The sequence below is a fragment of the Salvia miltiorrhiza genome, chromosome 6 (genome assembly GCF_028751815.1).
Source record: "Salvia miltiorrhiza cultivar Shanhuang (shh) chromosome 6, IMPLAD_Smil_shh, whole genome shotgun sequence".
NCBI classification, from domain to species: domain Eukaryota; kingdom Viridiplantae; phylum Streptophyta; class Magnoliopsida; order Lamiales; family Lamiaceae; genus Salvia; species Salvia miltiorrhiza.
Genome location: NC_080392.1, coordinates 25,345,625 through 25,417,713, shown reverse-complemented (window position 1 = coordinate 25,417,713; position 72,089 = coordinate 25,345,625). Strand labels below are relative to the sequence as shown.

At 36.2% G+C, this 72,089-nt stretch overlaps 2 protein-coding genes and 2 long non-coding RNA genes across 4 annotated transcripts; 1 reads left to right on the top strand and 3 right to left on the bottom strand.

Annotated features, from left to right (window-relative positions):
• Positions 1 to 24,840: 24,840 nt before the first annotated feature.
• On the top strand, positions 24,841 to 26,248 carry LOC130990946 (transcription factor MYB73-like). The gene has a single exon (XM_057915166.1). It carries the CDS (start codon positions 25,045 to 25,047, stop codon positions 25,963 to 25,965), a length of 921 nt encoding a protein of 306 aa, XP_057771149.1. The 5' UTR covers positions 24,841 to 25,044; the 3' UTR covers positions 25,966 to 26,248.
• Positions 26,249 to 37,450: 11,202 nt separating this feature from the next.
• LOC130990945 (probable cadmium/zinc-transporting ATPase HMA1, chloroplastic) lies at positions 37,451 to 51,702 on the bottom strand. The gene is made up of 12 exons (XM_057915164.1): positions 51,096 to 51,702; positions 50,679 to 51,014; positions 45,793 to 45,939; positions 44,949 to 45,144; positions 42,725 to 42,837; positions 41,370 to 41,608; positions 40,886 to 40,991; positions 39,844 to 40,008; positions 39,211 to 39,427; positions 38,792 to 38,979; positions 38,586 to 38,672; positions 37,451 to 37,816 (listed from the first exon to the last, which is right to left on the bottom strand). The coding sequence occupies exons 1-12, from the start codon at positions 51,576 to 51,578 to the stop codon at positions 37,646 to 37,648; spliced, it is 2,448 nt and encodes an 815-aa protein (XP_057771147.1). The 5' UTR covers positions 51,579 to 51,702; the 3' UTR covers positions 37,451 to 37,645.
• A 9,221-nt stretch (positions 51,703 to 60,923) lies between these two features.
• On the bottom strand, positions 60,924 to 62,049 carry LOC130990944 (uncharacterized). Its single transcript, XR_009090989.1, has 2 exons — positions 61,808 to 62,049; positions 60,924 to 61,211 (listed from the first exon to the last, which is right to left on the bottom strand). It is a non-coding gene; the product is annotated as an uncharacterized LOC130990944 (long non-coding RNA).
• A 3,008-nt stretch (positions 62,050 to 65,057) lies between these two features.
• Positions 65,058 to 66,183, bottom strand: LOC130990943 (uncharacterized). The gene is made up of 2 exons (XR_009090988.1): positions 65,942 to 66,183; positions 65,058 to 65,345 (listed from the first exon to the last, which is right to left on the bottom strand). It is a non-coding gene; the product is annotated as an uncharacterized LOC130990943 (long non-coding RNA).
• Between the last annotated feature and the right edge of the window lie 5,906 nt (positions 66,184 to 72,089).

Sequence of the window (72,089 nt, the reverse complement as noted above, 5' to 3'; positions counted from 1 at the left end):
TTACAATAGATCTTGTCCTATTGCGAGTCAATCTAGCGTAGTGTTTAGGTTGAGTCAGTTGCCTCCCCCAGAATTCATTAATGTATACTGGTTGTCTCTGGCACCGCATTGGATGAAGGTGAACATAAACGGGTCTGCTTTAGGCACTCCGGGTAACATCACGGCCAACGGCATTTTTCGAGATAAATGGTGTTGGATTCTATATGCTTTCACATTAAAAGAGGCATTGGTTTCTCTTTTGAACCGGAGCTTTTAGCAGTGATTGCGGTTATCCAAATTGTGCATTAACGAGGCTGGTTCTACCTCTGGATTGGGGCTGATACTATTTATATAGTTCGTCTTCTGGAATCCCGCCCGCACTCTATGGTCCTTTGGCGATTCATTGCAACGTGGTTCAAGACGCTGAAACTTCTCAAAGACTTTCAGCTTTGTATTTTTCAGATCTTTAGGGAAGGAAATAAAGTGACAGATATTATGGCTAATCAAGTTTTACATGAGGGATGGTGGTTGTTCGCTATTAATGAGATAAAGGATGCAGTTAGAACGGATATGTCACTCATAGCTATGTGCAGAAAATTAGTTAGTTTCTTTGCTTTCACTGGACAGCTGTGTTTATGTCATTAGAGACTTTCTCCAACACGTGGTGGTAGATCTACTCAAGTATGGGTTCGAGTTTCTTTCACTGATCTTACGGCTACTTGTTCTAGAAAGACTTCTGATTGGGTTTGTGGTGGTTCTTCGGATAAGGTTCTTATTTGGTAGTGACTTCATGTCTTTTGGAATAGATCTTTGGTACCTTTTATAGCTTTTCGGTGTGCTGGAAGCTGGGTGCCGGAAGGTCGAGCTCTGTTGGGATGGCTTTTTCTCTGAAGTTTGTGCTTTCAGGGTTGGTTTCTTCTCGATCGTCATTTTTCTCTTCGGACTTGCGTCGAACACCTGATGGTGGTTGTTGATGTTAAGACCGAGTATTTCTTGGGCTGGGTTTGGTTCTTTGGCTCACGTTGGTTGTGTTACGTCTTCGGATAGATGGCGTTGACTTCGTGTTCCTCGGGTGGGGTTGTCGTCACGATCTTTTTTACAATTTTCTGTTGCGCTGGGGGTTGGGGTCGTGTGTGTCAGACTCTGCTTGCTTCTTTGATATCAGAACTTTCTTTTGAGGTTTTTTTTCGTGCTTCCCATGCTTGGTTTGATGTTTAGAGTGAAGTTTTGTGCATGTTTGCTGATGGCCGAATCTGGGTGATGATTAGCCCGAAGCTCAGTTTTCGTTATCGCATGCACTCTATTGGGAACTTAATAGAATATCCTAATCCTTATTTTGATGATACCAAAATCCATAGGCCTTGATTGTAATAGACTAGAACTGTTCGAACTCAAGTGTTAGAGTTCTTTTCTAGTTTAGTTGTTGTTCTGAAGACTGAAGACTGAAGGACGAAGGACTGAAGACTGAAGTTGCCAACTGAAGCATCAGTTGAAGAATCAGTCTGAAACTGATTACTTAATGTGTGCCATGTGGATACAGCGGACTGATACTAAAGTCAAGTATCAGTTAAACATTCTTCCTCGGATTGAACCTCCAACGTTCAAAGGAAGCCACGTACTCCAAAGGTACAGCCGCATTAAATGCAGAGATCTCAGGATCATCCTTCTCTGCAGAGGTCATTCCTATTTGGTGGCTACTTTATCAGAGACGTCGCATCTGCTGCTCCTCAACATAGTCGTTCCCACCAAACAAGGAACCTCGAAGATTGAAGCCTCAGCCCAAATTCGAAAAGCTCTCCAACGGAAGAAATCTTGAAGACGTTCTCCGCCAACGGATCTATTCAAGACTTCTCCTATAAATAGCGCTCGAGGATCACTTCAATCTTCACTGATTCAACGACATAAGCTGAAACTCTGCCAAAATTATTTCTCAGCCAAAGCTTAACCTCTTTAAAGCTTGAATCGAAGAAGAGAATACCCAAGCCAAAAATCAGTCACTGCTGATTACATACATTCTCTTAGACCTTAGGCAAACCCCTGTTTATCTAGAGCCTAGGTCAAAACTAACTCCAAAGAACTTGTTCTTTGAAGTTTAGTTGGCAAGATTTCAAACCTCCATTCGACCGATAGAATCGAGTGTTGGAGTTGAAAAGGAGTTCAGGAAGGTACTCTGACTCCGTGAGATCCTAGTGCCAGTTCGTGCTAGGAGTGAGAAATCCAACGCGAGTGAAGTGTTGGTACTGAAGATTGGATCTTCAGTTGATTCGATTGTGTGCACCCGGCTAAGCACACGGATAGGTTTGCAGTGCACCCGTAAGCACTTGCGGAGTAAAGTTGTTGGTCTGATCAACCGACCGTGGATGTAGGAAGTATTTTCCGAACCACGTAAAAATCTATGTGTTATTTACAGCCTTCAGTTTTACTTTCCTACTTGTGTTCTTACAATTGATAAACTGAATACTGATTAAATACAAAGAGAAACTTAAGACTAACAACGTGCTCAACAAAGGCTATTACGAAACAAAAGTATTTTCCGTTGCGCATGTTATCAGTCTGATTGATCTATCATCTGATAGTCAGGAAGATTTATAACATCTCTGTTTTAACAAACTCGACTGAAGCCTTAACGTGCATCAGTTAAGTTCCAGTTACTTAACTGATAACTCATTACTGAAGAGTATTTCAGTATCAGTCGTCAACCCTATTTGGTCAAAACTCTTTTCAGTAAACAGGCGCCTCAATTTGTGTGTAAAGTTTCGTTTTGATCTCTATCTTGAGATCCCTCTGATTTGAGAGAAAAATAGCCTATAGGTGTATTCCCCCCCCCCTCCTCCCATACACCTATTCGAGACCCTCCGGACCTAACACACTCTGTTGAGGATGAACTTTGGGTGATAGTTAATCTGAAGCTCAAAGTTCTTTCCTCGCCTCTACTCCATGCATTTTATTGGATTAGCTTTTTCTTTCGTTCTTGTTTGGTTAGATAGACACTCTTTTTGCTCCTTAAAAGTCGCGCTATGAATTTTATTTAAGAAGGTTTTAATGAGATTCGATTCTTAGTCCGCTTCTTATGCTCACAAGGATTTATGTTTGTTTCATCTTTTTCTTATATATATCAATAACAATTTTTAATAAATTTTATTATTTTTATCAATCAAAACTAATACTTGAAAGTGAACACCTCCGTAGAGGTCCAACTCTTTCACCTCCGTAAAGGTTCAACATAGCTGCACTTTAAATTAAATATTTTAGAGGTCCAACTTAGCTGCAGTTTAAATTAAATATTTGGTACTTGTTTTTAAGGGAGCAGCTAAGCAAATGCTAGTGCAACTGCGTGAAGTGGAGAGGTGTGACCACTAAACTAATTTTGGATAAAAATCTTGATGCCTTAATGCCCCCAATATTCATTAATTTCCACAATTTAGTTACGACCGACACAATAGTGTTAATAGTCAAATATTGCAAAGTATGCCAAAAATAGGTATGTTTTGAAATATTTTATATATAAAAAAAAAATAATAATAATAAGAGAGGAGGGTGTCCATGATGATGAATGGTAAAACCCCATCACCCATACCTAAACAACAAAGCATTAGGTATTAGGTACAGGCAGGCCCGTACCTGAGGGCATGCTCAACATGCTGCCGCATAGGGCCCCAAATTTTTGGGGGCCCATTTTTTTTTTATATAATATATATAAAAATTATTTTTGTCAAATAGTATTCCAAAAATAAATGCAGTAACTGAAAAGACATTCTAAAAAAAAGTGAATCAAAAAATTTATCTACGATCAACTATGTCGCAAGACATGTTGAATGGGTTGGCTACTTTATCAATTGAAAGAAAATTGGTTGATCAGTTAGATTACACAAACTTGATAAATACATCTGTCTCTAAAAATGCAAGACGTGTTATATTTAGATAAAGTAAGAAACTTATCCCTATTTTGAACTAATTTTTGTTGTATGTTCTATCAATATTTCATATTATTTATTTTTTCTCAAATCCTAATATTTTTGTCCTTTTTATCCTTGCTAGATATACAAGAAATTAAATTGTGTTTTGGTTAGATATTGTGGGGACAGATTGCATTCAATATTGCTGCTATGGTGAACCATATTATAAGGTATTTATTTACATAGCTTCGTCTTATGAAAGTTTTTTTCTTCATTTAGATCATATTGTTAATGTTGAATTCTTTAGTAACTTATATTTTCTTCTCTTTTGATTGAAAACTCTTTTGAATGATTGGTTGAAAAAGTTTACGTTAATATATTATTGTTGTTTCGTCAATATAATTTTTTTTATAAGGGCCTATTTTTTAATTTTTGCTTAGGGCCCTGTGAGATACAGGACCGGCCCTGGGTACAGGTACGACGTACGAGTTGCAGATGATGCACACACATACAGATAGCCTTATCCTTAAATGTTCCCCACACCCTACACAAATTTTACTATGTTTCCCTATTTTGGTAAAGTCCATGCTAGACTACACCTAGTGAGGATCACCCTTAAGATTTGAACATGTGTCCCTAGCCAATTTTGTTACATAAACCCGGTTCTGTTTCCAAATTTATATATATTCGTGTATCAACTATTAATAAACACTATAAATGCCAAATTTATATACAATATAAATTATTAATTATTAAATATAAAATAAAGTAGAACTAGAATTTACAGTTTCCAATATACACTATATACTATAAAGTTTTAAATATAGAAGATAAATTATATATTTGTACTGTACACACTATAAATTTTATAAAATAAATATAATATATGAAATATATAAAAATTCTGACAATAAAGTATATAAAAAAATTATACTGTAAAGTATATACTACAAAATATATATATAAAATAAAGTATATACTTTAAATTATTTAATTTCAGTTTAAAGTATATATAAAATAAACTTGATAGTATATTAAGTAAAGTATATATTCTACTATTTAGTGTATTTTTTATAGAGAAATATTCTAAAATAATGTTTCAAATAAACATTCGTTTGTATGATATATTTGCAACCAAAGTCCTTTTACAACTTTTATTTATTATTATTGTTGTAAATATTTATCTAAATGAATACTTTTTTCTTTATTTTACTTTATATCTATTTTATTTTATATTTTAAATATATAAATATATTTATCAAATATTTTCGAATACCCAATCGAGTATCATAATTCTCGAATCACAGTTGATAACTAATCGAATGAAAAAAAAAGTATTTGTAATCGTATTCGAATCATAAAATTTCGTATTCGAATATCAAAAATTCAAATCGATCTATATTATATATAATCAATCTAGTATACTAAATAGTAAATTATATCAATATTTTGGGTTGTATAGTTTATATATTATCTACTATGTATTACAGGAAATCTAAAGTATAATATATAGTTCGAGCCTATTTAGTATACTATATAGTGCGCGCCCATTTAGTATATATACTATATAGTTTACTATAAACTATATACAACGAATTTACTCTATAGTTTAATCTATTAGGTTTAATACACTTTTTTTTAATATATTTTGTTTAGTAATTATTTAGTTTAATCTAAATAGTTTATTATGTACACTAAATAATTTATAATTTAGTATAATCTTAATAGTTGATTATAAAGTATATTATTTACTATGTCATTCTGAAGTATTTTGTTCTATATTAAACTAAATTACTAAATACATTAGATTGTACTATAGTATTTAATCTACAATCTAAAAATATTTATTTCCAAAAAATCTTTTTCTAATATAGTGTAATATAACCTTTTTACAGGAATTTAATTTGTTTATACTTTAATAAATAATGTAATAGAAACGATTTATTATAGTTTATTTTGTGTATAAAAAATTAAAATTACATCTAAAAAAGTGCATTTAATTATCTCAACAACTACTAAACATCTTAATGGCCCACCAACCCGAGGCTTTGAGAGGAAGTTTCTAATTTAGAAATAAAAAATCGGTAACAAAAAAAATGGGGTTTGCATTCTGGTTTATTTGAAATTGAACCGGGTTGAAGGAGTGCTTCATTGGGTTTTTTTTCAATTTAAGCACAACACACGTGTTCAAATCTCAAGGGATGATCCTCATTAGGGGTGACCTAGCATAGACTTTACCCCCTATTTTTCATACGCATTTGGCTCAGGGTACACTTCCATTTTTAATACTCCATCTAACTCTACTTCTTGTAGTATTTTATTTTTCCTGTTGAATCATATTGAAGATGAGAAGCGGCTTCGAATTACCTTGTCTTAGTTATTTTTTTAAATAAATGAGGAGCTCATATTTTTTTTTAACTTTTTTTCTTAAGAAGTGAGATATAGAATCGGAAAATTAAGTTTTAATTTATCTGAATTTAATTGTGATGTTAATTTTCTTGAAATTTATAAGGACGTTTTAATTCCTCCTTTGACCCTTTGTTTATCCATATTATTGGGTGAGAAAATGTATATTAGAAGATAAATTTAGCTTAAGGATGTGTTCACTTTAGTTGTAAAATTTTCTTGAAAAGATGAGAAATTATTATTTTTTCTCATTTTTTATTATATGTTTACTAGAGATGAAAAAATGAGAAATGGTGCAAAATTAATATTTTCACATCACTATCCAAAAATAATATTATTCAACATTGAAGAGAAAATGAGCTACCCAAAAAAATATTATATCATATCCAAAAAAAATAATCTATCATAATCAAAATGTGAAATATTGAAAAAATGATGAAAGTATACGTTTTCTCTCCTTTTTAATCAAAATAAACTCACTTTAAGAATTAAACATTTTTTCCAAAATCTCGAGACACAAAACATTAAAATCAATTCTAACTAATCGGGTCAATCATGTTTCAAAATCAATCTTATCGAATTGTCGGACAATTCAATTATTGATCATTAGCTCTAAAATTTATCTAAACTAAAAATTCTCGACCCTAACTCTTAATTTTTCTCATCTGTCGGTCTAATCGTGGTTGAAAATTCACAAAAGAAATGACCTATAAATGATCCGACAAAATCATACTCCATTTGTTCCTTAAAAATTCATTACTTTTAGTGGCGTTAGTTTTAAGAAATATTAGATGAATGTGTTATGAGTGGAGAAAATAGGGTGAAAAGGGGTTAATTGCAGTTTATGATTCGAACTATGGAGCTATTTGTAAAAAATTGACTTTTAACTTTAAAATATACCAAAAAATAGCTTGAACTTTGAAATCATTCATAAAAATAGTCTGAACTTCGAAAAATACAAGAAAAAACAAAAAAGTCTGAACTTTAAACATACAAAAAAAAAATAATCGAAACTTTGAAGTCATTTATAAACATGACTGAAATTTGAAAATTACCAAAAAAACAAATACCTAAACTTTAAAATTATTCGTAAAAATAGCTAGAACGGTAAACATACAAAAGATATTAGTTTGAATTTTCATAAAAGTTATAAAATGACATGAGTTTATACTTTCGAACTCGAACTATAACGACGTGGAAGGACCGAAGTTGACATAGAAATTGCTGAGGAAATTCTAAATTCACTTGGAGCAATTACAATAAAATATGATCATTCTCTTTTCTTATAAACTCTCTACCACGAATTAATTTTTGTATTGTTTTGAAATTTACGTCATTTCTACAAATGATTGCAAATTTCAGGATATTATTATATTTTTAAAGTTTCGGCTGTTTTTATAAAATAACTTCGAAGTTGACCTTTTTTATTTTAAATTTTCATTTCATTTTTATAAATAGCTTCAAAATTTAAGCCATAAATTACAATAAATTCATAAAAAAAAAGAATAAAATTTTTATATTGGAGCATGGTTCAAAAGTAAAAAAAATGAAGTATATTTTTAAATAGGTAGACTTGGGTACAACCGGGTGTACCGTACAATCGCATCATGATCTGAACTCGTATCATGACTCAAATAGTGTAAATGACACTATTCGGTTATACAAATGACATTGTTTGTAATGACACTATTTTGTTATACAAATGACATTCCGTATAAATGACATTATATCATTGTAAATAATACTGTGTATAATTGATACTATTTAGAAATATAAATGACATTTCATGTCATTGACACAATAAGATTGTAAATGTCACTATAAGATTGTAAATGTTAGAGTGTCATTTATATAATCGAATAGTGTCAATTATAGACAGTGTCATTTGTATAATCGAATAATGTCATTTATACGATTTGAATTAGAATACAGTTCAAAATTTGAGTATGGGTCAATTCGATTGTACGGTACTTCTAATTGTATTCAAGTTTTTGTGATTTTTAAATGAGAAATCAAAACCGCAAAAAAAAAAAAAAAAAAAAAAAAAAGAGCAGCATCTTTTTAAGGGTGGGATGGAGCTTTAGCTACAATTGCAAACAAGTTGTTGTCAATGTTTCGATAGTTTGAATTGGAGATGGTATGGAGTCATGAAAAATACGTGAAGCTTAGCTCGGGGACCACAAAACCAACAACAACATTTAATCCCTTGACTTTAAAATGTAAATCCAAAGCGTTTAAAGAAAGGAAGAATCCCAATATCCCATAGTAGATGTTGTTTTTAAATGATTAATAAAAATTTAAAATTATGGTTACCAAGGAAGGTAGCACGAAACGCTCCTCGACTGCGTCCGTACACCTAACCTTTTTATTAAGAAAGCAACGGTTACGCTCTCATCCCATCACACTCAAAATTAAACTATTCTTTCCTTTTTAAATTACAGGCTGTACTGACAGGATTGCAGTAATGATTCGCCCTCCGAATCGGCGACCATTCTTGTCGTTTTCTGCCACCTCATCAATTCCGTGCGGCCGTTTTCTTTCGCATATTACATGTTTTAATTTATTATTATAAATATTTAATTAATTAATTTTTAAAAAGAAAAGAAACGGTAAAATTTCTCTCACACGAAAAGGAAATGCCCTCCAGCCTGTCTTTCCCACTCAGTCAAACCTCTTTCTCTAATTAGATAGACACACATATCATATAAAATTAGCCCAAATAATGTGGGTTGTCAGGCGCGATCTTTAAATTTTTTTTTATTTAATATTGTTAATTTATCAAAAAAAAAATTAGCCCAAATAATTACACTGCTCCAACTATCAACAAAAAAAAATTGCTTGAAATAGGATACGAATTTTAATAAAATTATTATAAATAGAATAAAATTAAACTCATTCTTATTGATAATAGCTCATTACTTTTGGGGACGATTATTAAGAAAAAAAGTGATTTATGGGGTAAAAATGATTTAAAAAAATGATGGAGTCCATGACTTTTTGTGAGAGAATGTAGTTTCCTTTTACGTAACAGATCACTATCAATAGAATAGACTAAAAAGGAAAGTGGGTCATTATCAATGGAACGGAGGGAGTACTTTTTACTTCCATGATATTATTTTCATTTTTACTATTTTGATTCGTTCATAATACTCCATTTGTCCCCTAATAACTTCTTAAAAGTGGACGGCACGAATTTTAAAAAAAAATATTAATCATAGTGATTTTTTTTTGATCAGTGAAAGAGAAATTTTATTGGCAAAGAAAAGAGAGAACCCAAGGTACCAGAGGTACCAAGAGTATTACAGAAAAGCGAGTTTATGTTCACAAGAACACCAAGAGGAGAAGGGAACATTGACATCCACCAATTGGTTTATTTTGTTCCAACTCCATAATCTACCCTTCAAATCCAAAACGAGCTTCTTAGCATCCCAGACCCTACCCTCAAACCTGCTCTCGTTTCTATATTTCCAAATCAGCCACACAATCCCAACCCAAAGAGCAAGAAGTAGTTTTCTCCCTTTCTTCCTTCTAGCGCCAAAGACAAAGGATTTAAAGTGTTGAGTAATACCTTTAGGCTTTGCTGTTTTAATGTCCAGCCATTGAAAAATTCCATCCCAGACCATCTCAACTTTGGGGCAATTCAAAAAGATATGTTCCGCCGTTTCTTCTTGCATCACACATGAGTTACACCATCTCTCTTCGGGACCAATTGCAACATTTCTCCTAAGCAAATTATCACATGTAGGCAATCTGTTAAGCAAGACTCTCCATGCTGTCACAGCTGCCTTATGGGGAGTCTTAGCCTTCCAAACTTGAGCTGCGTCGCTACCCGTTTCCGTCAGCTGCCCGTTTTTAGAAGCCGCAATGGTATCATAACCCGTCTTTGTTGAAAAAGCTGCGTCTTTGCCGGGTTTCCACTGCCAGTCGTCTTCCTTCCCTGCACAAGGAGTAATATGAGAGAAAAAAGTCCTCAGCTCCTCCCACATCCCTCTTTCCCTATCTCTCAGCTCCCTTCTCCATCCGATCTCCCAAATCCAGTTCCCGTTCTCCCAAAATCCCATCTCTCCCACACATCCTCTTTTGTTACCACATAGATTGAATAATCTAGGGAAGACGAATTTCAGAGGTTTACACCCAACCCACACCTCGTCCCAGAAGCTAATCCTCATCCCATCACCCACCCGCCGAGAAATGTTACTAGAGAACCATTTCTCGTCCTTCTCCCCACTCTTCGCAATTAATCTCGCCCACCATCCCTTTCCCCCACCCCTATTCTCCAACCTGCATTCTCCCTCAATCCCCCAGCTCACCTCACCATAAATGGATTTAACCACCCTAGCCCAAAGAGCTTCACCCCCCGTCATATATCTCCAAAGCCATTTAAAAACCATTACCTGATTAAACCATTCCAGATTTCGAAACCCCAACCCCCCCTCTCTCTTTTTGTAGCAGAGGGCACTCCATTTGACCCAAGCAATGCCACTCGACTCTCCATTTCCCCCCCAAAGGAACTTACAGAACAGAGAATTAATCCTACTAATCACAGTTTTTGGGATAAAGGAGAAAGAAAGTTGAAATACCGGGATGGCTTGCAACACCGATTTGATCAGAGTAATTCGCCCAGCAAGCGACAAGGTTTTTCTCTTCCATCCTCCAATTTTCTTTGCGACTTTGTCAACCAGGAAATTCCAGTCCCCAATGCAGTTCCCTCGGCCACCCACCTTAATACCGAGGTACTTACAAGGGAAGGCGTCCGCCTTGCATCTAAGGATTGTTGCCCATCTGACAATTTTTTCTGCGGTCACCGACACTCCCATGATGCAACTCTTCTTAAAATTAACCGCCAACCCCGACAAGAACTGGAAGAGCAGTAACAGGTTCTTGATGGCCAACACATTCCTCTCATCTTCATCAAGAAAAAAGATAGTGTCATCTGCGTATTGCAGATGAGAGATCGGAATCTTGTCTCTCCCCATCAACACTGGAACCACGATCAGTTTTTCTGTTGCCTTTTCAATGAGTGAGTTAAGACCTTCGGCGACTATTAAAAACAGAAACGGTGACATTGGGTCGCCTTGTCGAAGACCTCTCTCCATTTTAAAATCACCCGAAGACGACCCATTTACCAGTATACTTGCGGACGCTGAAGATAAGCATCCCCTGATCCAACTCCTCCACTTACCATCGAAATTCAGGAGCAACAACAGTCTATCCAAGAAGTCCCATTGAACGGAATCGTAAGCTTTGGCGAAGTCGATTTTGAAGAAAATTCGACCCTTTTTCCTTTTCTTGGCCTCTGTCACTGCTTCGTTCAAGATGACAACTCCATCAAGAATAGATCGACCTTTCACAAACGCACTCTGCTTTTCTGAAATAATCGACCCAACAACCTCCTTCAATCTCCCGGCGAGGACTTTTGCAATGATTTTATATAAACTACTAATGAGAGAAATAGGTCTGAATTCCTCCAAAGACTCGGCGCCTTCTTTTTTCGGGATGAGAACGACAAATGTTGAATTACACCCTCTAGGGATAGCCCCGTTCTGATGGAATTCCTTCATCACTTGCAATAAATCCTCTTTGACGGTATGCCATGCTGCTCGCCAAAATACAAAATTAAAACCATCTGGACCCGGACTCTTATCCCCGCTGCAACTCCAAACCGCCGTCTTAATCTCGTCCAGATCAAAATCCCGAATCAACCATACTCTTTCCTCGTTCGAAAGCCTCATTTTCATAAGATCAAGAGGAAGGTTTGGTAAATGGCGCTGTCGTCGTTTGAAGAAAGATCCGAAATGATCTCTGATTCTGGCTTTGATTTCAACCGGGTTTGAAATCCACTGATTCTCAAAAACAAGACCAGAAATTTCATTTCTTTTACGTCTCCCAATTATGGCCCGATGAAAGAAGCTAGTGTTGAGATCTCCATCCTGCAACCATTTGATTTTAGCTTTCTGCTTCATCAGACTCTGTTTGTCTTTTAATTGAAGGAACAACTTCGCTTGAGCTTCCTTTCTCCTAATAATTTCTAATTCCTGCAGCCCACTGTCCTCGTCTTTTTTATCCATTTCTTGAATCTCAATCTTCAAACTCTGAATCCTGTGATCAATACTTCCAAAGGTCAATTTGTTCCATTCCTTTAACTTCACCTTAAGCATTTTGAGTTTCTCTTTGACAACGAAACTTTTCCAGCCCACAACATCTGCCTTTGACCACACATCATCAACAACATCATGGAAGTCCGGGTGTGACACCCAAACGTTAAGAAACCGGAACGGTGTAGGGCCCCAATCTTCGCATTTGGTCCTGAGTTGGATAGGCAGGTGATCTGAAAGGGTTCTTTGAAGACCACATGCAACTGATCCTTCCCACACTCGCAACCATTCCTCATTAACCAGGAATCGGTCCAACTTGCTCTTACATCTACCATTCGGCTTAAACCAGGCGTATTTCCGACCTTGAATTCTGATTTCCTCTAACTCATTACTACAAATGAAATCATCAAACCCTCTTGCCTCTGCCTCATTAAAAGTCTCCCCATTGCCTGCTCTTTCCTCCCTTCTTCTCACCACATTGAAGTCTCCCATAACGCAAACACACATATCTGCATTTTGAACAACAATAGTTCCGATAGCATCCCACAATCTATGTTTCTCCCCTGCTCGAGCCGGTGCATAGACGTTAATGATACAACACCCAATATTCCCTTGTTTAACAATACCATTAACAACCACTGCCCCAGGAAGATCCCATTTACTGGAAGCCTCAAAAACATCTCTATTCCACACACAAGCAATCCCTCCGGCCCTCCCTTCAGAGTTCCTCACCGCCACTTCGAAGTTATTTACCCCCCACCAAGATTGACAAAAGAAATCAAGAAAATTCTCCATCTTTGTTTCCTGGAGGCAACAAAAATCCACTTTCTGATTTCTAACCAAAACACTCACATCCCTTTGTTTCGCAATACTCCCCAAGCCCCTCACATTGTAAGACAAAAAATTCATGGGAAACTAACTGGTAAACTCCTAGCTTTCTCTGTGTCTTGGTACTTACCTTGATGCGCAATCTGGCGTTCAACTTCACTATCTTCAAGATGACTTGTAAGCCCCAGCTCTTTTCCCAGCGACCAAATTTCTTGACTCGCTGATTTTTCTTTATCCATGACTTCGGGCACTTCATTGTTCCTCTGTACTGTCTTCAAGCTTTCCTCTTGTCTGTCCGAGTTTCCTTCATTTTCCAGATTTGAGATGAAAATCCCCCATTTATTTTTCGCCTCTTCTCTACTTTGCTTTCTGTTTTTCTTTCTATTACCTTTTGGTTTTGGAGAAATTTGAATTTTGCTTTGGACGTCTGATCTTCTCGACTCCTTCTTTTCCTTTCCTTTCCTCCTACCCCCGGTTTGAATCACGGGAAACTCACTTCCAGGAGAATCAATTGCCTCCAGATCTGTTTGAACCTCCTTCGATGTACTCTTCTGAAATTCTTCCCCTTTACTACTCGGGGCGCTCTCACCAAACTGTGTCTCATGGTCTGGTGTTACAGTTCGATCAGGCAAAGAGCTTTGTGTTGAATGAGAGGATTCGGCTTCTCTATTCCTTTCTGAATCCAGGTGAGTTCCGTCATTTAAATCGGGGGCGTGCGCACTTCGAGGGAGATCAGATTGAGTTGCAATTGGAGAAGGACCCTGATTAAAACCAAGATCGTTTAGGCTTAAAACACCTGTATCCACATAAACTTCGCTGGTTGGGCCTTTGTTTTCGGCCCACTCCAGTGTCTCAGCATTTGTTGGGCTTATCGCAAGAAGATCCTCCCGCAAACTCCCCCCTTCAGCTATCTCAACAGGCCCAGTCCTTTGACCCTCGCTTTGGCACTTTTTCGGTACACTCAGCGCCGTCTCCCCATCATGAATTATATCGAGAGGCGTGTCATTAACGGTTGTATTATCCCAAGTCTCTTCATCTTCCGTCGTCTCACCTTTGATCGTGGCTTCCGCCGGCGCCAACGAATCCTCATCCCACGTCCAACCAGATTCCGATTCCGTTTCACTTTGGACCGTCAGTCCTTCCGAAATGAAGGAAGAGAGATGCTGGATTTCCTCGATGCGAATGTTGAAGCATGCTCCCTCAATGCAGCACTCCAAGGTCCGGTCCACTGACTTGAGTCCCGTTGAGATTTGAACGAAAGCTTCGTCCAACTTTTCTCTCGACTTTGTATTTTCGTGAAGTTTCAGAACCAATCCAAAACTGGCGCTCGCCATTTCGAAGAACCTCTGATTCCATGCATGGAGCGGCACCCCTTTCCACCTTGTCCAAAAAACCCTCTGTTGGTACACATCCACCTTCTGCCATTTTCTCTTCCATTGAAGCCAAAAAGAACACCATTCATCCATCTCCTCTAGGGTCTTCTCCGTTGTATCTTCAGTAAGACTTCTGATAAGCACCAGATTTCCTCCAAGCGAAGAGATTTTGAGCTTTCCTACACTCTCACAACTAATCTCATCCTTAATATCTTCCCACAAAAATTCCCCTTTGATGTAGCCTGTGAAGGCTCCTTCAATCCACTCCATCTCATTCTCAGTCGGTTGAAATTGAAACACCTCGTCAGCACATGCACTCCCATCTTTAGTCCCAGTCAGAATTTCTTTGAAAGAAATCCCGTTCTTTCTCTTGGCGAAAAGTGCCTCCCTCTCATTTGCGTTCTTCTCAACTCCATTGCTATGTGCCAGCTGATTTTCAGAGTAAGCATGCTTCTTCTCACCCTCGGTAGAATTTCTGCCCTGTCTCACCCTCTCAAATCTGGGAAGGAAGACCCTAATTTTATAACTACCAATCCACAAACTATTCAGATCTTCCAGCAAGCTCTCTTTGTTTTCAACTCTTCCAAAACGAACAAAGCCAAAAGGCTTTCCTTTGATATCTCTCTTTTTTGGACAAAAGATATCATCCGGTTCCAAAATGGATCCAAACTTTCTTCTCAGAAAATCGATACTACAGTCTTCAGGAATATTATTGAAGAAGAAAGTGACTTTTGCCTTTCCATAGGATTCTCGTTCCACCTTCTGGGATTTGATCCAACTTCTTGCATTGCCTTTCCAGTAAAAACTATTCCTTCTCCAAGGTTGAGGGTGTCTAAGGTTAGGATTAGATTTGTGCCTCATCGGTTTGCTCTCGACAAAAGGACGGGCTCCCCCTCTCCTCCTCACCTCTCTCCACTCTCCCTCTCCAGCCATTCTGGCCTGCTCTGCTCTTTATCTTCAACAAAACCCAAACCAGACTCTCACTCCAAAACCCAAACCTACCTCCAACTACAAACTCTCATAACAACTCCCCAATCTTGTATGCTTCAAGATTTATGTCACAGCCACCCAATAACTTTCCATGAATACTAATCTAAAATAAATCCATTCTTAAGAAAATGCCGAGTCACCAAAACCAAGCTAAATCAAATCAAAGCACACACCATCGGAATTGGACGTGAAATAAAATCTAAGCACACCAAAACTCAGTTAAGTCAAATCTAAGCACCCAGAAACTTCAAACTCAAAGCATACAAAGTAGCCATCGGGATTGGACACCTGCTGGAATCTGGATGGCTGGCGTCATCATCGGCGCTGCAATGGCAAAGATGGGCTCGATCGTGGAAAATCAAGCATATGGCGCTACGATGACAGAGATCGGTTAGATGGTCAGCGCTGCGATGGCAGAGATCTGCTCGATCAGGGAAAATCGAGCAAAGATCGGCAGAGATCGGCGCTGCGATGGCTGGATCGGCGTTTAAGAGGTGTTTTCTTAGCTACCACGACCGAGTATCCGGGCGGCGGACGAACGGCGAAGTGGCGCGGCGTCGTGGCGGAGCTGCGTCGCGGAACGGCGTGGAGTACTTGTATCAAATTTGTTTATTAATCATAGTGATAATAGAGAAAAAGTGTTATAATTAGCATTCAAAGTGGTGAAAATGTGTTATAATTAGTAAGAAAATATAGGAAGTTATTTGAGGTACAGATTGAGTATTATTTTTACTTCAATTTATAACAATAACATCCACAAACTATACTCACAATAATAGTGAGATTCAAACGTTACTCACAATAATACTCACTACTACTCCATTATTTTCTTAAAACTCGTGTCGTTCACAAAGTGAAAACGATATCGTGGACGGAAGGAGTAATTTATAAGAATAGTGTGTGTACAAAAAACAAAATTAAGGTATATTATTAGTTAAAAAAAAATAAAACAAAAATATAATTTATAATTAAATATAAGAAAAAAGATATAATATGATCGTTCAAAAATTGTGGACAAAAAGAATGAAAAGAACCTGAGAGTATAAAAGATAAAATATTTTAAACCACTTGATTATTAATATTTATTATAGATTAATAATTTTATTAAATAAATTTATAATCTAAAGTTCGCATTTAAAAGTGGTGAAATTTTAATTTTTTCAATTATTTTTTTAAAAAATGTTATGCTCCCTCCATCCCAATTCAATATGTCATATTTTCTTATTGAGGCGTCTTATTTCAATAGGTCACTTCTTAAAATGAAAAGTTAATATATGATAAATATCCTCATATATCTCATTATTTACATCAAATACCATGTGTCTCACACATAATTATCTCTTCATTATTTCTCTCTCTTAATTTTTGGAATAAATATATTCTCAAAAAAAGGTACTTTCTCTCTCCTATTTTATTATAAACTATTTATTTCTTAACATTAGTATCCAAGCCTTGTGGCCTAGAAGAGAGTAATATTTATCATAAATTCATAATAGAGTCCTTTTATACAAAAATTATAATTTTTATAATATATATATATATATATATATATATATATATATATATATATATATAAAAGAAAGAGATCATGTAGTAGACAAGTCTTTGGTAACTATGTAGTATCAATTTTGGACCACACATTTTGTCCATGCGGCACACCAAAATTGTAAAATGTGGCAGAGGGCTTTCAAGGCAAAATTCGATAATGGATAAAATCGAAACAAAATTTTCGAATGTTAAAAAAAAAAAAAAAATCTCTTCGTCCCCCATATTTATGCATATCTTTTTTTTGTACACTCCAAATTTATGTACACTCTATTTTTGGACACTATCCCACACATAATTTTCACAGTTTTACCCTTATAACTTACACTATTTACCCACAATCTACTTAACAATTCACATGTGGGACCCTTTCTCCACTATTAATACTTCAAATAACTTTTTGTTAAAACTTGTGTTGTGGTCAACTATACATATTTATGAGGGTCGGAGGGATTATATTTTTTGTTGATTTTTTTTTTAATTTTCCAAACCTGACATGTTTTTTATATAAATTTTCAAACAAAAATGTATAACATTGAATATAAAAAGGCATAACATTGTACACAAAAATGGATTGTATTTTCGACCGATATGGTATTTCTCGCCACCCCTTCCCCTTTGTTATTATTTTTTATTTTTTAAATATTTTTTATTTATTTTGCATAAGTTTGCACAAAAAAATGTAAATATATAAATGCATAACATTGCACATACATATTTCGACCGAATGGGTGGGGGTTGGGGTGGGGCGGGTGGTAAAAAATACTTGATCGATTGCAAAATGCAATGCATTTTTGTGTATAATGCAATGCACTTTTGTATATAATATTATGTATTTTTGTATTTATACATATGTATTTTTGTATACAAAATTATGTAAAAAAAATTAAAAAAATTAACGAAGGGTGGGGTGGGGGGTGGGTAGGTCAGTGGTGAAAAAATCTGATCGATCAAAAAATGGAATGCATTTTTTGTAAAATTTAATGTATTTTTATGTGTAATATTATGCATTTTTTGTGTAAAAAATTATGAATAAAAAATATGCCAACTTTGTCAAATTTTAAAAAAATTAAGAAAAAAAAGAACAACTAAAATCTTGTATATACTCCCTCTATCTCATTAGTCTTGTCTCATTTTTTTTGGACATGATTATTAAGGAAAGTTAAATTAATATAGTAAAAATGTGTAAAGACGTGAGATCATATTATTTGTAATATAAAATTATCATCAAAAATAAAAACAGGACAAAATTAAAATTAATAAGACAATCCAAAAAAAAAGTTCGAACAAAATCAATGGAACGAGGGGTATGTTTTATCTACGTGTTACTAAAATCTTTCTTTAGTAAGAGCGTTACTAAAATCTTATCTTGTGTTTGTTTTGGGTGTTCTATTTATAAAATCTTATATACATGTTTGTTTTAGTGGCATTATCTAAACCGTAAGAGACAAAACTCTTGGTTTTACTTTTTTATGGTTAGAGTTTATATTCAACTACATATATAGTTTTCTAACAATAGCCTTCCTTGATGCGGTTGAGGTTTTAAGCTAATCCACGGTCACGCATTACAAGGTTTTGGCTTGTTTGTTTGCTATGCTAGAGTATTTGACTACGTTTCTTCTATTAATTAAATATCCTGCACCATTGTTTAATTAATATTTCATGTATAGATGAATGTTCCGATCGTTTCTGTAGATATTTTTTATATTCCAACTGATCTTATTTTTTAGATAGCGAGAGAACTCTGCAGTAGCTATTGGAGGGTGGATGAATTTTGTTTTGTTTCATTTTCTTTATGTAATTTGGCAACTATATATATATATATATATATATATATATATATATATATATATATATATATATATATATATATATATATATATATATATATATATACAATAAATTCAACTTATAAAACGTTGTGAAAGTTTCACAAAAATAAAATAAAAATTGATAAAATTGGAACTTAAGAGATGTACGTGACTATAAACTATCTATCCAACTAAAAAATTAAATTAATATAATTTCAATAAAAATTCATTCTAAGGGAACATTTACTTTGAATGATAAGTCTTGATAAATAAAAATAGTATGACTAATCCTTTATTAACTTATAAATGTATTGGAATTTTAAAATATCTCAAGGTCTTCGATAAGCTAGTTTTTGTTTGATTCTTATTCTATTGAGAAAATGAAATTAAAGAAATTTTATTCTTAAAAATAAAAGTACCTAATTAACACATATATATTCATAACTTGAATGTCCTGAAAAATGGCTACGGCCTTACTACTAAAACGAGATAATGTGTGTGTGTTGGCTTAGTAGTAGTGTGATTAATGCCCAAGGTCAGTGGTTTGGGGTTCGAGTCAGACATGATGTGATCTTTAAATTTCTTTATTTATTTGTTAAAAAAGTACACTTTAAAAAAAGATAATGTATGACTTTGAAACGAATCTATAATATATTAAAAAAATTTAATTTTAAATTAAATTTAAATTTAAATGAATTTGAATGGTAATTTTATAAATTAAAGAAAAATCAAAGTCGTAATTTATATCAAACTCAAATTAATACATAATCACTATTTTCTTAGCGACAAAAACTGCAACTAACACAGTGTAATTGTAGCAAATAAACAGCAACCAAGTATCGTATATATCCACAGAGACTGATAATCGAAATCACCCTACATAATCCTAATGAGAACAATATTCAGGCAACCAAAAATATGATGGATAAACGAAAACTAAACTCAAGACAAAACAAATAAAAATAAAAAAGAAATTCAAATAATAAAACGACTGATCCTAGGAATATAAATTCGTTAATCAAATTCACACTATTAACCTATTAATCCTAATCAGTGGTTTAACCCAATCCTTATCAGAGATTACAAATATAAGCAAATACTCTCGCTAGATAGCATATGACAATAGATTAGTAAATTCTCTATCTCCGCTAGGTCTCAAGAAAATCTACTAACTCCCAAGAGCTCACTAGAATAGCTCCCTACGATCCACTTATCTCCGCTAGGTCTCAAGGTAAAAATCATACTCCCTCTGTCCTATAAAAACATGCATGGCATGAGACGGCACGAGTTTTAAAAAATCCTGTAAAATGTAGTGTGATTAGAGAAATAGTCCCACATTGATTGTAATGTTTAGTGGAAGAATTATTATTATAAATGGACTACGCATGTTTTTATGGGACGGACGAAAAATGAAAACTATGCATGTTTTTATGGGACAGAGGGAGTAGCATACATTTCTGAATCTGCTAAACAGTTATGTCCGCTAGGTCTCAAACCAAATAGCTACACATGCAAATTATTGGCCAGATAATCCACAAAAAATCAAACACCAAGAATTACGAATCATAAACTGAAAGGCAAAAAAAACATCAATAAAATCAATCACATAAATCTAATCAACTATTTACAATCCCTAGAATCAGAAAAGAAAACTAGCTAGACATCAAGAAATAAATCAAAGACATAATAAACATGAAAAAAATAAAAATAATTAAAATTAATAAAACCCGGAATGATGTATGAAGTAACAGCTTGAATGTTGAAATCTTGAATCTTGCAGGAAAATAAACCTAATCTATAGAATTCTAAATGTAAAACTGAAAAATAAGAAAAGAGGCAGAAAATTAGAGGTGAAGAGATGTGTCTAATAGGTCAGGAAAAATGACTTATATAGGCACAGGAGATAAATACAGTATAGAACTCGAAAATACTTATAAAATCATAAAATCTCGAAAATTCTCATTGGGCACTATTCACTGCTGCGTGCGACTTTTTGTTTCAGTCATATCTTTCTCGTCTGAACTCTGATTTGCAAACCGTTTGCGTCCACGAACTCGTATCAAGATGATCTACAAATTTCATTAAGACCAGTTGTCCAAATTCAGACTTAATATTTTTATAAATTCCGTCAAAGTTCGAGCAAATATCATAATTTCACAATATAAAGTAACATAAGCACAAAACAATCATCCAACACTCAATTTTCTATAAAATTAACATTATATGAACATTAAAAACTATGAAAATATGAGCGTTATCAATACACTACAATTTTTTTTATGCAATACACTAACAAAATTAACCGTTAATATCATGTTATGTCAAAGAAAAAAAAAATTTGGTCATTAGTAACCCAAATAACTTCCACTTTTTTGGGGATACTATTCTATTTACGTACTTTCACGTAAATATACTTAAAAAACTAAAATTATGAAATTTAAAATGAATTAATTTTGGTTAGATTTAACAGGTGATCTAAAATTTTAAAAATTATATACTTAATTTATGATTTTAGATTACTTACACGTGTAGGAATGGAATGGGGGTAGCAAAGGAATGACAAACTTTAGTGATTTCTATGTTTGGTATGCACAAGGAATACTAAAGAAATGAAATTGTGATTATTTGTTTAATTCAATTCCTATAATTGGTAGCTAGAAATAAAGTTTAGGAATGAATTGAAATTATTTCATTTTATTTATATCAATTCATTTATATGATTGTTTAATGTGTTGAATCACTTTCAATCCATATATTAGACTATTGCTTATATAAAGTTGATAATATTTTATTTTTTAAAAAAATATTTTTTAAAAAAATAAAAAATAAATAATAATAATAATAATAATAATAATAATAATAATAATAATAATAATAATAATAATAATAATAATAATCATAATAATAATAAACAAAAATAATGCATGTTTCATGCAAATATACATATCAAAACATAAATTTAGAAAGATTAAAAATGAAATGGAATTGCTAATACCATGGTGAGTGGAAGGAATGATGATTCCCATAGACGTAGGAATAGTGATTCCAAATGGAATGATGATTCCTACCAAAAAATATAACAATCAAAAGAATAGAATGAAGGTAAGAATCAACATTCCATTTAGGGCTGGTAAACCGGTTCGGTTTATCGATTAACCGGAACCGGATAAGGTCCAATAGCCTAACTGTTCAACCTAAAGTGTACCTCTAGATTGCTCGCAAGAGAACGATGTCAACCGTAGAGTAGTAAGTTGCCCAAGTCGTATCCACGAAGAAGACTTAACAGGGCTAGTGATTTATATGTTACACACAGAAAGCAAATAAATCCTAAACATTCTATCCATAAGTTCAAGGTTTGTTTCTAGAGAATCAAAAGTAAATTCAAGCAAAGATAAAAATGATTTTAAAACAATTAGCAAGAGGAAAAACGAGTCAAGGGTCCAGGGATATTCGCCTCGAGAGTTAAACACGTTAGCAAAAGATAAGCACAATCTATCAATTCTAACAATGCATTCACGTAGGAGCTCAAGCAATAACTTTCGTATTCATGCTATGAGACTATGCAAAATAATTAATTAGAATTAACAAACCAATTAGATCACACATTTCCGATCAAATCTAACGTCGATTAAACTATGGTCCAACAATAAATTCATCTCTCGATCTCATTCATTGTTTACAAAGATTAATCAATGGCCAATTGATAATCATAACAAGAACAATTTAATCAACTAGCACAAATCAATCACAAACAATTAAAACTCATCAATTTGAATATTCCAAACCCTAGAAAAGGAAATTAGTTCATATTGCTGTAGAAATCAAAGCAGGAGAAAAAGTAATCCATGGAATTAAAGAAAAGAAGAAAGAGAAAGAAATAATTGCGAAATTGAAAGTGCAAATTCGTTCCAATGCGTAAAGAAAGTGAAATAAAATGATAATATAAAGTTTTCCTATTGTTCTTGCTTCAAAAGAGAGAAAAGATGGAAGTTCTAAGTGAGAAAGATATATTTGAAACTCTAAAAACCGTCTTTCTTATGAGAAATTCCGTCAGAAAACCGTCAGGGTCAGCCCGGTTGACTAGTGCGCCGCGGCTCACTTCATATTCTGCCCATTTTCCTTCAAGCAGTCAACCCGGTTGACTAGTGCACCGCGGCTCACTGTCAATCTTCTTCTAATCACCCCCGATTCATTGTGAGCCATGGTTAGCAAGGCTTAAACACTCTCTTTTGTATCGTTGTGAGCTTACTTCACAATCTTCAAATGTTTTAACATCGACATTCTTTATTTAACACCTAAAGCATCACAATTAATCATTAAGCTCAAATTAACACAAAATCACCACTATACACAACTTTTGCAATCAAATATGACTAAACTAATAATAAACAACGACACAAACATGACTAAACACTAACCGATATCTGAATCGGTTTATCGACCGGTTAACCGAATAACCGATCCGGTTAACCGAATTAACCTAATAATTCGCCCAATTTCACATTTCACCAAGAAAATCGGTTGATTCGGTTAACCGGTTAATTATCAAAAAATTTGAATTTAATAAATTTGTAGGCAGTGGGATTCGAACCTTGCAATTTCATAGAAAGCATGAGGTCCTATCCACTCCACCAACTAATATTTTATGTTTATTTGGAACAAAAAAATATTTTATAAAGACTTGTAATGTTATATTTAAAAAATATAAATTGATAAATTAATTAATTTAATAAAAAAATGGTTAATCGGTTTAACCGGTTAACCGACGGTTAAACCAATTAACCGATTTACTGTTGGAATACTATTCGGTAACCGAATCGGACCGGGAAAATCGGTTATCGGCTAACCGAAAATCGCTTTTTCCGGTTCAGTTACGATTTTAACCGAAAATCCGGCACTGGTTTACCAGCCCTAATTCCATTCCATCGTACCAATCACCTCCTTAGGTTCTTTATATACACACCACATAATTTTATATAAAGCATAAAAGTTTTAAAATTATACTCACCCGTCCCTAAAATAACTTCCTCTTTTTTCATTTTGGGACGTCCCCCAAATAACTTCTTCTTTCTTTTTTTCCCTTTTTGGACACCTACCCCACGACTAATAATACTTTATTTATTCTTACTTTTCACGTTAAGTTTTTTGTAATAGTTAATTATCTATAAATACACAAAATATGACCAAGAATTGATTTTTAACCAACATTACTTTTCCAATCAATTTTTTTAGAGGTATTTTTTAAAATCAGTTAATGCATGAACTTTCACCCTTTTGGATTTTGGCTTTAACTAAATTCTGAAAACAATTAATCCTCTAAATAATACTCCCTCCGTCTTTGTAAAAAGTATTCATTTATGAATGTCACGGATTTTAATAAAGTAGTTGAATGTGTTGTGAGTGGAATAATGTTCTCACTTTATTATGAGTGAAAAACTTGCTAAAAATATACTGAATACATTTTATGAGGACGAACGAAAATGATAAATTAGATTTATTTTATGAGGACGAGGGAATATCTTTTATGAGACATTTCAATCTATAATTAAAATATTGTATTCCATATAATATATAAATAGGATCTTATTGTTGGCGACATAACATGAATCGCAACATAATACGAAAGAGGAAGAAAAAAATGACGTTGATTTCTACGTTACATAAAAAATACAACACTTTAATTATCAACTAAAATATCACGCAATGAAAACTTAACGTTTATATAAAATTAGTTTTTACCAAAATTTTAACAAAATATTAAAAATTAATATTTGCAATTTAATATAGTTTGGCATATTTAGAGACAATTTAGGGGTTGTGATAAAAAAGTAGGGAATGAAAAAGAGGGAAAAAGTGGGGGAGTGTGAAGTATACGGTAGTATGTAAAAGGATGAAAATGCGTATGTGGAAGTGTGGGATGTGACGCGTGTCCGTTGGCCAGCTGTATCCCATCTCCATTACAACCGCTTTCCCCTTTCCCCTTAAGCGGTGCCCCATACACTACAATCCCTCTCTCTCTCATCACAATTCACATATATATACCCTCCCCCCAATCCCACTCCTTGACCCACGATACATCAACTAACCCAACCATAACCCAACTCCAATCTTACATGACAAGATGATGAAAACGGATATCGATCGGATCAAGGGGCCGTGGAGCCCCGAGGAGGATGATCTGCTGCAGCAGCTCGTCCAGAGGCACGGCCCCAGGAACTGGTCCCTCATCAGCAAGTCCATCCCGGGCCGCTCCGGCAAGAGCTGCCGCCTGCGCTGGTGCAACCAGCTCTCCCCGCAGGTGGAGCACCGCGCCTTCACGCCCGAGGAGGACGACACCATCATCCGCGCCCACGCCCGCTTCGGCAACAAGTGGGCCACCATCGCCCGCCTCCTCTCCGGCCGCACCGACAACGCCATCAAGAACCACTGGAACTCCACCCTCAAGCGCAAGTGCTCCTCCCTCACCTCCGACGACGACGCCCCGCCGTTTAAGAGATCCGCCAGCGCCGGTTCGGGCTCGGGCGCGCCCATGTATTTGAGCCCCGCCAGCCCGTCCGGCTCGGACTCCAGCCATACCAGCTTCCCCGTCGCCAGAGCGGGCGCCGACCCGCCCACGAGCCTCAGCCTCTCCCTACCCGGAGTTGACTCGGCCGAGTCGACCGAGTCAGCTCAGCCCCAAATTAACCCCATCCAAATCCAGTTGCTGCCTCCGCCGCCGGTTCAAACACAAGCGCCGCCGCCGATTGACAGTAGGATTGCGCCTTTCGGCGCGGAATTGATGGAGGTGATGCAGGAGATGATAAGGGCGGAGGTGAGGAATTACATGGTAGGAATTGAGCAACAGAAGCAGCAGCAGCAGCAGCAGCAAAATCAGCGAATTCAACAGCAGCAGAAGCAAATTCAGCAGCCACAATTGAATATCAATCATCTTCATCGTCTTCATCAGCAACAGCAGCAGTTTCAGCAGATGAGCATGTGCAATGTGAATGAGGGGTTCAGAAATGCGGCGATGAATCACGTCGGAATCAGCAGGGTTGATTGAATTTGATTGATTGAATTGATTATGTGGTCTGGTTTTTACTGCGGAGAGGAATCGGAGAGGGGAAGAGAGAAGGAAACGATCTCCGTTTCTGGCGTTAGTGTGGGATTTTAGTTTTTCCAAAAAATGGCCAAAAAAGAAAATAATTTTGGTTATTGTACAGTGGGAAATGTCAACTGAGTAGACAGAGTGTGATGACTTCACTTCTCTGAACTTAGAAACGAAGAAAAGAAACAACATAAAATGAGAACTTCGCAAAAATGAAAAAAGAAAATTAAGTAAAGAAGTTTCGATCTTTTTCACTCTTTCTGAGCTCTTTAATCACCTTGGTTCTAATTAATCTGAATAATGATTTGTTTACAATATATGATTATTCATTTATGTTGTGTAAAAATCTGAAAATATAAAGATTAATTGTATCTAATACATAAATTTTTATTTAATTTTAATTAAAATAATACTCCATCTGTCTGTCAAAAGTGGACCACTTTGGCTGGGCACGAGATTTAATAAAATTGGTGATAATTATAATGTAGTGGAGAAAGAGTCACACCGTTTTATGAGATGTGTGGTTGAAATTGAATTTGAGGTGGTTTTTTTGTAAATAAAGAGTGTTTGTAAGGATAAAAGATTAAAGTGGATGGTGGGACCATTTCTATAAAAAGAAAGTGATATACTTTTTACAGACGCCCGATATAGTAAAAATGGTCTACTTTTGGCGGGCGGAGGAAGTATCATCATGATTAATTGAAGTGATATTAATATCGTTTTACTGTTAACCTTAACATTAATTTCGAAATAACTAATAATAATATAAAAGATTATAATACGATTTTGAATTAATATTGAATATTTTGTCGTAAAGAATCTTAAACACGATTTCTGTAATCTCGCCCTCTTAATAGTATATGAATCAATTAAAATTAATTTAAATAATATAATTTTTTTAAAGACATTGAAATATTTTAAAATTTTAATTCGTTTAATTAACAAAAAATTAATTTTATTATTTTTATATATCAATGATAATTCTTCAAATAAATACGTCCTAATAGTTAGAATAGTTAAAACTAACAAAAAATGGAAAGAGTTAATTAAAAATTAGAACATTTAAAATTAAGATCATAAAAGGTTAGAATAGTTAAAATTAACAAAAAATGAAAAGAGTTGATTAAAAATTAGAACATTTAAAATTAAGATCATAAAAGGTTGCTATATTTGTAGATATCTACTCCCTCCGTCCCGTTAAAAGTGGTCATATTCTTTTTGATACGGAGATTTAAAAAAAGATTATTATGTTTTTATTAAGTGTTGTCCACCAAAATTAAAGAGTTAATTAAATCTTCTTCTCACCTATTCCATTTTCTGGCCGGCGCCGGCGACAGCGACTCAGATCGCAAATTGCAAACCAGATCGCAAATCGCAAACCATCTCAAATCTTGCAAAAATCTTCAAAAGTGAAGCAAATTCATGCGCAAATCTTCAAGCAAACAACCATAAATGCTTTTATCCTTGTAAAGTACACAGCAGCAACATGAAGAGCCAAATCAAGAAACCAATCACACACACAAAGATCAGATTTTCACTATGATTGCCACTGTGTTTCCGCTTATACGGAAGCCTCCCAACCTCAAGAAACTTCGCTAGCTCACTCCCAGATTCGGAGGCCCGCTCAAATTGAATTTTAATCTCCTTCAAAACCTCCAAATCCCCTCGCCCCTCGCCGGAAATCGAAGTTGAGGCGATGAGTTTAGATCTAGGGTTTGTGAGAGAAGGACAGCGCCGTGGCTGGGGAAACGAGTGGCGGTGGTCGTCGGTGTTGTTTGTGCTATGAGCGAAGTAGAGGACGAAGAGGGATGAGGCGCGGTGGCGGCCTTGTCGCTGCCATTTGCCGGAAAATTCAGGGGAAAGGGGGCAGCATCGCGTGTCTGTGTTCTGAGGAGGAAGAGGACGAGGGAGAAGGGAATCAGGGGGCGGGGCGGCGGCCGACGGCCGGCGCTGCTGTCGTTCGCCGGAGAAGAAGAGAGAAGGGGGAGAGGTTGTGTTGGGGGAGGGGGCGGTTGAGTGTGTGTGTGTTAACTTAAAGAGGGTTTAAGCTTAATTAATTAAATTAATTAATTGAATTTAATTAAACTAAATATTTCTCTTTTAAGAAAGTGGTCATTTTTAATGAAATAAATTAAAATGAAAATGTGGTCACTTTTATTAGAACGAATGAAGCATACTTTTCTTTCATATACAAGATTAGGATTCAATGAAAGTTTATAATCATAATTTTTCATAGTAATATAAGAGTAGTGAACGTGGGTGGTGCAGACTGATAGTATATACTTTTTGACATTTTTTGAAGTGAGCAGAGCAGAGTGATATTTGGGATTTGTTTGACAGATTGGAAAATGCGTTGGGATTATTCTTCATATTTAGTTAGTGCAGGCAGCTGTGGGGGCACTGTTTTCATTAATTTCAAACACAAAAGAATCAGCAAAAAATGAAAAGTAAAATCACTGTGGACAATAAAGTCGTGTGGACACTAATAAAATGTAGGCCATTTTTGGACCATCAAAATTAATATTGGTGGTTAGATGAATACGCGGGCTTTTCTGTTACTGCTGCAACTGAAGCACAACTGGGAAACATCTCTTTTTATTAGTATTTAAATAAGTGAGGGGCTCTATTCGACTTTTTTAGTTGACAATTCATTGGGAGAATCTCTTGTCCACAGCAATTTATAATGCTCGAGCTATTTTGGGCCTTACGGCATCTCCAATGTAGGCTCTAGCAATTGGATCGAGTTACGGGTGCTAGAGTCTGCTCTGTGTTGGACGACTCGGTGCGAGGTCGAGAAAAAGAGTTGGGTGCGACCGTGCGAGAGGCGAATTGTAAGGCGCATGTAGTACACGAGCCTATTAAAAAAGTTGAATTTTAAATTCCTTCGACAGCCAGTTCTCGAAAAAAAAATTAAAGATGCCATTTAACGGCTTTCTTCCCATTTCTCTTAATTCTTAGAGCATCTGATGTGTGTGTTTTAGTTGTTCATATTCTTGTATTATTTTGTGTTTTAATTGAATTTAATATACACAATTAGGTATTTTGGTGCAGAAATTGAAGAGTTCAATGTCGATGGTGTCGAGAGAAAAGAAGTAGAAAATAAAGAGTTTTTGGTGCAATTTTTGAAGAGCCCGTATGATGCAAGGAGTGAAAGAATTATTTAGAAGTCTTATAATATTTTCTATTTATTTATTATTATGTTTAGGTTATTAAACCAATAAAAACGTGGCCCATTAGCTTTGAACTAGTATTTATTTTAGGGTTAAGTATCAAATAAGCCCCTATCATAGTGGTCCTTTTCACGTTGGGCTCCCTATAGTCGAAGTTGGGCCAACTAAACCCCTATAGTCGAAAAAATTGAATAATTGGGCCCCTAGCCCTAACGGCTGATAAACGCCGTCCGTATTATTTTTTTTCTTTCTTTTTTTAATCGGCGGTGGGCCCCACCTTTAATGCAAGCGCGGGTTCCTTAACAACCATAGCATACGAACGTCTCTCCATTCTCTTCTCCTTCTTGCTTCATCAGCGAACCAGAGCAACAGCAAAGAAGAGTGACGAGGCTAAACAATACAAGTTTGAGTGCATCCAACAATACTCGATCAAGGTAAGTGTGTTTAGTTTGTTCGCGAATTTCACTGTTTTCGTACATGCAATGTGGAATGTGAACATGTTTTTTCTTTTCTTGTTGTTTGTGATGCAGCATGCCTCGTTTAACTTTCGTGTTTAATTACTGGGGTATATGGAAGAGGGAGTCTGAAAATGCACAATTGATTTATGATGGCTTTAATTCTCTTGAAATCGAAGAAAGCTTCGATAAGATGAGTTATGATCGTATTATGGCTGAATTTACTAACTTTTGTGGCGGTAAACCTAATAAGGTGTATGCTTTAGATGAAGAGTATATTATTGAAAAGAGTTTAGTGCTACTTAGGAATGATGAGCATGCTAAGAAGGTGTTTGATTATCTGGAGATCCTTGGGGCAACTGAAATTCTTTTGTTTGCTGACCATGATAGAGATCCCATTCCCCAGATTACACCATTGCCTTTATTTGATGAGGAAAGGGAAGGTAATGACTTAGAGGATATCCATGGACTGGAGATTAAAAATGATGGTGAGGGGATTGATTATGCAGAGATTGGGGAAGGGATAGAGCTAGGAGAAAGTGGATTAGATGGACAGGAGGGGAGGGATGCAAGTGAAGAGGATAATGAAGATGATCCATTAGGTCTCGGTGATGGTTCAGAGACAGACTCTAGTACATATAGTCAGGATCTAACAGAGAGCGATGAGGAATTAGTGAAGGCAGCTGTTGTTGGGGATATAGAACAGGGAGTTCAAGGACATTTTAAACTAGGTATGACCTTTGCAGGGGCAAAGAAGGTTAGAGATGCTCTTAACACTTATTCTGTGAATTTTGGCTATAAGCTTAAGTTCTTAAAGAATGAACCTAAGAGGGTGAGGGTGGTTTGTATTGGTGACAGTACTTGTCCATTTCTATTTCTTGCATCAAAAGATGGGGATACAGAGGGTCTTATTGTTAAGACATTGGTGGCAGAGCACACATGTTGTAGGCAAAGAGAAGTGCCTAGTGCTTCTCAGTCCTATCTTGCAAATTTTTTCAAAGATGCAGTCTATAGAAATCCTAGGTTTACATCTAAGGATATACAGGGGCATGTGAAAGATCACCTAAAACTCCATGTCAGTCTTGGCAAATGCAAAAGAGCAAAGAGGACTATCCTCATTGCACTGCAGGGAAGCTATGTAGAGGAGTTCAAAAGCCTTGTTGGCTATATTGACAAGGTGAAGGAGACAAATCCAGGGAGCAAAGTGGAACTCCAACTATCCAAGGATGAGTTGTCTAATGGCAGGAGGGTTTTCAAGAGGATCATTATCATGCTTGATGCATGTAAGAAAAATTGGCTAGGTGGGTGTAGGCCTTTGATCTCCCTGGATGGATGTCACTTGAAAGGGGTTAGTTTCGGTTGCCTTCTCACAGCAGTTGGCAAAGATGGAAATGAAGGGATTGTTCCTATTGCTTGGGCAGTAGTGAACAAGGAGAATAAGCAAAACTGGAATTGGTTCCTTAATTGGCTCAAGCATGAACTACAGCTTGGTGATGGATCAAGGGTGACTCTAATTTCAGACATGCAAAAGGCTATGCACTGCTCCTATTCTTTTTGCATTCCAGTAGATATATAAATGAGTATTCTTATTGTTTCTATTGTATGTTTAATAGGGATTGATGGAAGCAGTGAAAGAGCAAGTACCAGAGGCCGAGCATAGATGGTGTGCAAGACACATCTATGCTAATTGGAGTAAGAAATGGAGAGGTGCTGAGCTGAAAAAGAGGTTTTGGATTGCTGCTTGGTCTTCATTCGAGGAGGAGTACAAGCTTAGTCTCTCCAAGATCAGCTCCATTAACAAGCAAGCTGCTATGGATTTGCTACAATATCCACCCCAAAACTGGAGCAGAGCATATCAAAGTGACAGGTGTTGTACTAACATGGTTGATAATAACATTTCTGAATCATTTAACTCTAATATTATGGATGCTAGGCACAAGCCTATTATAAGTATGCTAAAGGATATTAGGATATTAGCCATGTCTAGGATTAAGAATAGAAGGGGTAGTGTTAATAGTTGGAAATCTGAATGGGCTCCTAATGCCATGAAGCTTTTGGAGGCTGCAAAAGGTGAGTCTATGACATGTAGTGTCATATGGAATGGTGAATTTGGATATGAAATTGGTGAATTTGATGATAAGCACACTGTTTCCTTAGATAGAAAAAGCTGCACCTGTAGGAGTTGGGAACTCACAGGTGTTCCTTGCTGCCATGCACTAGCTGCATTGTATTCTTCTTCTATGGATCCTCTAAGTGTTATGTCACAGTGGTACCACAAGTCCTGCTACATGAAATGCTACGAGCATTCAATACAACCTGTTCCAGGAAGGAAGTTTTGGAAAGTGGATGAATCTGATGCAGTGGAGCCTCCTCCAGTGGAGAAGAAGATAGGCAGGCCCAAAAAGATGAGAGTTAGAGCACCAAATGAACTGAGTAGAGGCAACAAGTTATCAAGAAAAGGTCAGAAGCAGCATTGCAGCATCTGTAAAAGTGATAGCCACAAAAAACAAGCTTGTCCTAAAAGACCAACTCAGGTATTATTTGATCAAGTTTTGATATTGTTGGTCTGCTAAAATATTAATCTAACTACTTTTGAGCTTTAATAAATGTTAGGTTACACAGGATACTCAAGCTTCAACTTCTTCTCAGCCCACCAACTTGAAGACAACAAAGGGGGCTAAAGGAGTTGGACTTTATATCAACCCCGAGAGTGGGAGAACTGTACTCATTGTAAGATACTAAGCCATGCCTTTATATTCTATTTGTTTTGTAATACATTATTTGCTTGAGTTAGTGGCTAATATATCTTATACCATTTGCAGCCAGAAGGTCACAATCTATTGTGATAAATGAGGGTACACCTAGGGATAGTGATCCAATCACTCGGTTTCCCATTCCAAATTTAATGGAGCTAAGGGCTGAGAAGAGAAAAGAAATGGCAACAAAAGGGCATAAAGAAGCATCAAAGGTTAGGAAGATGGCCTCCAAGCCATTCAAGGCTCCTAGAGGCAAAGAAAAACAGGGTAAAGAACAAGCTATCCTGAGGAGATCCCCTCGTGGCAAGAAAGTCGATTCCCTAGTTGGTTCCACAACAACTTGATAGCAGAACTTGCTCCATTGAAGGAATTTGTATTTAGTTTTTGTTTGATGGCAGAACTTGAGCTTCAACTTGGTTTTTGATTATACTTCTTTTTTATGGTCAGTTTGGTGTTGTTTTTTGATGGCATGAAGCTTTTAACATGTAAACAAACAGATAGTGTTTCCAGTATGCATTCTGCATTTTTTTGAGTGCAAAGATGTATGATATGTACTCCATAAAGATACTCCATTTCATTTCCAAAAAAGGGTGATCATACAAATTACAGATGGGCATTATGCTATTGCTAAATAGGCAAACACCAACCAAGAAGCAAGAAACAGAAATGAAACTAATCTAATTTTCTTCATCATTTTGTTTGAATCTTCCTTCATTTCTTGCATAACATCCCAAAGCATTCCAATTTCACACTCCATATCAATAGTTGCAGTTTTGGAGCTTTCATTCTTGGTCTTCATCAACTTCACATTCTCATTCTTCAAGTCATTGATAACCTCCTTAGCTCTTTCAGTTATCGGTTCGTCAATCCAATCAAAATAGCCACAATTCTTCGACTGGAAAAAAGGAAAATTTCAAGCCAACAAATTCAACTAAAACAAAACAATAGAAAGTTATAAATATACCTTCCAATTCCTACATCCATAAAATCTCCGACCCGGATTCTCCTCCGTCCATGAGGTCATTATCGAAGCCTTCAACCTTTTACCTTCAAATTCGCAAGTACAAAACTTTGGATTGTCTGAACCCTCAAACTGCCGGCGACTACGCCACGAGCTCGACCCAGATGCTAAGCCGGAATTGAAACTCATGTCTCCACTCGAAAGATGAGAACAAACGAAAACCCTACGCTAATTTGCAGAAACAACGAAAGAAGCTCTCAATTTTGTCGCCCCTGTTCGCGGTTTAGGGTTCTTGTGATTTGGAAATTTCCCAATTAAAAGGGTAATTTGAGCTTGCATTAAAGGTGAGGCCCACCGCCGATTAAAAAAAGAAAGAAAAAAAATAATACGGACGGCGTTTATCAGCCGTTAGGGCTAGGGGCCTAATTATTCAATTTTTTGGACTATAGGGGTTTAGTTGGCCCAACTTCGACTATAGGGAGCCCAACGTGAAAAGGGCCACTATGATAGGGGCTTATTTGATACTTAACCCTTTGAACAATGAAATCAATTTATTTATATTTGATGGAATAAATGTTAACAATTGAATTTAATAGATATTATATATATATATATATATGTGTGTGTGTGTGTGTGTGTGTGTGTGTGTTCAAATAAAAACTATTTTATTGTAAGAACTTAGAACTAATTATTGTTCATCTTAACGGCGATATGATTAAATCCTATTTCAAAAGTTGTTTTTTAAGATCAACTTTGTTGTGATTTTTAAGGGATTTATAGTCTTTTTCTATAGCAATTTTTTATTTCTAATATACAGTAGGTATTAGAGGCAAATTAAAATATAATAAATTTTAAATTGTGTCCATTAAATTATTATTGATTAAGGGTATAGATTAGTTCTATATTTTTATCTTAAGGGTGATTTTTATTTTAACCCAATTAAAGTATTATATACGTTGGAACCAGAATTGGTCTGTCATGAGGTCGAAGATAGTTTTTTAGGGAATATAAATAGAATTAATAACATCAAAGTCATATATATTAAATTAAAGTAAATCAAGTATGTTTTTAAATTGGATATCATGAAGTATAATATTACAATAATCACTACAACCTCAAAATTACAAATATATGTATTTTAAATAAAAAATAAAAATGAATGAGAATTGAGGAAAATTAGAATGGACTGATTGTATGACACCGCGTATGATAGAATTTGTTTTGTTGGAATATTTATATAATGATTTTTTAAATATTTAGTTTTTAAATATATCATAATTTTTAGATTTTTAATGATTTTTAGATATAGAAATTGATTAAAATTTAGAAAAAAATAAGAATTGAATGACAATTGAGAAAAATTATAATAGAGTGATTATAGGATGCCACGTAGGGCAGGATTTATTTTGCTTTAATATATATATATATATATATATATATATATATATAGATTGACGAAAATTAGAATGGAGTGATTGTACGACGCCACATAGGATAGAATTTATTTTGTTGGAATATTTATTTAATGAGTTTTTAGATATTTAGTTTAAAAATATATCATGATTTTTAGATTTTTAATGGTTTTTAGATATATAAATAGATTAAAATTTAGAAAAAATAAATAAAAATGAATGAGAATTGAGGAAAATTCGAATGGAGTGATTATAGGATGCCACGTAGGATAGGATATATTTTTACAAATATATGTATTTTAAATAAAAAATAAAAATGAATGAGAATTGACGAAAATTAGAATGGAGTGATTGTATGACACCACGCATGATAGAATTTATTTTGTTGGAATATTTATATAATGATTTTTTAGATATTTAGTTTTTTAATATATCATAATTTTTAGATTTTTAATGATTTTTAGATATAGAAATTGATTAAAATTTAGAAAAAAAAATAAGAATTGAATGACAATTGAGGAAAATTATACTAGAGTGATTATAGGATGCCACGTAGGGTATGATTTATTTTGCTTTAATATATATATATATATATATATATATATATATATATATATATATAGGAAAATTAGAATGGGGTGATTGTACGACGCCACGTAGGATAGAATTTATTTTGTTGGATTATTTATTTAATGATTTTTTAGATATTTAGTTTTTAAAATATATCATGATTTTTAGATTTTTAATGGTTTTTAGATATATAAATAGATTAAAATTTAGAAAAAAAAAATAAAAATAAATGAGAATTGAGGAAAATTTGAAGATTATAGGATGTCACGTAGGATATGATTTATTTTGCTTTAATATATAGAAGATGAGTTTTGAGTTTTGGTTGGTTTGTCAATTTTCTAGAATTCCAAGTTCGATTTTTCCCGATAAGTTTCTTGAAAACAATTTATTTGTTTCAATTGGTTCAGATTACTCGAAATGAAATTATATTTATTTTAATTTTGATAAACACCAAAATAGCAGCTAATTTTCTCATCTCTTCTGGATTTCGGTTTCCAATTTCCAAATTCAATCGATTTTCAACCAAACCCCATGATTGTGCCAAAAAGGTTGGTGTCTGCTACCTTTACCTCTTTTAGGTTCCGTGTCAAAGCAAATTCTAACATCAAACTTTGACCTAAATACAAAAGCTTCAACCAAAAAAATATGCTCTATGTAAGAAAGTATCACATGTGAAGTGCCATGTGTTTTATAAAAAAATTTGATAGATAATGTGTTGGGCGAAAATGAGTGATTGTGGTTGAATTGATTGTAAGACTATATAGAAATGAGTGGTTGTAATTAAAAAGAGAAAGTTGTGTCATGTCCCAAAATGAAAGTGATACTTTCTTATGAGACATACGAAAATGACAAATATAATACTTTCTTATAGAACGGATGGAGTACTAAATTCACATATAAAAAAGAAACAATGTAGTCAAATGACCATAATGAAGATTGAAAATCAATTTTGGCCCCTAATCTTAAAACATCAAAATATGACCATTAATTAGGTGGCATGCCTAATTTTCCCTTTTTACTCGGCCGCTGGGGTGATTGCTCGGCCGCTGGGATGATTGCGCGGCCGCTGAAAGCTTATGGGTGAGTTGCGCGCTCGCGGAGAAAAGCCAGCGCCCGCTGCGCGTATGGTTTAGATTATCCATTTAGATTATTCATTTAGGGTTTAAATATTCAATTTAGGGTTTAGATTATCCATTTAGGGTTTAGATGATCCATTTATCCCGATAAAAAAAAAAGATGATCCATTTATGATTTTTTTATTCTGTTACGGTTGTTTCTGTTGCATGTGTGACACTTATGGCACTATTAGTGCCATAAGTGCCAAAAGGATCATTTTACTTGGTTTTATTTTGGATTTCCGTTTGTACTTTTGGCACCATTAGTGTCATAAGTGCCAACAAAATTCAAAATAAAATCAAAGTAAAATCTTGGCACTAATAGTGTCATAAGTGCCTAACCCGACCCGGCACGCGACCCGCATGCCTGATCCTACCCAGTCCGCCTCATTAAGGGTAAAAACATTAAAATCAATAAAAATGGCCAAATTTTATATTTTTTTTCAATGTGTGACCATAAATTGTGTTTTATACTTCATTTTGGCTACTTCAAAATTTTACTCTATTAAAAATATACAACACTTAACTTTATTCGGCACCCACAGAAAACATGGAGTATTAGTAACTTTTATTGTTTGGACATGATTTGACTTTGTCTTTTTATGTTTCACCTTAAAAAATACTCTTTATTTACCCAAAAATCATTTTAACCCATGTTCAATTCAACTACAATCACTCATTTTACATGGTAAAATTCTTTATTCACTAAACACACATCAACAAACTATTTTTTTAAATCCGTACATAACCTAAACTCGTATACTCTTTATGGACGAATGTAATATATATAAAATAAAAGAAAACCAAAAACATATGAAAAGAGTAAAATAAGCAAAGATAAAATGAAGATAACTACAAATTCCTTATACGTAAGAACGATGAGTGAAGATTATCATTTCGACAAGTAAGAGAATGCATCACTATGTGCGTGTATTGGTATAGTAGTCAAGTAATTAATGTTGCATAATGTCAAAGGTTTCATATTTGAGTCCACTATCACGTGAGTTTTAAAATTATTTATTCAACTACCAAATATATTATGTTAGCAACTTAGAATCATGAACTTTATTTATTTACACATACTAAGGATTCAAACATAATATATTAACAGCTGCAGAAGAGAAGACTGATTGATTGAACCCTAAAACCGGTTGGAATCAAAATACAATGAGAAAAAATAAACAGAAATGGTGTAGCTACAAGATTGTTGGCTGGATGGTACCATGATCAACGTTGAAGCGTGGACGGAGTGATTTGAATTTATGAATAAGTTGGTGAAGGTCGTGCTTCCAGGACCATGTTGGGGCATTCAGAGCTCGGATGGAGTTGAGGCAGACGAGAAGAGTTCCACCTTCGTGGAGGAGGACCTGCAATATCAACATCATTGCAAACTCAATTTCAGGGCAAACAGCTTCGCTCATGACACTAATATCAAACTTTTGGGTGTTCTAAGCAAATTAAAAGCCAAACAACTACCCAGAAAGTGAGATCTCCAATTAACTCTGGACGAATGATTTTGTTGGCATGGAAATGGGTGTGTGTGTGTATGTGTGTGTGAGGGAGGGGGAACGACAGTTTCCACACATAATATATTCATGATTCGAATCCCCAGTCCATTTGCCATGATTCACCACCACCTTCGAATTTTTTCAGCTCTAAATGTGAAGGTTTTTGGTGAAAGGTAGTGCTTGCTACATGAAAGAGCCGAAAGAACTGACCTTGGAACACATTATATACTTAAGAGTTTGGTTGGGGGGGTGGGGGGGTGTATGATCTCCATCCCAGTCAATGAAGAAAAAATTTGTCCCCATCACATAAAATGCCTAAAAAGATTTTTCTTTTCATTACTAAAAAGTTAGAATAAGATGGACACTAAATTTTTTTGACAAACAGTAAACTTGAAATTTTAGGATTTGAATTTCTTTGCACAAATCACTTCTAAATCAAAAAATTACGAATGAATGTGTTCTAAATCTGATGCCTTGGCATTCCAATCCCCAATTTGAAGACTACCAAAGAAGATATTCCTAATGAAAGTACTGAAATGATCTGTACTAGTATCAAATTTATTAGAATGTATCCAAAATTGAAAATGAGGCAATCGCTGGAAAACTAAATTATAATTTAAAAACTTACTGTTAGCCAAAGTGGTATAAATCCTAGAACCGATGTAAGAGAGGCCAAAAAGATGCTAGACAATGCCAGAGCAACATTCTGTTTAACCTGCATGTACGCAAAGCATGAATATGAAAAACTTTTAAGAAAACTAAGATACACGACAAGAAGATTCATAAAAAAATAAAAATAAAAATAAAAAAAGAAAGAAAAAAATGAAGGAATACCAAAGAAGTAGTTTGTCGAGATTTAGCTACGGTGAATGGAACCCCAGAAATATTATCTTGTAGCAAAAGCACATCGGCAACAGCTATTGCAGTTGCACTTGCACGCTCTGCTAGGACTATGCCCACAGTGGCAGCTGCCAACGCTGGTGCATCATTAATACCATCACCTACCATAATAAGGCCTCCACCTGCAAAAGCATTTTTTAACATCCGGTAAGGATTGATGACATCTTTAGGGGAACTCACTGCAAAACTAGTCCTTTCGATGATAAGGTTAGGGTAGATCCTCCATCACATAAGCAACGGTAAGTAAGTCAGATTGGTCCGTTCTGCCATATGTACCTCCATATTCTGTTGAGTACGATTTGACAAATGGGTACCCATACAGTGATTCTGGTAATAATGCTGATAGTAAATACCTGTATCTCTCGGAATTTTTGCCACATGATAGAGCTTGTCCTCTGGCTTCAGGCTGCAGTGAACTTCTTTAATGCCCACAGCATCTGCCACCCTCCGTGCGCTCAACTCATGGTCACCAGTTAACATCATAACACGGAGATTTCCTTCATTTTGCAATGTATTTATGACATTTAGAGAATCAGCACGAGGCTTATCTTCAAAATGAAACAGGGTCACCTGCACAAGACACAAAATGATATGATAGCATCTAGTTCCTGTTATTCACATTTTCGAGTATCATATACAGGAGACCAATTATGGCACAACTGGGAAGGCCCGGGATCAAATATTTTTCTACAATAACACATCCACTTTAGTCTATTTCAAAATATTTATTTAGTGTCATACTCCTTTTTAGGATCATCTATCCACGCTATTACCAGTTGGAAAACAGGATGCTATATTGCAGAATGTATGATCCATACATTGTTTTTGACCATATTCATTCTATAGTAGATACCAAATATATATCCATCAATAGCAGTAGCACTCAGAATAATAGACAAAAATCAGGCAGATAGGTTGGAATATAGAACTGTTTTTAACTTTAACATGAGTTCACTATATATATAAAACTGTCAAATATTCACAACCTTGTTATTGACTGACAGAGCAGCACGGACAAAGTCACCTCCATAAGAAGAAGTGTTAACTGCCTCTATAACTTTTCTTGATTCATCATCTGATGTAAAAAGAGAAGTAATGTACTCAACAGAGCCAATTGAAGCTTTCAATGGTTTACCACCTTTAAACCCTGGCTATAACAAACAGAATCACTGTAGAATTAGCTCCAACAATCATGTTTCTGATGCAATTAATCCCACCGTATTAGAAAAGTAATCTCTGGAGTAAGCAAAAGCCCTGAACTAGGAAAATTTATCAATTAAAACGGACAATCTTAGTTCAAACACAAAATCTCCTCTACACCCGGGTGTACCATACACCCGGGTTGACCCGTACCCAGATCCTAACCCGCATGCTAATCCAAACCCGTATTCTGACGCAAATCGTGTAAATGACACTGCTTATAATTGACATTGTAACATTTTAAAATGTTATAGTGTCATTTTTAATCTTATAGTGTTATTTAAAATATTGTAGTGTCATTTATAATCTTATAGTGTCAATTACAGGAAGTGTCATTTATATTTCTGAATAGTGTCAATTATACACAGTGTCATTTACAATGTTATAGTGTCATTTATACGCAGTGTCATTAGTACAACAGAATAGTGTCAATTACCGGCAATGTCATTTGTATAACCGAATAGTGTCATTTACACGATTTGAATCAAGATGCGAGTTTGGATCAGAATGCGGTCAAGATCTGGGTACGGGTCAATCCGGGTGTACCCAAGATCACCTCTAGTTCAAAAGGCACCAACTACCTCAATCAAATTTGCATTCTTTTGTTACTAGTGAAGAAAGACTTCCTATTGACTAACAAGAAACTATCAGCAAGTCAAGAAGGTAATAATCAAATCAGTAAACCGGAACTAAATAAAGTGGGACAAGGGTTATATGCAAAAGATAACAGTGCATAATAATTCATGCCTAAGAAAAACAGGATTAAAATAAGTAGAGTAAAATATGCTAGTTGGCATCTCAATGATCTAGTAAACTTATATTCAGTACCTCAATGCTAGAAATTGTTGCAAAAAGACCTCTTCCAGGTAGATTCTCAAACCTTTCTACATACACTGGAGGGAGATCCTTCCCAATGCTATGATCCACGACAGCTCTGCATAAAGGAATCGGGACTATAGATCAATTTAAAAGTCGGCAAAGTCAGCATATTTAAGCAATAATACTGTCACAACTCATAAATTTATGATTCGTTAGGTTTCCGGAAGGTACTATTAATTATCATTAGATCTCTAATAATGTTCAAATTCCATCTCACTCGTTTCTATAGAGATGTTAATACCGTGTTGTTTCAATCTAATTAGGGGATCTTTTTGTGCTTTATTAAAAAGGTACACTAGCTAAACCAGGTCCAAACCCCCAATATGTACATAGCACACAACCACATTAAATTTGTAAGCAAAAGCTAGAAATAACAAGGTACATCAATAGTCCAGTATGCCAAGTTAAAAAAGATACAGTAATTTTAAGAAACCTTCCAATAGGGTGAGTAGTTCCCTTCTCCATTGCAGCAGCAACTGCGAGAGCTTCTTTCTCACAGCTGGGTAAACAACACACATAATTTTGTTTCTTGTTGTTGCTAACATGTCCATGTATTGGTTCAATCGCTTTACACATGAATTCACCAGTAGTCAATGTGCCAGTTTTATCAAATGCAATATTTCGGCATGAAGCTAGCGCATCTAGGACATGACCACCCTTCAGTAAGATTCCCTGTCAAAAAAAATGTTTGTCAAAGTAAATAACACGAGCAAGTATCTTTGGAAAATTCAGAGAACTGAAGTTAATGAAACTTAAAAAAAAAATTATCTCATTATTCTCATAGAGGTTAAATGTAATATACATAGTCTTGCTGCAGAAAGCTTAGAAACTTAAATTTCTGTGTAGAACAAGCTAACAAAATGCATTACTAGATTGGCTGACTAAAATCTGTAGACAGTAGAATATCTTCTAAGCTGTATAACAGTGTCAAATTTTACTTCTTCAATGCATTGTTAAGAAGTCAACTCTCTTATTTCACAGTTTAAAATAAACATTTCCTTTTCTGATAAAACCAACAAATTAATACTCCCTCCATCCCGCCCAAGATGCTACATATTCCTTTTTGGGCCGTCCCAACGAAGATGCTACATTTCTATATTTGGCAAAAATAAGGAATTTTAAACACTTAATTAACACTAATTAAGTATTTCTTTATTACATTCTCTCTTCTACTTTATCACTTTATTACCTTCTCTTTCTTACTTCATCACTTTATTACTTTCTCTCTCCTACTTTATCACTTTATTATTACACACTTAAAACATTAATCTACAACTCCTTAAATCCCGTGCCGAAAAACAAATGTAGCGTCTTGGCCAGGACGGAGGGAGTATAAGCTTATATAGAAATTTACTGAGTTGCACTCCCATTTAAATACAAAATAACAGATTCACTATTTCCTACCTGCTACTTTTTGAATACTATTAAGTTATAGAAATCACTTATTTCCATCCTCATGTAAAACTCTTTGTCAACTCAAATTTGACCTTGAGAACCTCAAGGAGGGGAGCATTACAAGCTTCCATACTACAATAGATATTAAGTTGTTTTAAACAAACACATTTTAACAACCAATCAAGTAGCTCATTAGAAAAGTAGCCAAGGTCAATACTACCAATTTGAAATTAATTTTTAATGGTGTAGCAGTGGGTATTGATTAGACCATCTCATTATACAACTATCACATGTTTACTAAGTGTAACACAAGAAGATGCTACCAGTGTCAATTTAATTAAGTGAACAGCATGTGGACAGCTGGTTCCTGATTTTGAAGCTTTAAGAGACTACCTTTCTTGCACAAGCACTAATTGCAGTTGCGTAGACTAGTGGAGCTACAGCTAATGCACAAGGTGATGCAGCTACCATAAGCCCCAATGCACGGTAAACTGATCCTCTGCAAACTAGAGAACTAAATAAAATTAATAAAGTCTGCAGAAAAATTATATACATATATATATATATATATATATATATGGGTTAATTGCCTATAAATACACGAACTATACTCAAACTTTGGTTTTTAACCAAATCTATTTTTTTGGTCAAAAAATACATGAACTTTTACTTTTTTGGAATTTGACATGAGCCTGAAATTTGCTGACTAATAACCTGATTGTCTGGAATCCAATGGAAAATCCAAAGGTACCATTGAAAAGATCTTGAAGTTATCTTTCTAATGATACTTATATTGTTGGATTTTGGTCACCAAAAGTAGTCGAAAAATGGCATGACAATTGATGTCATGAAATTCTATATTTTTTCTTTTTTCCGACACTTACGGTGATCAAAATCCAACAATATGGGTATCATTAGAGAGCTATCATCAAGTGGTTTCAAACGGTACCTTCGAATTGCCCATCGAACACCAGAAAATAAAATTATTGACCATCGAATTTATGGACTCAAGTCAAATTTCAAAAAGTTCGTGTATTTTTTGACAAAAAATAGATTTAGTTAAAAACCAAAATTTGGGTATAATTCGTGTATTTAGAGACAGTTAACGCTATATATATATATATATATATATATATATATATAAGGTTAAGATCAATGGAGAATTTTATATTATTCGTTGTGAATAAGTCAACAACTTTACCGAATAAATCAAGAGACCGTCTGAATATACATATATTCATAAAACATGCACCTTCAGGATTTGGGATTTAAACCCCAGGTGGAATGTCTATTCAGTAAAATTAAGAAAAATTGTTGCGCGTATTTCTTAAAATTTATTGACTTATTCATATCGCCTTTCTCTCTACATTTAACATTCTCTTTTGATCTCTTCCCTATGTATATATATATATATAGGGTCGCGTTCAATGGAGACCACTAAATATTCAAAGAACAGAAACCAAATCTCAGCCCTTGATCTTATCTAATCTAACGGTCAGCATTTATTCACGTCATATTCAACGGATTTTTTTGTTTGTTTAACATATACAGGGTCGAATCTCACATCCCCAAAAAATCAACATTTATTCACGCCATGTTCATCAGATTTGATGAATGTTCAATGGAATTACTAATATGTTCAACGGATTTGGTGAACGTTCATCAAATCCGTTAAACATGGCGTGAATAAATGTTGATTTTTGGGGAGTTGTGGGATTCGACCCTATATATGTTCAACAAAAAAATCCGGTGAACATGCGCACGAATAAATGTTGACCGTTAGATTAGATATTTATCTAATCTAACGGTCAACGTTCGTTCGTTTAACGTGGAATTGTGTTGAACTTATACAGGGTTCGAACCCCCAAACATTCAACAAATTATTGGTATGTTCAACCGCATTACTGGACATGTTCATGACATGTTCAATGTTTCTCCATACTCTACTTTTATATATATATAAATAAGATTGAGATCCAATGAGAATGCTATCTTTCGTGAGAAATAAGAGTAACAAATAAGCCAATATAAATCTACGAATTGTAATGCATGAATAAAGGTAATGTGAAAAAAAATTTGCCCCCTACAGGATTCGAACCTAGGTTTGATTGAATGTCTATTCGTGAATTACAAGAAACTTATTCGTAGATTTTATTGACTTATTCGTTATCAATTCTCATTGTCATGGAAGATAACATTCTCACTAGATCATTTTTTTTTCTCTCTATACATATTGGGTTCTAGTGAGAACATCCTTTCGTGAGCACTGAGAACCATGCACAAACACATAAAATACATAAACAAGATATTGTCAAATCGTGAACAATTATAATACATGAACAACCACATTAGTTGATTTTCGATCCTGTAGATATATTATGTTTAATTGTTCATGATTTGATCATCTCTTGTTCATGTATTTTATGTGTTTTTGCATGGTTCTCAATTCTCACGGAAAAATGTGGTTCTCACTTGATCCACGTAAAACACATTTGTGGACACACGTACAATATTGAACTAGTTAACTAACAGTCTAATTAAAAAGACAGAACAGGGCTTCAACTCTAAAGAAAGGCAACGTGTGCCTTCAATGTATTGATAGCAGATAATATTATACCTGATGTACTGAAAAATGGCCACTTAAAGAGAATTGGGCCCATCAATGCAATGGCCGCAGATAAAATTATAACTGCACGGCTATACTGTTCGCCAAAAGTATCAAGCCATCTTTGAAGCTTTGGTTTACTCTGCTGAGCTTCTTCAGTCAATTGTACTATTTTATTCAGCGTGGACTCTTTCCATGTCTTTTTCACCTAAATAAGACTTTTGATTTAGCAACAACGATGGAAGTTTAAGTTCTTGAGCAGTAAAACAAGAGTAGAGATGACATTCCATGGTTGCAAGGCGAGACATATCTTTTTTCTCAACAAATCAAGAATTCCTGTTAATATGCATGTAAAGCAGAAAGAGATGAAAAATAGTATTCCAAAGACCAAGCATAAATCCTTAAAATTTTCATACAATGATTATATAACCTCAAATTCTTTAAATATCATTAATAAATCAATAACATCTTTTGACATACTTAATGATTGCATAATCACCATAGTTCAGCTGAAACTACATCTTAACTTCTCTAGTAAAACTCTCATCATAAGTAGCTCATTCCTACATTGTCAAGTATACATCACTAAAGAGGCGTAAGTAAAGATAAATTATACACCAGTGAAATATTTGCTAAACTGAAAACATCAGATCAGATTAAAAACAAAGTTCTAAACCAAAGAGAGAGAGAAAAAAAAAAACTTGGCAGTAACATTAGGAAAAGTAAAAGGGAAACAAAAAATAAAATAAAATCATAAAAAGAGTTTATAGTATATATCCAACCTTACAAGCAGTATGAAAGCATACTGGTATGCTTTGGAAGAAAGAAAAAAAGGAAATAAAAGGTGCAAGCATACCTTAACAATCATCATACCGTCGAGGTTCCGTGCACCACCAGGAATACTGTCCCCAACTTTTCTTTCTACAGGTTTGACTTCCCCTGTCAAGTGCTCTACAGTAATAGTTGAACTACCTTGGGAAACTTCACAGTCCACTGGAACTGACTGCGCATAGTTTAGATAAACATTATGATAGTTCTGGATGAATTCATACAAATAAAACTGTTGAAAGGTCAAATAGCAATTCTTAGTGATCTGCATCACACAAAACGTCTTTTGAGTCATAATATAGCAATACTAAGATTGACAGGCTGCATATTATAAAGCAATTCTATCTAGATTTGTAGCTCAAAGTTTTGGACGGAAGAGCAGGCTTAACAGGCCACTAGTTTATATGTTGATGTTCAAAGAACATGTTGAGGAAGCTTTGGCAAAGTGTCACCAAAGAAGATAAGAATATCTCAGGAGCCTGACGATACACTTTATACTATTGAATGGCCTAACCCAGAGTTACCTGGAATGTGGTAAACAAAAGGGGAAAGGGTATAATATTTCGGTTTTCTGGGGAGGGGTTTTTTTTTTTTTTGATAAGTTAACAGCTAATTAAAGAAATTGAAAGACTATGCCACGGTGGACTCGAACCCAAGACCTTTGGCCCTAGGCATCAACCACTCTACCGCTTGGCCAACACACGCACACGATACGCAGTATGCTACATGATATGTGAACCATACTTGTTTCCTTTATCAATCTAAATTATATACAAATGCAATCTGTCATATCACTAGGTCAAAATATCATCAATTTTCAGAAAGACTTTTAAGTAGGAATAAGAATATTGCTATGCTAAATTTTGCTACTAATGCATCAACTAACATGATGTATTACAAGTAGTTTATCAGGTCAATTCAAGAACAGAAGCAAACATCAAATCACATGTTAAGTTCAAGAAGTTCAATGGAAAAGTGTGCTACAAACAAGGATCTGGAATGAAGCTCATTTAAATGCAGTTAAGTCCAAATAGGCTAAAGAACAAGGTGAATAATAATACTATAGAGCATGAAGAAAAGCAGCTAAATGTTCAATTTTTCCATCCCAAAGTTGCAGACATTTCAGGCCTGCAAAAGAACCAAGAAAAAATATGCTTCAAAGCCTATTATCAGAAGATTCAAAATACTCATGTGAGGAAATCTCAATCAAGATTCTGGTAATACAGTACAACCTCTATTAAGTCATGTCTTTGTGACTACAAAAAATTATTCTTAAATGGAGGTTGTTCTTCAATAAAGGTCTAACATGAAAACTTTTTTTTTTTTTTTCTAATTTTAAAGTGCATGCAAAATACAGATTTAAAAAAAAAAAAAAAAAAAAAAAAAAAAACAATGAATGAAGAGCATAAAAAACTTCTCAAAGAGTTGAATAGTCAGATAGAAGAACTTCACTACAACAACCAGATGGACATGGATGTCTCCCTTAATCATCCAGATGAGCAACAAATTGTGTATGCTTTAATTGAAGAAAAAATCATTGAAGGAATTAAGCAAGAAGAATGATAGAAATAATCTGGAGGATGATAGCACATAAGTACAAAAAGTTTCATGTGAAGTAAGCAAGCATGATCGGCAAGTTGGAAATATTTTGGGTTCAACAAGAAGGTAGTCATGTGAACGAGCTATTGAGCACACGCAAGTTAAAGGATGTGGTTACAACACAAAAGATTAAGTCGTTATCACATGCACCTTTGGACTAGTATTTTAAATCATCTGTAACGAGACATATATATATATATATATATAGGAGAAGGTTCAATGGAGAAGTAAATGTTTGTAAAGAAAGGAAAAGCAATCTCATGATAGACCGTGGCATCTGTTTTCTTTTCTTTTTCTTTTTAATTGAGTCAGTTATTTATTCTTAGTTCTTCTTGTCAAATAGTTTGGGCTAAAGGCCTATAACGTGTGCATGGGCTTTTAGGGTTAGGGTTTCCTTTTTACCTATTTAATAGGCTTATCATAGTTAGAGTCGTTTATGTGGAATCATAGTATTGTTTAGGACAGCTATTGCTGTAGGCCTCGGTGAGGAGTTTTCTTTTAATTTCTATCATTTATAATATTACCGTTCAGTTCTCGTTCCTTCTCCACCTTTACTCTATCAATTGGTCCGACCTGCCATGGTTGCTACGACGCGCAGCACCGAGTCTCGACTGGATTATTTAGAGAAGGTGGTGTTAGAGTTGCAGACATCGCTGACCTCCCTTACCAAAGCAGTCGACGCTAACCGTTCTGCCATGGAAACTCAACTTGCAGCCATCTTGGCCGCCGTGTCTTCCACTGGAAAACAACCCTTCGTTCCAGATGATCCCGGCGACTCTTCCACTGGGAAACAGCCGTTCGTTCCCGACAACACCAACCCCACCACTATTCCGATTCAAAAATCTGACTTACCCGGGTTCGATGGATCTGATCCCGTGGGCTGGATTGCTCGAGCCAACCAATATTTTCTCGTCCATTGCATTCCCCCGGCCATGAAGCTGCAGCTTGCTATTATCGGCATGTCTGGCGCAGCTATTTCCTGGTTACAACTACTCCTGCGTCGTAACCCCAACCCGGCATGGCCACAATTCACCCAAGCTTTATTGGCGCGTTTCGGCGATGCCTCCACGCTCAACACCTACGAGGCCTTGTTTCTATTACATCAAACAGGATCTCTGGAGGATTACATCGCTGCTTTCGAAAGCCGCGTGGCCCAGCTGCCTCCCCTTTCAGATGACCAGTGCTTAGGATATTTCCTCGGTGGTCTCCAGCGTTCGGTGCGAGAGCAGATACAGGACAACGCTCTCACTGACTACACCTCTGCGGTCAGCGCAGCGCGCCGTGCTGCCCGTCCTAGTACCCCTACCGTGTTTTCCCACCGTGTTACCCCTCTCACAGCCGGCCAACCAACAGCCACAGCTACCTACTCTTCCGACTCCACGGTTTCTGCCGCCTCACTACCTTTAAGCAAGGCCAAAAACTTTCGCCAACTGCCGCAATCAGAGATTCAAAAACATCTTGCCGCTGGTACCTGCTTCCGTTGCGGTCTGACTTTCGGACCCCTTCACCGCTGCCCGCCTAAGACGTTGAACGTCCTTGTGTGTGATGAATTGGGGGAGCCCGAGTTCGATGCACTACACCAGCATGCGCCTGTTGAGGCATCCTATTTCCGGTCCATACTTCAGCCTTGAGGACAAGGCTGTTTTGTCCGGGGAGGCTATTGATAGACCGTGGCATCTGTTTTCTTTTCTTTTTCTTTTTAATTGAGTCAGTTATTTATTCTTAGTTCTTCTTGTCAAATAGTTTGGGCTAAAGGCCTATAACGTGTGCATGGGCTTTTAGGGTTAGGGTTTCCTTTTTACCTATTTAATAGGCTTATCATAGTTAGAGTCGTTTATGTGGAATCATAGTATTGTTTAGGACAGCTATTGCTGTAGGCCTCGGTGAGGAGTTTTCTTTTAATTTCTATCATTTATAATATTACCGTTCAGTTCTCGTTCCTTCTCCACCTTTACTCTATCATCTCAGCCGTTGATCTTATCTAATTTAACGGTCAGCGTTCGTTCGTTTAACGTTCAACGGGAATTGTGTGGAACTTATACAGGGTTCGAACCCCCAAACCCCCAAACGTTCAACAAAATTATTCGTATGTTCAACCGTTTCTACTGACATGTTCAATGTTTCTCCATTCTCTACTTATATATCCTTCTCCATAGAATGCGACCCTATATATATACACATATATATTATTTATTCCTAAATGGAAGTGTGTTTCCTTAAGGCGAGACTGAAAAAAATATGAATTATGACAATGTAGAGTTTATTCCTATTTATAACTGGTCCCAAGTTGGAACTATCAAGTTTTATTCCTAAATAGAGTATTTCTTTATAGAGGTTTTGCTTTATCTATATGAATATCAATATCGATTAGTTTGTGGTATAAGTGTTAAACAATTTATATGGGAAGTATCAAAAACTATTAAAATATTTTAAAATATTGTAGAGATACAGAACATATTGGAATTCTTCTTGTCACTTTTTACCGAGATCAATATCTATAGATCCATCCCTTGATATTTCATAAAATAAGATACTGCTATACTGATATATTCACATATTTTCATTCTTGCTCATAACATTAGATTGACACTCTTTCTTCGGTGATCAAAGCCGCGGTATGACAGATGTCTTATAATGTTTGCATTATATTTGCTGCTGTGACAAGTCTAAAACTCGCAGCTGAAAAACAAGCCTGGTTAAATATACATTATAAGAACCTGCTCGGGTCATTATATGCTAGGCTAGATATAGAACAAAGCTAGCATGATTGATCCTTTTTGGGTATGCACCATAGTGGCCACAGCAACACTATCAAATAAAATGCACCATATCATACAGGGGGGGCGTTTTGCTGAGCTTATAAGCTCCTTTATACAAAATATACGCTGTATAGCAATTTATAAGCTCTTGAGAAGTGTTTGGCAAAGTAAGCTACTAAACAGTCTAAAAGATGTAAAAATAAGTTCTAACAACTTATAAGCTCTCCAAAAAATAAGTTATTTAACCTCAACTTTCTTTTCTATAATCTTATGAGCAACAATCATTTTACAAAAGTAACACTACTATATTTTGTTATTTCCATCGAATACCATTCTATTTTCATCTCTCTTCGACTTTTTTTTCTCTATCTAACTCACAATTCTCTTTTTAGCTTATAAGTTCAGTTATCCAAACACTTTGACAACTTTAAAGCTCTCCATACATCTTATAAGTTATTGGAGCTTATAAGCTCTTTAAAATAAGCTTTAGCCAAACACCCACATAGAAATTCACAAGAATTCATATATGAGAACAACAAAATGATAAAACACAGACCTCACCAGCTTTAACCAATATGTATGATCCAATTTCCAAATCATTGACGGGAACTTTGTGGTACTTCAAATCAGAAAAACTTGGATTATTCCCATTCTCCACATCCAACTGAAGCGCAAAATCGGGATGATTCTCTTTCAATTCTTTCACATCAACCATAGACCTGCTCGTAAAGTACTCCTCCGCAATATGAGCCAAATTGAACATGGCTAAAAGTAATCCACCCTCCAAGGCATTCCCCATAAACACCGACGCAAATGCGGCTAAGGCCATGAGCACATGAATATTGATTTTCCCACCGACGAGGTCCAAAGCCGCATCCAGCGAGGCCGATACCTGAACGAAGATGTAGCATAGAATAAGAAACTGCGATGATTGGATTGCGCTGAAATCGCAAACAATTAGTAATCAATTTACCCCAACGAGAGGGAAGGCGACGGCAGTGAAGGCATGCTGAAGAGGCGCGACGACGGGCTTAGGTAGCAAGTGCGGACACGCGCCGGCGGCCAGGAAAAGAGCCGTCGCGCAGCAGCAGAGCTCCAGATGTTCCCTCAGGAAGTTGGCTAGATCGGTCCACTTGACAGCCTCCGCAAATCTGAGAAATGTTTGCTGAGATTTCGTCAAATTAGCATCACAGCCACCGTGATTGTGATGGTGATGGTGATGATGGTGGTGGTTGTGATTGTGGTCGTGGTTGTGATTATGGTGATCGTTGTGGCTGTGATGGTGGGAGTGGGACGAGCATTTAATGGAGGCGAAATAGGAGATGTTGCGGAGGCGAATTGGGGGTTTGGGTTTTGTATGAAAGGAAAATTTGTTGTTGAAGTGGAGCTTGAGTCTTGTGATTTGGGGGGAGGTGGAGAGGAAGCGTGATTTAGATGGGAAAGACAGAGCTTCCATGGATGGTGGGGAAGAGGAAGGTGAGAGCAATGAATTTGATTGTTGATCGTTGAAGAAGAAGAGCAGTAGAGCTGAGCTGAGTCGACTGATGGCGAGGATTGGGGGATATGGGGGGAAGGGGGTAGGTGGATGTGGTTAATATTGTATCATATTGTCACACCATGTGCTCATTCTCGCCGCCATTATTACCTCCTCACACATTGTAACTAGTTTTGCTCCCGTGCGATGTACGGTAATAGTTATTTAACTAAATTATTTAAAAGTATAAGTAATCTATACTTTTTAATGTTGAATGTCTTTTTATATTATACTAATATTTTTATAACTTAAAAGATAATATTGATAATTTTTTTAACTTATATAAGAGAGATCTCACTAATACTATAATTGTTTAAATAAAGGTGACTTTTTATAGTTGTATGTAAGTTAAATCAATGACCAATATCAATTAACAACATATTTTTATCAACTATCATTATTAGCTAGTTAAAATGTTCATCAAAATATTCATATGTTTTTATTTTAGGTTTCTATTAAGAAATAATTTTTTTCTAAAACTTTATTTATGCATAGTAGTAAAAAAGATTTTCTAGAATTTTTATTATTTGATGCATAATATACAACTTTGAATTTTTTTCAAAATACTTCATTCGTCCCAGTTATATAGGCTGATTGAATTCTGTAAAATGATTAAGAAAATCATTGTAAAAAAGAAAATTATACAAGTATATTCCTAACATGTCCATATTTATTATTTGACAATACATTAATGCTATAGTGAATCAAAGAATTAAATTAACGCATATCAGGACAATAAAGATGAGAAAGAATTAAATTAACGCATATCAGGACAATAAAGATGAGAAGAAGTTTCATGATTATTTTGAGCACACTAAAATTTATATCTAGGATCATCCAATAAAATGATGAATTCACTGTATATCTTTATGATCTAAATGCAAAAAATGGTTCATAGTTTATATCTTAAAGTGACTTTTAATTTATTTTAGCCAATCTTTGGTTCATAGTTAATATATATATATATATATAACTAATATATTTTAGAGATACAAAATTAACTATATTTTAATTAAAATAATAGAAAATTTATAACAAAAAAATACCAATATGATTTGGAGTAGACGAAATGAAGACAAACTAAAAAATAAAAATAAAATTCTAAAAATAGTAAGTTAATTTTAGTAGAAAAAATATAACTTATTATTTATGAAAATAGTTTTCTTTTACATACAATAAGAATATTAATAGAAAAATTAACGAATAAAATAAGAAGATTAGCGTTGACATAAAGATAAAGAGATTAGTAGAAAAGTTATTTATTGCTTGAGAAAGAAAACTATTCTTTTAGAATCTATAGATCAAATATAATTGGTATAAATATTTCAAAAAAAAAAATTAGAATTTTAATGGAATAATTGAAAATTTGAAATTATGTGAGAAATTATCATATTTCATGTTATAATGTAATTCATTATTCTTACATTATATATAATGGACAATGAATATATTTGAAGGAATCATTAATTACTATACTATAATATTTGTAGGTGTGAACTAATTACCATAAACAAAAAAATATATATAAATCATCATAAATATACATATGTTATGTACTAATTATAAACTATCTATATTATATGAAATAAATCACAAAAAATAAGTACATTGATATGTACATACATATGTTATGTACTGTATTGGAAAATATACATGTGTATACATATAACCGACTATTAATATGTGAATGAATTAGTCAATATTGACATATTTATGATATCAACTAATTATCATATTTAATGCTTTAATTAATTGCCAAATTTAAGATATGACTAAATAGTGATTAGTATAGAAATTACACTCTAGTTTTGGGCGGGAAAAAAATTGTGAAGTTGGATGAGCTTTTATATATATATAGATACATCGAGGTCGTCCAATATCTTCCTTTTTTTTTAACATTTATAAGAAGATCCACATCCGTCTCATCCACTTACTCATATTCATTAGTTTTGATTTTTATATTTTTTTATTTAATTTAAATTACACCTACTTAAATAACACATTACTTTAAATTTAAATTACATAAAATTAAAATATACTCCCTCCGTCCCATTATTCATGGCTCGTATTCCTTTTTGGGCCGTCCCAAGCTACTTGGCTCGTTTCCTTTTTGAGCCATAATTAGGGAGTAATTAACAACTTAATAAAATTGACTATTTAAAATAAAAAACAAACCCTAAATCTACCCAACCCCCCCTCCCCCCATTTCACTCTGTCGCTCTCTACTCTCTTTCTCTCTCATATGCACCGAGAGAAAACCTACTCTGCGCCGCCACCTCCCGCCGCTCCCGCCGCCCTAATTCGCCGTGATGAAACCTTCCTACTGTTGGGAGGAGGATCTGAGCGACGTCGTCGCCGATACCGAAGATCAGCTCCTCTTCACCGCCGACTGTCTATTTCCCCTTCTCCCTGCCGGAGTCTTGTACGGCGGCGCCCCAGGAGTCGTGGCTCGGTGCATCTGAGGTTGAAGAAAAAGGAGAGTTTAGGCGCGATCGGAGTCGATCCCCTCTGCTATGACCTCCAATATTCCGCCGCCCTTACCCCGCAAGGATGAAAAGGTCGAAACTCTCCCCCTGACCTCTTTCAATTACTGAATTCTTTGAAATTGTTGAAGAGACTGACCTCATATGTTATGAAACATGGGGAACCCCTTTTCTGAGCGAGGAAAACCCTCGATCCGTGGCCAAATCGGAGGAATCAGAAAGGAAAACCCCTTTTAATTTTTTGATTTTTGATTTTTGATTTTTGCTGCTATTGATTTTGAAGTTTTGAGTTTTGAGTTTTGATTTTTGATTTTTGATTTTTGATTTTTGCTGCTATTGATTTTGAAGTTTTGAGTTTTGATTTTTGATTTTTGCTGTTGCTGTCAATCGGAGCAAGAGAGGGGAAAATGGTGGTGTTGGCTCTGTTGCAGCTGTTTCAGATTTTGGGGGAAAATGGTGGTGTTTCAGGATCCGATAGAGAGAGAAATGTGGTGGTTTTCGCCGCTGCTTCGTCGGAGTTTGAGTCGGAGACGCCGGAGAGTGAGAGCAGACGCCAGAGAGATAAGATTAGGAATGACGCCTTTTTTTCATTTCTGTTCCAGCCCCATTTTTTGGCTGAATTTTCAATTTTTTTTTATTTATTTTATTGTATAAAGCACCTTATTAAGCAAAAGTGTTAAAGGAATAAAATAGTTGAAAGAAATACCTTAATCTTGTGGTCCCTACTACTTTTACAACTACTTTAGCTCTCCTAAATACCCGTGTCGAAAAGTTTTGAGCCATGAATAATGGGACGGAGGGAGTATATATATATATAGCTTAAATAATTATTCCGGCCCTAAAGGTCCGAAACATGCTCGATCAAATCATGTTGGAGCTTGGCATGCATCTGCCTATCTTGGAGAACTAGTATGTTCATCTGTGCTATGCACGGCGAATATCGAAATTAAACGACATGTTTAAACAAATAAATATAAATATTAAATAGAATTAAAATATAAATAAATGCAAAATATATTTTAAAAATAAAATAAACATACCAATTCCTCTAAATTATTTGATATATAATGAAAATTAACATTATACATTTTTATTATAGAGTATTACATGTCATAATAAATAAATAAATATTTTCGTACGCAAACATAAATATAATGTTATAAAATTTTAACGAAGAAAGAGAATAAAATAGGGTTAATTGCATCAAAATACCTGACCTTTTCCCAAAATTTGGTTTTTTGGCAAACTTTTTAATTGTAGCAAAAAATTTAGCTACATTTCAATTTATTGCAATGTCCATCCCGCGTATATTTCCGACCAAATCCATGCTGAGGTGGACCTCCGTAAAGCTTAGGTGGCATGTCGTGCTAGGTAATGAAACATGGCATTCTCAAATCCATTGCAATAAATTGAAATGTAGCTAAAATAAATTGGCCGAAAATGAATGGATTTGGCCGGAAATATACGCGGGACGGACATTGCAATAAATTGAAACGTAGCTAAAATTTTTGCTACAGTTAAAAAGTTTGTCAAAAAACCAAATTTTGGAAAAAGGTCAGGTATTTTGATGCAATTAACCCGAATAAAATATTTTAAGGTTTTCATATTTATTCGTTTTAAATTTATTTTTAATGATTTTTATACCATATTAAATATTTTTTGATGAATTTATATATAATGTGTATATTAAATATTTATGCATAAATTAAATTTAAGGATGTTTGACAAAGATTTAAATTATATAAAAATATAGAGATAAAAATTGGTGGGAGGAGAAAAAGAAAAAAAGGAGGGAAAATATAGAGAAAAAAAACTCCTCTTTTATATATTATATAGATTGTATCTATTTGCACGTATTCCTCGAAGCTAGGCAGGGTTGATCGAATACTCTCCGACGAGTCACTATTAGATGCCCCGTGTCCCGAGTCGTCATCTCTCAAGTGGGTAGCTCCTTCACCTTTGTTATCCACAATCATGTTGTAAAGAACAATACAAGCCAACATGATGTCTTTGAGATGGTTAATGTACCAATTTCGGGCCGGACTTCGAATGATCCCCGTCGAGCTTGAAACACTGCAAAGGCACGTTCGGCATCCTTTCGTGTTGATTCTTGCATCTTCTTGAACCTCGCCTCTTTTGGATTGATCGCCAACACTGGGCTCTTGACTAACATTGGCCACTTATGATAGATGTCATCGCACAAGTAGTAGCTCATCTGGTAGTAGTGTTGGTTGACCTCAAAGATTACCAACGATGACATTCCTCCAAGACATTGGCGAACAGAGACGACTGGTTCAGAACGTTAATGTCGTTGTTCGAGCCGACAACATTGAAGAAAGCATGTCAAATTCACAAATCGTGGGATGCAACGGCCTCCAAGATCAAGGTGGACTCTCCTTGATCACTGCATGTAAATGCGTCATGCAATGCCTTTGGGCAATTCCTCCATACCCAATGCATACAGACAAGACCCCCGAGCATCCCAGAAAATCCATGTCGCGCCTCGTACATCTGAAGCAGTCGTTGGACGTCCGCCGGTGTTGGACGCCGAAGATACTCAACATCATATGTCCGGATGAAAGCTTTGCAAAACTTCTTCAGGCATAGCCGCCCCGTCGTGTCAGCGATTTTCAGATACTCGTCAAAGGTATCTGCACAAACACCGATGACTAGTTGTCAGATAGCCACTATGCATTTCTGCAACGATGTGAGAGAGTCTCGGCCCGTAGCATCCACCCCTATACGGAAGTAACCATCAACACCTTGCACAGCATCGACAATGCGCAAGAATAGCTACTTCTGCATTCAAAAATGGCGTCGAAAAAATATTGGCATGTACGTCGGATTATCGTTAAAGTAATCTTGCATAAGCCGCTGATAGGCAGCCTCACGATCACAATCATGATAAACGAACCTTCTATTGGTAATAACATGTCACTGGGGTTGTGGTTGGGCGAAAAATTGAGCAACCGTATTTTGCGATTGGACAATGATATCCATGATTTCTTGCGTCTCCCCCTTGGACGAAGACGAAAAATCGTCGAACCACGAAGCCATTTTTTGGTAGAAATAAAGTAAAAATTAGTGAGAAAGAGTGAAATGGATTAATGAAATTGTGGAGAAATGGGTGATTTATATAGGAGGAAAACAAAATATTTTTTTTTTTTACAAAAATAGCCATTAATGGTCGTTGGAAAAGAAAAAAAATCGACTGAAATAGCCGTTGGAAATCATCAAAATTCATTTTTTTAAAGGCACGTGCATTGTGCGCGCCTTAATTAAAGGCGGGTGAGCCTTACTCATCCGGATAATTAAAGGTGGATGAGCCTTACTCATCCGCATGAACATAGATGTACAGCTGAAAACAGTGACAGATCCTCTCTATGGGTTTATAGGAGAGATGGTGATGTCCGTAGGACGAATTGAACTCCCACTCACATTAGGGAGTCCTGCGGGAAAACAGACAAGAACAATGGAGTTCCTAGTGATAGATCAAAGGAAACCCATATACAATGTAATCCTTGGGCGTCCGGCCCTAGACATTTTTCGAGCAGTAGTGTCGATGTACTACTTGAAAATGAAGTTCCCGACTGAAGGGGGAATATGAGAAGTATGCGGCAGCTAAGTAGCTGCCAAAGAATGCTATGTTGGCACGATAGGCAGTGCCGAAAGAGCAGCGTCAATAACAAAGAAATGGAAAATGAGGTCAATATCAGGTTCCAAGGAAGACTTCCTAAAAGTAAAAGAGCATTGTCACAATCCTGAAGAGCCTCTTATCACACCAGGAGGTCAATGCGAGAATATAGAACTCATACCTGAGAAGACAGGGTTCACCACCAAAATTGGGACAAACATGTTGATGTATTTGCATTCAGCACCGCCGACTTAAAAAGAATCGATCGAGACCTAGCAGAGCATAGGCTCAACGTAGATCTAATGGTCAACCCCATAAAACAGAAGTTGCGTTCATTCGGGGTCGAGAAGAAGGATGCCATCAAAGAACAAGTTCAAGCACTCCTCAAAGCAGGACACATAGTGGAGGTACATAATCCTTCTTGGACTTGAGCGGAGGCTCTGCTGCAGAGCAGGTTCTCGGCGTGAGCAGAGCAGCGCAAGGCAACACCAATCCATCTCCGGCCGCTCCTCTCCGGCCGCTGCTCGTCCTCTCCGACCGCTCCTCTCCGGCCGCTGCTCATCCTCTCATCAGGTAAACCTTCATTCAGCTTTACTTTTGTTACTTTTGTTGTCTATTCAAATTTGTGTATCAATTCTTGTATATCACTAGATGATAAGTTGATGATGCATTTGTATTTAAGAATAATATCTGGAACATGTGATGTGGAGTTGTTGTTGCCTAGTGATGTTTTGTTAGCTAATCTTTATTTAGCAATTGGTGGCATATGCTGTGCTCTTGATTTTGATGAGATGATTCTGCTACTTGTGTTGTGGTTAATGCAATGTTATGTTATGGTTTATGATGTGCATTATATATTTGAGTTGTGTTTATCAGTAAGTATATTTTGTGGAAAGAACAATAACAATATTATTGAGCTAATTATGTGTGTAACTTGAAACTTTAGACAATTGTTATGATTTTTATTTTAATGATTAATTAGCTTAGAATTTATTTTAAAAAAAATAATATGGATCTGGGTCTGGACCCGAGATCCTGTGGATCTCATGGATCTGGGTCTGGATCTCATTTTTTTGGATCCAATGGATCTGGACCGGATCTGGATCTAAGTAAAAAAACATGGATCTGGATCTGGACTAAGCCGGATCCGGTCCAGATCCGGCCCATTGCCATCTCTACCAACACATTAATGGTGGCAAAAAAGGAGAAGACGTGGAGAATGTGTATTAACTTCAGGGATCTCAACGTAGCTTGCCTGAAAAATCATTATCCATTACCTCGAATTGATCAACTAGTGGACGCCACTATCGTATATGAATCGCTATCCATGATGGATGCATATCAAGGATATTATCAAACAAAAATGCACCCTGACGACATAGCCAAAATCGCTTTTGTCGTGTGCGAAGGAATCTTTGAGTTTGTCAATATGCCTTTCGGACTAAAAACGCAAGGGCAACGTACCAGAGAATGATGGACAAGATCTTCAAAAACCAGATTGGAAGAAACATGAGAGTATACGTGGACGACATGCTGGTAAAAAGTTTAAAGACGACATCCCACCTCCCGTACATAAAAGAGGTCTTTGCGGTTATTAGGCAGCATCGCCTTATGCTCAATCCTGGCAAGTGTGCTTTCGAAGTCAAACAGTAAAATTCCTCGGATATTGGGTAACACCGAAGGGAATCGAGGTCAACGAAGATAAGGTAAAAGCCATCTTGGAGATGTCCCCACCATAGAACATCAACGAAATACAAAAGCTCAACGGGAGAATAACAGCGTTGGGCCGATTCATCCTACGCTCGGCAGATCAAAGTTTACATTTCTTTAAAATCCTAAGGAAAGGTAAACAATTTACCTGGGACGAAGAGTGTCAACAAGCATTCCAGAGTTTAAAGGAGTATTTAGTAGCACTGCCAGTACTCACGAAGCTCATCTCAGGAGAAACCTTATATCTCTACTTCGCAGTAGGGGAAAGCTCACTAAGCTCGATCTTGGTCAAGGAGGACGAGGGTCAACAAAAGCCAATTTACTTCATTAGCAGAGTCATGCAAGGTCCAGAACTAAACTACACACTGACGGAGAAATCAACGCTGGCTATCATGATAACAGCAAAGAAATTACGACCATACTTCTTGTCTAACAAAGTGGTGGTGAGAACATCCCTGCCTTTCAAAAAATTACTCGGCAGACTAGACCTATACGGAAGAATGGTCAAATGGCAGTGGAATTGGGCGAATATGATGTTGGCTTTGAACCAAGAATTGCTATAAAATCTCAATCCTTAGCAGATTTCATACAGGAAACCACAATAGGACAACCAGAACAGCCCTGGATCGCGCATGTAGATGGGTCAATAACCAAAGGAGTCGGGTTAGGAATATGCCTCGTATCTCCCCAAGGAGATGTGATTCAAATAGGAGTAGAATGCAAAGGCAAACCCATATCCAACAATGAAGCAGAATACAATGTTGTACTAAAAGCCTTAAAATTTGCAATGCAAGCAGAAGCAACCCGGGTACACATCAAAAACCGATTCGCAATTGGTAACGCAGCAATATACAGGGACCTATGAAGCAAAGGAAGAAAGAATGAAAGCATATGTTACAGAGCTTAAGAATAGAGCTGTCCAACTCGAAGAGCTAGTAATCGAACAAATCCCCAGGAAAGATAATGACAGGGCTGACGCCATAGCCCGAATGGCCGGAGCTGTGGAGGGTTCCTAGAAGGGGAAAATAACCCTGATGCAGGAGACGATAGGGGCAGCGGAGGCGAGAGTAATGAAAATTTGTGAGAAACCTGATTGGAGAGCTCCAATCATGCATTTCCTAAAAATGGGACATCACCTGGATCCCGAGGTAACCCTGCGCAACCTATATGCTAAATATTGCCTAATCAACGATCAGTTGTTCAAAAGATCTTTCACTAGTCCTTATCTCAAGTGCTTGGGACTAGAAGAGGCAGAATATGCCTTGACGGAGATACATCAGGGCTGCTGCAGAAACCACGCAGGATACAAGAATTTGATGAGGAAGATCATCAGGGCAGGGTTCTATTGGCCTCAAATGGGCAAAGATGCCCCATGAGTTCGTAAGTGTCACACCCCAATTCTTGAATGAATAAATATAATCGAGGTGCAACTAATTCATAGAAATAAACAAGGAACAACCTTGTTAAAACCCGAATAATAAGATAGAGAGTCGGGCTATGCCCCTTTGGATCACAAGTTTTGTTTCATGCTTCTGACAACCGACATTCATTGGCATAAATTTAGTAGTGAAGAGTCTAAGCTCGGTCAGGTATATCATTTGAAATTTAACATGAAGATCTTAAGTTAAAAAAAATAAAAGACTGATATGAGTAATTGCTACAGCGGAAGTCTAACATAGGAATTTATCTCTAGCCTCAGCTCCGTCCCGTCAGCACCGGCCAGCCAACCTGAAAACATTTGAAAGTATTTTTGGGCTAAGTACTAATGTACTTAGTGGGCATGCATTTTCATAAACATTTCATATTTTCTTAAAGGCAGTTTATCCAATCATAATTTACATATCTTAGAAGGTTTTAAAATGAAATAACTTCTAAGCATGTTAAAATATTTTCTTTCATTTGTGCGCACATGTCACACTCCCTTTCTGTTACTCGCTGTGATCCCGGACCTTTTAGCCACCGACGGATCCATTTCTCCTTCTTACTTGAACTGAGGGCGTAACCCAGTCAAGCTCCCATTTGGGACCCAATGCTCCGGAACACATCCCGTCGAGCACCCTTATAACGCCTCATACATAATTAGTGCCCGATGGAGATCAACCCACCAGGTCAGCTAATGGGTGTACACAATTCTCAAATAACGTGTTAGGTCAAGAGAGAACCTCGATCGATTCATAGTTGCGAGCCTTAAACAGAGCAGAGTGCACAAAATATTTTATTGGATAAACAGTTTTCATTACATTAAATAAACAATTTGCATTTCATTGAAACATTTAGAGCTTAATAACTCAATCATACTTTGTACATTTGGAAAGTAAGCCCACCTGGATAGGCAAAGCCTGAAGATCATACACATAAAAACCTGTCTTGGGAAAGCAGCGCTAATCCCCCTGGTCACAAAGCCTACAAGAAATTCTATTCTTAATAGGTCTCGTGAAGCTAATCTTACTTCTTAGTGAGTGCACTAAACATTCTATGATTCATCACGCCGGGTTTTCAAATTTAATGAATAAATACTTGAAAACTAAATTTCTTGAGTTAAGGACACCAACAATATCCTTATTCGATTTTCATAAATAATTTGATTTAATGAAAACCAATTTAAATCATGAGTACTTTTATTTGCAAAAATGCATATGCAAATGCATGTCATGCTTAGCATATAATAAGTAATCACTTAAAATATGCACATAATAATAATATTATTATGCAAATCATCTTTAAAATAATTAATCAAACTAATTATAGTCAAATTAATTAAATATTGCGTAGCCCATTTAAAATAATTAAATAAAAGACATTCTCCTATTTTTATGAAATTTCGTAACCCAGTTTATTAAAAAGAGCAGTCCAGACTAATTAAAATCATTTAAACGAGCCCAACAAAAATAGCCCCAAAACTCAAGCCCAAACTGACTTAAGCCCATTCCCTTTCCTCTATATTTTCGGCCCAACAGAAAATAAAACAAATAAAATCGGCCCATACAAAAGCCCAATTGTCCAACTCCAAACCTAGCCCAACATTCCACCTCTTTTTCTCCCCCCCCCCATCTGCCGAACACCTCACGCACACACACCTTCACTCTCATTTCTTCTTCTCTCTCGATTCGCCCCTCTCTCTCTCAGCCATAAGTTCCGCCGCGGCGGCTCCGTCTCCGGCGAAAGGCCGCCGGCTGGTCACCCCTCGCCTCCCCAAATCACACGCACACACACACGCAACTGCAGATCTTACTCCCTCTCTCGGTCCCTCTCCATACCGCGCCTCCTTCTTCTCCGGCGTCCCTCGCCGCCTGCCAGCGCCTCCTCCTGGCCGACAGCAGCGGCACCCGCACCTTTGTCGCCGCCGTGTCGACAGCACAAGCCGGTCAAGCCGCCTTCTCCCTCTTCCTGATCAGAGACGCACGGTCGAGACCATAGCACCGCCGCCCTGCTCCTGTCTCCTTCCGCCACCACCAGGCGGCACGCCACCGCCCCGTCGGCCGGCGGTTCTGCCTCCTTTCCCTTCCATCTCCTGTCTAAATTCTAAGCTACTATTTCTCTTTCAATCTATTGTATTTTCTTTTCAGCAAAACAATGAATATTGGGGATTTGATTTTTTTAAGAATTGAGGTGTCTATATGCACTTGTGTTTTTGCATATGAAAATGAAATTAAATCATGAAAACTTTGCGGAAAAATAAAGTTTACCAGTTGAAATTGTGCAGTTGAAGAAAACCGGATGGATTATAAAAGTTGAGTTTTTGTTGGATTTGTGAATTTGAGGATGAGTTGATTTGTGAATTTGAGGATGATAAATGAGGTTTAAATAGATTGAATTTACTCGTTCGTCAAAGATTTGAATGTGAAAGAAATCAAAAATTTGCTGCTTGTGGAAGAAAATCAAATTTTACGGAAAGGAAATTTAATTCAAGTTTGGCATGCTGTGATGTTTGTCAAATACTGCGAATATTGATGTGTGGCTAAGGAGGAAATCGAATCGTGTTTATAAGTTTCAGAGGAAAAAGGATGGAGAGATTGAATTGAATATTTAAATACAAATGGAATTGCGAATAAAATATGGAATATGGATTGGAGTCTGCACAAGCAATTCTCATTCTTTTAGTTGATAAGTTATAAATATTTTAACTTAATAACTATTTTAGGTGCATCATAAAATTTGGACAAAAATAAAAGGCCTAGTATTAAATAAGAATTATATAAATACTTTAAATATAAGGCCCAACAATTTAATAATTAAAGCCTAACATAAATTAAATCATGTAGTATTAAAAATAATATTAGCATATAGAATTAATCACATTCATATAATTCAATTTATGCAATGCACATAAATTCAAAAGACTAAATTTTATAAAAGCTTTTGAAAATAATTTTGTTGGAATAAACTCATTTTCATTTCTCCGGCATAAATCATCTTAATCTAAGTTCAAAATAAATTCTAAACTTAATATAAATAGGCGGGGTGTTACATTCCTCCCTCCTTATAAAAATTTCGTCCTCGAAATTGCATACTTAAGAAATCTAGTTTGGAGTACTAGACATTCACTATCAGTGCACCTACATAGCTTGATGCTTATCACATTTTCTAATCGTGAGAATGCTACGTCTCATGTCTCGAGAACTGTTGACAAACGAACTCATTCTAATAATATTATGCTTATCGTGATGGAAGAAAAATCTTATTGTGGCAACTACATAGTGAGAGTCTATACATTGGGATGACTAAATTGACAATCACCGAGATCATAGTCATGTGGGCTGGCCAGACCCAGCACGGCGAGTCACTCAGTCAAATGGGAGCTTCGCCCCCAATCATGTCAACATCTTATCTCTTATAAGGCTCTAATTGAACTTCTAACTTAAGCACTTACTTCTAAGTACTTCAATCATAAATCATTGGTACCATATAAATCCATTCTATGCCGTTCTAGCGGTGCTATCACGACTAACATTCTTAAGACATTCTTGGGTGGTTCTCAAACGGTTTGTAAAAGAACTTATCATTCTAATCATATAGGCAGTGAACCTAAAATGATAACATAAAGCTTTCTCATCATTCATTCATACATACATACATACATATATTTGTTTTCTTTGAAATTTTGAGTCATATAGACATTAAATGTCCCTTTCATGAAAAACTTTGCTTATGCCGGAAAGATTCAAGGAATCTAACTCGACCATACATACATACATACATTGATTCGTTAAGGGCTCGGGTTGTCCCAAACACGAAATACATTCATTGAGTCGTTATGGGTTCGGGTAGTCCCAAACACGACAAAAAGCATTCACATAGCATCGTAAACATAAGGCGCACATTTTCTTGAAAACTTTCATAACATCTGAAATACATATATGTATATTTTTGAAACTATTATCGTACCTTAGTTGCGGCAGTGTGACGGCGAGCTGAGGGCTACTGACATTCTTAGAAATCTAGAGATACTATTCTAGACTCGACATCAAAAGCTTATGGTTATCAGAAACATGAAAGAAACTCATGCTCTGATACCATTCTGTCACACCCCAATTCTTGAATGAATAAATATAATCGAGGTGCAACTAATTCATAGAAATAAACAAGGAACAACCTTGTTAAAACCCGAATAATAAGATAGAGAGTCGGGCTATGCCCCTTTGGATCACAAGTTTTGTTTCATGCTTCTGACAACCGACATTCATTGGCATAAATTTAGTAGTGAAGAGTCTAAGCTCGGTCAGGTATATCATTTGAAATTTAACATGAAGATCTTAAGTTAAAAAAAATAAAAGACTGATATGAGTAATTGCTACAGCGGAAGTCTAACATAGGAATTTATCTCTAGCCTCAGCTCCGTCCCGTCAGCACCGGCCAGCCAACCTGAAAACATTTGAAAGTATTTTTGGGCTAAGTACTAATGTACTTAGTGGGCATGCATTTTCATAAACATTTCATATTTTCTTAAAGGCAGTTTATCCAATCATAATTTACATATCTTAGAAGGTTTTAAAATGAAATAACTTCTAAGCATGTTAAAATATTTTCTTTCATTTGTGCGCACATGTCACACTCCCTTTCTGTTACTCGCTGTGATCCCGGACCTTTTAGCCACCGACGGATCCATTTCTCCTTCTTACTTGAACTGAGGGCGTAACCCAGTCAAGCTCCCATTTGGGACCCAATGCTCCGGAACACATCCCGTCGAGCACCCTTATAACGCCTCATACATAATTAGTGCCCGATGGAGATCAACCCACCAGGTCAGCTAATGGGTGTACACAATTCTCAAATAACGTGTTAGGTCAAGAGAGAACCTCGATCGATTCATAGTTGCGAGCCTTAAACAGAGCAGAGTGCACAAAATATTTTATTGGATAAACAGTTTTCATTACATTAAATAAACAATTTGCATTTCATTGAAACATTTAGAGCTTAATAACTCAATCATACTTTGTACATTTGGAAAGTAAGCCCACCTGGATAGGCAAAGCCTGAAGATCATACACATAAAAACCTGTCTTGGGAAAGCAGCGCTAATCCCCCTGGTCACAAAGCCTACAAGAAATTCTATTCTTAATAGGTCTCGTGAAGCTAATCTTACTTCTTAGTGAGTGCACTAAACATTCTATGATTCATCACGCCGGGTTTTCAAATTTAATGAATAAATACTTGAAAACTAAATTTCTTGAGTTAAGGACACCAACAATATCCTTATTCGATTTTCATAAATAATTTGATTTAATGAAAACCAATTTAAATCATGAGTACTTTTATTTGCAAAAATGCATATGCAAATGCATGTCATGCTTAGCATATAATAAGTAATCACTTAAAATATGCACATAATAATAATATTATTATGCAAATCATCTTTAAAATAATTAATCAAACTAATTATAGTCAAATTAATTAAATATTGCGTAGCCCATTTAAAATAATTAAATAAAAGACATTCTCCTATTTTTATGAAATTTCGTAACCCAGTTTATTAAAAAGAGCAGTCCAGACTAATTAAAATCATTTAAACGAGCCCAACAAAAATAGCCCCAAAACTCAAGCCCAAACTGACTTAAGCCCATTCCCTTTCCTCTATATTTTCGGCCCAACAGAAAATAAAACAAATAAAATCGGCCCATACAAAAGCCCAATTGTCCAACTCCAAACCTAGCCCAACATTCCACCTCTTTTTCTCCCCCCCCATCTGCCGAACACCTCACGCACACACACCTTCACTCTCATTTCTTCTTCTCTCTCGATTCGCCCCTCTCTCTCTCAGCCATAAGTTCCGCCGCGGCGGCTCCGTCTCCGGCGAAAGGCCGCCGGCTGGTCACCCCTCGCCTCCCCAAATCACACGCACACACACACGCAACTGCAGATCTTACTCCCTCTCTCGGTCCCTCTCCATACCGCGCCTCCTTCTTCTCCGGCGTCCCTCGCCGCCTGCCAGCGCCTCCTCCTGGCCGACAGCAGCGGCACCCGCACCTTTGTCGCCGCCGTGTCGACAGCACAAGCCGGTCAAGCCGCCTTCTCCCTCTTCCTGATCAGAGACGCACGGTCGAGACCATAGCACCGCCGCCCTGCTCCTGTCTCCTTCCGCCACCACCAGGCGGCACGCCACCGCCCCGTCGGCCGGCGGTTCTGCCTCCTTTCCCTTCCATCTCCTGTCTAAATTCTAAGCTACTATTTCTCTTTCAATCTATTGTATTTTCTTTTCAGCAAAACAATGAATATTGGGGATTTGATTTTTTTAAGAATTGAGGTGTCTATATGCACTTGTGTTTTTGCATATGAAAATGAAATTAAATCATGAAAACTTTGCGGAAAAATAAAGTTTACCAGTTGAAATTGTGCAGTTGAAGAAAACCGGATGGATTATAAAAGTTGAGTTTTTGTTGGATTTGTGAATTTGAGGATGAGTTGATTTGTGAATTTGAGGATGATAAATGAGGTTTAAATAGATTGAATTTACTCGTTCGTCAAAGATTTGAATGTGAAAGAAATCAAAAATTTGCTGCTTGTGGAAGAAAATCAAATTTTACGGAAAGGAAATTTAATTCAAGTTTGGCATGCTGTGATGTTTGTCAAATACTGCGAATATTGATATGTGTGGCTAAGGAGGAAATCGAATCGTGTTTATAAGTTTCAGAGGAAAAAGGATGGAGAGATTGAATTGAATATTTAAATACAAATGGAATTGCGAATAAAATATGGAATATGGATTGGAGTCTGCACAAGCAATTCTCATTCTTTTAGTTGATAAGTTATAAATATTTTAACTTAATAACTATTTTAGGTGCATCATAAAATTTGGACAAAAATAAAAGGCCTAGTATTAAATAAGAATTATATAAATACTTTAAATATAAGGCCCAACAATGTAATAATTAAAGCCTAACATAAATTAAATCATGTAGTATTAAAAATAATATTAGCATATAGAATTAATCACATTCATATAATTCAATTTATGCAATGCACATAAATTCAAAAGACTAAATTTTATAAAAGCTTTTGAAAATAATTTTGTTGGAATAAACTCATTTTCATTTCTCCGGCATAAATCATCTTAATCTAAGTTCAAAATAAATTCTAAACTTAATATAAATAGGCGGGGTGTTACAGTAAGGAAGTGCATAAGTTGCCAAAAACATGCGCCAAGAATAAATGCTCCAAGAGAGGATATGAGAATCATGCACGCTACGTGTTCTTTCAACAAATGGGGAATCGATATCGTGGGCAAATTATCCATGGCACCAGGAGAAAAGTGCTATCTGATAGTAGCAGTGGACTATTTCTCCAAATGGGCCGACGCAGAAGCAGTCAGCAAAATCGATGATGCAACAGTGGAAATATTTATTTGGAAAAACACATGCTGCCGATACGGGGCACCAAGGATATTGGTCTCAGATAATGGAACACAAATCACAAGTGCGAGGATACATGCTTTTTGCTATCGCATAGACATAGAGCAACATTTCGTGTCGGTAGCACACCCAAAAGCCAATGGACAAGTAGAATTGACGAATAGCACCATCACAATTGACGAATAGCACCATCTGTGACAGAATTAAGAAAAGATTGTAGAAATGCAGAGGGAAATGGACGGAAGAGCTAGACACAGTCCTATGGGTATATAGGACTAGTCCTAGAACAGCGACAGGGCAACCGCCATTCACACTAGTGTATGGCTCCAACGCCATCGTCCCTGCTGATGATCAATCTAGAGCGCGAATTAGCACAAGTCAGGGCTGCCAAATACAAAAGTATCATCAAAGTTGGGTACGACAAGAAAGTGAATCCTAGGAAGTTCGAAAAGGGGGACCTAATCTTAAAAAAACAGATGCACTGAAACATGTCGGGAAGTTTGAACCCAATTGGAAAGGACCGTACATAGTCACGGAGGTGCTCAAGGGAGGAGCTTACAAGCTGGTAGACGAAACAGGTTTGCCACTACCACGTCCTTGGAATGTTAACATGCTTAAGAAGTTCTTTGTGTGAAGAATTACATGGCTACGCATTCACCAGGTCAGACACAGCAGGCTCCGCCTCGCTGCCGAGTTTATTTTCTTATTTTCATTGATACTATTTTGTCTATGTAGCAAAGCCCTTTTAACTTTCAATGTAAGTTCACGGGGCCCGAGCCAAGATATTTACCATAAATAAATCATTCATACCAAACAAAGTCCAAAGATCCACACTACGGTCTAGGTGACATGATCATCTTAAAAACACCTCATATGTCACCAAAGGAAATGGGAGAAGAAGAATACTACAAATTCTGACTCTGATAAAATGATGAAAAATTTCTCTGCAGAATATAGTGCATGTAGGACCGACAAAAGCCATGTCATAGCCTAAACAGCGCTGCAAAGGTCAGAGTGTTGCTCGAAGAGAACAACATTCAAAGCACACAAAGCAATCAAAGCATACGAAGCACAAAGTCTAGATATGCGAGGTAATCGAAGCCAAAGTATCCAAAGTACTCGAGGTACCGCAAAATAATATACAAGGCAAAGTAAGGTCTCCAAAGTACTAAAAATGGCACTGTAAAAAAAATCCTCCTTAATATCATAAAGCAAAATATACACAACCATCTGGGCCAGAGCAAAAATAATAGTTACATTGTATTATAAAAACAAAGGAAAATGCAAAAGAAAGACCATCCAAATACGCCGCCTTTCATCGTGGAAATCCCTTCCGCACTAACCCTAGGAATCAAGCTTCAAGACGAGTCTCCAGAAGATGAAAAAGAGTTCAACACCACAGAGTAAATAAGAGAGCCGCGTCGGAGTAGGCTAGCTCCTTTCCTAGGTCAGATTCTCTTCCGAACCGGACAGCTTGAGCATGAAGTTGTTCCAAATGCTCCTGCTGCAGACGAGACAATGCCGTCTCATGCGCTATGCGTGCCCGCTCCGCCTCGAACTCGTAGGACTGTAGACGAATACTCAAGTCAACGTTCCGGGCCTTCAAAGTCTTGAGTTCTATCTAAAGCTCACTCAACTGCTCCCCAGCCATGATCAGCTCCTGATCACGCTGCGCCAAATTTGCCTTGGCCACAACCAAAGCCTCCCGCAACCTTTGTTTCTCCCTTTCTAGCGAAGATGAACCTGGTGGAACATATTGCCAAGGTCTTTTGGAAGAAGGAGCTCCAGAAGGCGCAGTCTCGGAGATATCGGAACCATGGGAAGGACCCATCGCCCTTCTGGGAGAGTCATCAACTGCTAAGGCCGTCAATCTAGCCCTTGCTGGCCAGCTCCTATCTTACAAAGATAAACAACCAATCACAAGGATATCGAGGCACAAACCAGCAATACCAAGGAACGAAGAAAAAATAAATGCGTAGGAAAGAAACTTTAGCAAAAGGATTACCAATCAAATGAGCATGGAAGTAATCAAAAAACCCTGAGGCAGCCAAAGCCGAGTTATCACAAGTGATCTGTTTCAAGGAAAAAGGATTCCTCCCAATATGAACAGTTAGCCGACGGAACAATTGCATCACCCGATCAGAAGGTTTCATCCTAGGAACCACATGGTCTTCCTTCACCCTTTGCCAGCGGGTATGCCGAATGCTAAAATTCCTACTCCAGTCCCCCTCATACACTTCAACAAAAAATAAATGAGATTGGGAGTCTCGATCACGACCCTTGAAAAGATCTAGAAAATTGAGGTCATAATCACACGAAGACGAAAAGTAATAGAAAATGTTGGATTTCTGCAGCAATTGAGTTTCGAATTCAACACACGAGCCGAGTTCTCGGCACCGTAGAAATTCATAATAACATGAAAGGTCAAAGCGATTACACACATCGATCAAAAATTGAGGCGGTGGAAGGCGTAACCCACGTTTGATTTGAGCTTTTTCCAATAGGGAATGAAGGAGGAAGGAAGATCATCGTCGTTAGGCTTCTCAAAAGCCCTTGACTGAGTGTGAAGAGCAAAATCGGAAGAAGGAAGACGAAGAAGCTGACTAAAAGTAGAAAGCTCTGATTCATGCACAATGGAAGGAGGGAGTCCGCACAATCCATCCTGACGTCTGCTACTCCGGGAGACATGATAAAGTAAAGAAGAAGGAAATACCCAGAAATAGAGGGCCGTCAGAATAAAGTTGGCTTGAACGACGATGAAGAAAACAAAACAAATAGGAATTGGAAAAGATGAAAGTAAAAAGTAAAAGTAAAAATTCAAACAAAGGGATAAAACTTAGATTCGAAACAATCGTAGCAAAACTAGCGAAGTAAAACGCAGCAGAAGCGACTAGTTTTGATTCGAGTATAGATTAAGCGCGTAGGAAGATGAACCGTCCCCACACGCGGAGACGTGACAAGACCCACGTCATGGTTTTAGACGTGGATGTATATTATTTTAAAAGATGGTCATCGAGCTCCGCGTTGTGAATTCAGAAGGCAGAAATCAGTGCCGTCATTAAAAGATAAGTCATGCATCCATCAAGATGTCCCTCTCCACGAACAGACCTTCTCCAACAGATGTAAAAACATGTTGAACAAATCTGAGAGCGTTGTTATGCTATTACCAACCTCACCATCTAAACTCTCTAGTCCAGCCAAAACACCAAATTGTCGTGTTTTGACTAGACTAGAGGGGAGGAGCTGATGAGGACAAAAATATGCATCCCTACAATACCGGAGAAAAGCAATCGAATGAAGGAGAGATTCATAGAGAACAGCGCTGCCAAAGTTGGAACAACCCTGTCTGGCCCAAAACGCAATTGTACAAGAGCCAACAAAGCCCGATCTCAAGAGGCCCACCTTACCTCGAAAGCCCAACGCTTCTCAATCAACCCAAACTCAAAACCAAGATTATTATAGAAAAAGCACGATAAGCATGAAGAAGCCTAGTCAAATTATAACTCGAATAAGCGTCCCTTTCCTATTAGAATTCGTAGTTATTACCTATAAATACAGGTAAAACCCTAGTGCAAGATCATCGACAATCATTGTTTACTTGTTCTCAAAGCCTTATGCTAAATCAATACAAAGTTCTACTTTCCAGCGCTTTTTCTTGTGTTCTTATTGTTCTATTTTGCAAGGCGATTTTTTTGGGCACAACACCTTTGATTCATGAGTTCTCTTTTTTCGAGGCTCAAATCCTTAGTCTGCTTTTTGT

Bases quoted from the DNA above. Each gene is read 5' to 3' on its own strand.
- LOC130990945 (XM_057915164.1), bottom strand. From the start codon at position 51,578: ATGGAAGCTCTGTCTTTCCCATCTAAATCACGCTTCCTCTCCACCTCC. The intron at 51,015-51,095 runs GTAAATTGATTA...ATCTTCGTTCAG, and splicing joins TCGCCTTCCCTCTCGTTGGG to GTATCGGCCTCGCTGGATGC. The intron at 45,145-45,792 runs GTATGCTTGCAC...AGTCTTATTTAG, and splicing joins ACGGTATGATGATTGTTAAG to GTGAAAAAGACATGGAAAGA.
- LOC130990946 (XM_057915166.1), top strand. From the start codon at position 25,045: ATGATGAAAACGGATATCGATCGGATCAAGGGGCCGTGGAGCCCCGAG.